Genomic DNA, 72089 nt, shown 5'->3' with positions numbered 1-72089 from the left:
CTGGTCAGTGGTGCAGTGGGGGTGCTAGGACAGGTTTCCTGCCTCTCTTGGCCCTGCAGACCATGCTGCACCCCAGAAACAGCCAGCAGCAGGTTTCCAGCCAATGGGAAGGTGGAGCTAGTGTTCAGAGCAGGGGCTGTGTGCAGAGCCCAGTGCGCTGTCCCCTCACCCCACCTAGTAGCCAGGCCTGTTGCCTGCCGCAGTTTGTGGTGCCAGGACAGGCAGGAAGCCTGACTTAGCACCCCGATTGGTCACCTGGTCAGCCTGCAGCAATGAGACCCAGTGCCTGACATTCCACCCCCCAGTACTGGGTTGCGATCCCTAGTTTGAAAACCACTGTCCTACTGCATGTTCGTTCAAACTCCCGCACAATGGCATTCTAGTGGCCCTTTAGGTCCTAACACAATAAACATGTAAAGTAATAATGCTTTGTTAGGTTCTGGTGGCTTCTGCAACAGTAGACCGGGAGGCAAAAAAAATCTCAAACTATTGAAAGGTAATTACCCAATTCTCAGAAAATAAAAAAAAATATATAAAATTTAGATGTTAAGTTCTTTGAGATAGGGACTGTCTTTTACTTTGGCTACGTCTACACTGGCCCCTTCTCCGGAATAGGCATGCTAATTTCGAACTTTGGAATAGGGAAATCCGCGGGGGATTTAAATATCCCCCGCAGGATTTAAATAAACATGGCCGCCGCTTTTTTTCCGGCTTGGGGAAAAGCCAGAAAAAAGCGTCTAGACTGGTGCGATCCTCCGGAATAAAGCCCTATTCCGGAGGATCATGCCAGTCTAGACGCTTTTTTCCAGCTTTTCCCCAAGCCGGAAAAAAAGCGGCGGGTGTGTTTATTTAAATCCCGCGGGGGATATTTAAATCCCTCACGGATTTCCCTATTCCAAAGTTCGAAATTAGCATGCCTCTTCCGGAGAAGGGGCCAGTGTAGACGTAGCCTTTGTGTTTCTCCAATGTCCAGCGTAACAGGGCCCTATCCTAATAGAGGCCTCTGGCTACTACTGCAATACAAATAATATTGAACATGGCTGATTAGCCTTATTATAGTGTGTGTGCTTTAAAGTCTGTACTGTGAACTGGAATGCTGCAATCCACTAGAATTGTTCTCTCTTTGCATTAACAGATAATGGTGCACTGTGTCTCTGAATTGTTGTGGATCCTAACTCTGCAGAGACACACATCCAAGAGAGGAATATGCATTTTAGGGGAGGCCAATGGTACGAAAACATAATATTTTGTTCCTTTCATAGTGGATCATTGTCATGTAGGACTAAACTAAATAGAACAATTTGTTCAATGCTGAACATTAATCAGAAACTTTGGCTTTTGATGAGTTTCAGAGATGTCTTTCTAAAGTGCTAGATGTGCTTTAACATTGTTGTTTCTCATTGATTTATCTGTTGCAGTTATCACCGTTTTTTTCTTTTGGTGTGGAGCAGAATTCTTTAGTGCCTTTTTATTTAATGCAACACGTCAGGAACGTTGATCAAATGCAGCTATCTGCCTCCTCTAATTATTTTTAATTTATTAATCATTGAGCTGTCGCTCGGTCATATGCAAAAGAACAGAAAACCACACGGATCCTGAAAAGTTCCGTTTCTGTCCCCATCAAAGTCCCTTTACTCTGCCAGAGCAGGGCGTTAGTTTACATGAATATCTGTCTCTCAATCTCTGTAGCGAGGAACTTACAATGCAAACTGGAAAAATGTGGACTCCCACGAGTGTGATAGAAGGAAGATTAGCATTACTGATATCTTTAATCTCACTGGAGCTTTTATTTTGAAAACCAGGATAGGCTCCAGTCACATGCAATGTCCCCTCTAAGATTTTCCATCCATGAGCAGAGTGAGTTTTGTCCTGTGCACCAATATTGAGGTCATGTGTTCTTATTTGGGTGTGTGCTACCATTGCACCCACCAGTTACTAACAAATATCATATTCATTTATTTATTACAAATATCATACGTATTTATTTATTTAAATGGCGTGGAACTAAAACAGCCCTTTCCCAGTCACAAAGAATAAAAAGAGCTGTTAAATCAGAACTTTCACCCATGCATCCTTATTATGGCTGACCCTAAGTGCCAATGTGTAGCATGCCATTAGTTACAGATAAGGTAAAAAACCCCATCACCTTCCCCCACCCCAACATACCTGCAAAGTTTGAACAATATACTGTTTTTCTTAAAAGACCTGCTCTGCACTGCTACACAACACATTTGCTTTCTTAGAGTGTTGTAACCTATGACTGTAGACAAAACACTGGGCATAGTCACTGGAACATTGGCCTTTTCAGCTGGGGCTATCACACTGATCAAGGAGATAGGAAGCCTTAATATCCCAGTCAGCTGTGGGAGAAGTGTGGGTATCTGCCCAAGGGACGTGACAGCTGAAAGGCAGGAGCCTAAACTGGGTGCTCTTGTAAGACCTTCAAAAGACAAATGTCCTGATCTGTGACATGCTCCTATGATTTCTTGTCACATAGGTTACAAAAAAGTTCAAGTTAATGATGATCTTAGTGCATTTTGGTTTTAACTGTATTTTCCTTTTATTTGGCACTGAGATGACTTTTATATTTTACTTGACAATGACAATGTGGAATCAATCATGTAGCTATATTTTCATAACTGCAGCCACTGGGTTCAGTATAATAATAAAGTCAGATAAAATTCTGAAGATTTATAGCAAAAATAGGGAATTTGGGCCAGGCCAAACCAAACCAGGACAGCTGCTGCCTGCCACGCAGCTCCGGTGATGTACAGACACAGATCAGTCCTACCTTGGAGAGTACATGGGGTCAGAAGAAGCGAACAGAGGTGTACAAGGAAACAATCAGAGGGCACTGATTAGCACCATGAGCAGCGGTACCTTGTCCAGCACTCACTGATGTATGTTGTCCAGAGTTGCAAGAAGCAGGGGAGAGCATCCTGGGGCAGAAAGTAGAAGTGGCAATATCTATAGCATGAAGATCTATGACTTGGCCCCAGCCAGAAGGGTCTAGATGAAGTACACATACCCCCTAGTAGTAGGCAAGATCTGGTCTGCCATTTCAGGGTTTTTTTTTTCAGATTCCTTGACAATGCATTTTCTTTAGTGAGCCTGAGCAATCAGATCGCAGGGTCCTACGATACCCCATCTGGGATGGGTGTAGGTGGACTCTCTGGTCCAGCAACATCCGAGGTCCAGCAGGGCAAGCAGCAGCTGGGCTGAATGGAAACTGGGGAGCCTCAGCCTGGCTGGGGAACCCCAGTTGAAGCAGGGCTGGCAGCAGCACGATGACCCTGGCCAGGGAACTCCTGGGAATCCGTGGTGGCAGCTGGACCGGCAATGGCCAGCAATCCTGGCCAGCAAAACCTGGGGAACCCCTGATGGCAGGGAGCCAGCAATGACTGGGTGGTGCAGTCTGGGAACCCTGGAGAACCTGTTGCAGCAGTGGGGTGGGCAGCAAGGCAGGGAACTCCAGTCAGTCCAGCATTAGGGAGGTCAATGGCAGGGTGGGGAGCTCCAGACTTAGGATCCCTAGAGCAGTGAGAGGAGCCCAGGAACAGAGCAGCCTCCAGAAGAGGAATATTGATCTCCCCTGGTCCGGCAAACTCCCTGATTCGGGATCCCTCAGGCCCCGAGGGTGCCAGACCAGGGAGATCCAACCTGTAGTTCAGAGGACTGCAATCTTAGGGTACGTCTAAACTACATGGCTCCATCGACGGAGCCATGTAGATTTGTTTGTCTGGCAAAGTCAAATGAAGCCGCGATTTAAATGATCGCGGCTTCATTTACATTTACATGGCTGCCGCGCTGAGTCGACAAACAGCTGATCAGCTGTTTGTCCGCTCAGCGCACTAGTCTGGATGCTCCCCTGCCGACATCAAAGCCCTTTGTCGGCAGCCCCGGTAAACCTCATCCCACGAGGAATAACGGGGCTGCCGACAAAGGGCTTTGATGTCGGCGGGGGAGCGTCCAGACTAGCGCGCTGAGCGGACAAACAGCTGATCAGCTGTTTGTCGGCTCAGCGCGGCAGCCATGTAAATGTAAATGAAGCCGTGATCATTTAAATCTCGGCTTCATTTGCCTTTGCCTATGTGTCTAATCTACAAGCCTCTGCCGACAGAGGCATGTAGTCTAGACACAGCCTTAGAGAATGAGCATTAGACTGCATATATTGATGTGGCTTCACTGAAGTCAACAGAACCACACCAGTTTATAGCACCTGAGGCTCTGGCCCTTGGTGTTTCTGAGAAAAATCTCCGTATGGTGTGACTCAGTACCTGTGCATTGTTGCTGCCATGCTTTCTTTAGCCATTTTCTACATAGGGATCTCCTTGACAAGCAGCGTTATTTGCCAGGAAGTGACTTCCCAGAAGCAAAGCCTTGTTTTCTGATCCCAGCACTGACTTATTCCAAGTATTAAAAACAACATCTTGTGGAGAGCTAAAGCTGAATCAGAGAAAATGCTGGAAGGTTTCCTACAGGATCACCTACCTTACTCTACAAACGGCTTTGTCAGTGTGGTTTGTGTGCCTGGGGATGATGCTGAAGCTACTGCCAGGATAGCTCCCATTTTGACTTTTGGAAGCGCATACCTGTCAGTTCCTTGAAAATGCAATCAGAGAGAATGGTGTCCGGGCATGTATGTGGTGCACAGAAGAACAATGACTCTATTAAGCTGAATTATACTTATGATTTGATTATGAATGTATCTTTGAAGCAGGTCATTCATCATTTGCCAGTCTGTGGGGCTCAACTGATCCGAGGCTTTATTAAAGATCATTTATTAAATAGTCTTTAGTCTGATCAGAAGGTGAACTACAGGCAATGTAATCTAGTGGTTAGCATACAGCTCTGGGAAACAGTTTTCCTAGGTTCTATTAACTGACTCTGCCTGTGACACATGCGGGACACTTGCCCTCTTGGTACCTCAGTTTACCATTGGCATAATGACTATAACAACACGTGTCACATTGTTATGCATTCGTTGCATGAAAAGGACTACATAAAACCATGGTTTATTTATTATCATACATATTTTTAATGTTCTCACTAGAACCATCACATAACTGTATTTACCTTTAACATTTTTTAAACTGCACATTTGAATGAAACAATGAGTAATCCTGTGGCACCTTATAAACTAACAAAATATATATAGCATCATAAGCTTCTGTGGGCAAAACACACTTCATCAGATGAGCTGGAGAAGAATAACAGCAGCCCAGAAATTTCTAACAGAAGGTGGGGAAAGACTTTCTTTCTGTTGGATGAGAAAAAAATATTGAACAGCTAGCAATGAGAAAAGATTTTCCAAGGATAAGATCAAACTTTCCTTCAAAATAGGTCTCTTTTGTATTAGTTAAAAATACCCCAAGATAAGACAGTGTACATAAAAGACTTGAATAAAGCAAGGTAGCAATTTTGCATTCATTTGGATGTATGGAAGGAGTCAATAAGTCCTCAATAGCAGAGTGGTTCTATTTGGATCCCAATCATGCATTTCTTCATTCATACTTACACTGAAGTCCAGGATTGGGATATTGTTTTGGAAAATACAGATTTTCTCATTCTTTCTACCTCCTTGCCTATACTACTAGTAGCTAATTGAACAACTGAGTAAAAAGCCTTCTACTTTGTAACTTTTAAAAACAAGTACAAGCACTGAATTAAAATCTAACACATTCCATGTTTGCTTGTTACTCTTCCCTGCTCTCAAAAAAAGTGTTTTTTATTTCAACTGCAGCTATGTTCTGACTATAGGAAAAACAAACCTCCAAAGCTGATGTTTTAAAAATGCAACCAAAAGCTTTTCAGAAATGAAGTCAGAAGAAATGAGAAATGTTTTTCTCCAATGTTGCAACATAATGATAAATTGCTTTTGCCTTTCCAAAACCAAGTTAGAAAACCTCTGCTCACCTCTATTATCTACTCCTGGTCTCTAAAGACATATTACCATATTAATTCATTGTGTTATACAATTTGAGCAACTAAATGAGCTTACCTTATGCCCTCCTAATAGTATTTCCTTTTAATGTTAGTTTAAGTGATACATTTTAGGGGATATTTGAAACAGGATGCATCAAGAAAATGCATTTAAACTCAATTTTGTTTAAAAATTATGAGTTGTCTCATCTTGATGAACCAAGTATAGAAAAGCCACGGAGGCTCCATATATACCACACAATTTATCTTCCAATGAGATATTGAGAAGTCAGTTATGGACTAGGGGTTGAAAGTGATTTAGGAGCACTAAAATTCAGTGGGACTTGGGTTCTTCATTCACTTCTGCTCCTTAGAAAAATCTCACCCTAAAGAGAGACAATTCATGGGGGGCGGAAGGCGGAGGGGAACAACCTGATTAAAAAATTAGGTGTCACAGCTGAGAGTAACATTCAATCCACGATTATTTCTGAGACCATTTTACTAGTTTTTCATTTGAGAATATGTTCAAGACTCTTGAAATGTTCAAGCATTAGCAGAAATGATTGTTTAGCCAAATACTCATCCTACAGTTTGAATCATTATGGGCCTGATTCAGCAATGCCTTTAAGCACATGCTTAATTTCAATTGAATGTAAATGTTTTGCTGAATCATGGCCTATATTCTCATTTTAAAAGTTTCAGACATTTACACAGGAAGCAAAGATAATTCTGGGTGATTTAGGCTATCAAACAGTTAACAAACAATTTGCAAACCACCTGAAGACGATTCCTTCAACTTTGATTAAATTATGAAATAATGACTAGATTAGAAAAGGGAGGGGCGGTACATGAAGCAGAAAAAGAAATTAAAGTTTGCAATCTTAAATCCACTAGGACTGTTAAAAAGTGCAAATTTAAGCACTTGTGTGCAAATATTGGTAAAAATTATTGGCAATGAAAAATTTAGAGGGAGTATGGGCAGAATTGTCAAATACATTCCAAGGCCAATATTGTATATCACAAAATAATTATTTTGTTTCATAGTCTTCAAACATGTCAAGTTGGGGATAAAAACACCTTGTTTGGCTGGCTAGCTATCCTCATTTATTGCAATTGTCTTTTGAGTCACATGGTTAGTTGCTTGTTACAGTGACCAACATAAGAAGCACCATCTTACTGTCAAACTGTATGTCAGTTCTTGTCTGACCTTCCCGTGAGTATTAAACACCATCCAGTTTTAGGAGAGTTTCATTTCATTTGTGTGACACTGACATAAATTAGTAAGTGGAAGATGTTTCATATAAGCACATGATCGTTATATTCTTAGTTCGGTGATTTTAATGCAATAGATTTATCCCTGTGCTAGAACCATATTCATTTAAACTGACCTTACTTTATTTGAATTATTGCTCAGATTTGCACAAGTATAAATGACCTAATCTCCCAAAATACATTTTCTGACCGACATAAGCAAACAGTCTGAGGAAGCAATTATGTAAAAGAAATGGTTTTAGGCAACAAATGGCCCTATAAATAAACAAGTACTTCCTAATCACAGGCTAAAAGAATGTGCTATTTCTCTTACTTTTTTCTTTTTTAATAAAAAAGAGTCAAAGTGAATGAATTTTAATGCTAGTGGAAGTAATAGTGCTGTCTGAAGTCAAGTATAGTGAACTTAAATGCCATGAAAGCTTCTATTACCTAGAGTTTATCCAATATACCTAAATCTGACTGGCTTTACCTCTGTTATTCCACTTCTGGGTTTATCAGCAAGAAATTAGCAAATTGATTTTCCCTTGCTATCTACTGTAGCTTCTCTAAATTCTTTTATGCAAGCTTTCCAGAGGTGAAAACTAGTGCTTTAACCCATGATGCTACCACCTCTCCTTCATGTCTGTTTTGTTTTAACCATGGAAAACATTCAGGGATCCCATTACTTATTACAATTTCTATATTTTCCTTGACATAAATAAAGGAAGGATGGTGAATCTTTGTATTAGAAACTTATTTGAGGAGAGAGCATTCAACTATTATTGTATCTTTGGGAGAAAGCATAATTGTTAGCTGGTGAGAAGTTGGGGAATCAATATAGTACAATATGATGGTCAAGGGAAGAAAGTCAGTAATAGGTGTGCAGTATTAAATAAATAGAGCTTACACACAAAGTTTCAGATTCTCTTCTCAGAGTGGGGTAAATGAGAAATAATTGAACTAAAGCCAATGGATAGCTAAATTGGTGTACAATTGGTAAGAGATGAGAATCAATCCTAGAAAGGGGAAAATGAGGTCAGAAAGAAAAGGTAAAGGTCAGTAAAGAGAGAATAAGAAATTACATTGTCATAGAAGGGTGTACCAATTCAAGAGAAATAAAAGTAGGTTAAAAAGACAGGATCCATTTGTGCAAAGAAAACAAAGAAATCCATCAACAGAGAGGGTAAAATACAATATGCATAAGGGGGAAAGTTAAGAGTCAATAAAAAGAGAAACAATCACCAGGAAGTTTGCCCTGATGCTAAAGATGAGCTGGAAGCCAAAACTCAGATCCAAATCTTCTTTGAAGTTTAGTAGACATCAGCTCTGAATTTTGTTTTGGATTCATATTTTGTGGCATGGGACCTATATCTATTGTGACAGACCCAAACCAGCAACCTGCCACACTCTGGTGGAAGGCAGGTATACAGGGCACTGGATAAGTGGTTTTCTCTTCCCAGAGTAAACTCCAAGGGCACATCTACGCTGCAGCGCTATTTCGGAATAACTGATGTTATTTCAAAATAACACAGTGTGCATCTACACAGCAAGCTGTTATTTCAAAATAATTTTGAGATGGAGGAATTCTTACTCTGACTCCTGTAACCCTCATTTCATGAGGAGCAAGAGAAGTCGAAGGAAGATTGTTCTTCCTTCAACTTCCTGCTGTGTAGACAGAGCCAAAAGCCAAATTAAGCTATTTCAACTTCAGCTATGCAATTGATATAGCTGAAGTTACGTATCTTAATCATTCATTTTTTCCCCTGCAGTGTAGATGTGCCCCTAGAGTCTGCTACTATGAAATGAAGACAGGGCTAGCTAATTAGCTCACTCCCTCAAGCAATTCATTAAACACCTGCAGCCAAATAAAGCCAGGGGGATGCTTTATAAGGTTTCCTCCAGGTAAAGAGAGGGGGAAGACAAAGAGTGATAGACCAGAAGGAGGAATGGTGGAACAAGAAGCTGTGTGTGAGCTGAGGACTGGCTAGCAGGTACCAGAAAGAGACATGTGGAGGGGTTGTTTGTGGAAGTTGCCCAGGGAAAAAGCTGCCAGTTCAGAAGTAAAAAAGTAAAAACAACCCAGACTGTTGCTGCTATCTTAGGGCTGGAACCCAGAGTAGAGGATGGGCCCAGATTCCCCCAGACTTCCTTCACGTCCAGGGGCGGATATAGGGCAGGGCGAGCGGAGCGGCTGCCCCAGACCCCACGCTTCAAGAAGCCCTGCGCATGCGCCATGTCAAAGGCGGGGCCCCGCAAAATCCTCATCTGCCCCTGTTCACGTCAACACAGAGACTGCCTCAAGAGGGGAGACCAGTACCACCGAGGGGTGTTTTCACTCCAAAACCATGAACTACACTGAAGCAAAATGCAGGACAATGTAGCACTTTAAAGACTAACAAGATGGTTTATTAGATGATGAGCTTTCGTGGGCCAGACCCACTTCCTCAGATCAAATAGTGGAAGAAAATAGTCACAACCATATATATCAAAGGATACAATTAAAAAAATGAACAAATATGAAAAGGACAAATCACATTGCAGAACAGGAGGGGGATGCGGGGGGGCGGCGGGAAGGAAGGAAGGTAAGTGTCTGTGAATTGATGATATTAGAGGTAGGGAGAGTGGGATGTTTGTGAGTTAATGGTATTAGAGGTGATAATTGGGGAAACTGTCTTGGTAATGGGTGAGATAGTTCAAATGTTTGTTAAGTCCTTGTTGGCAAGTGTCGAATTTTAACATGAATGACAGTTCAGAGGATTCCCTTTCAAGTGCAGATGTAAAAGGTCTTTGTAGCAGAATGCAGGTGGTCAAGTCATTGAGAGAGTGTCCTTTCTGGTTAAAATGGCAAGAAACTGTTTTCTCTTTGTGATCTTGTCTGATATCTGTTTTGTGGGCATTAATCCTTTGGCGAAGTGTCTGAGATGTTTGTCCAATGTACATAGCAGACGGACACTTTTGGCACATGATAGCATAGATTATATTTCTGGATGCGCAGGAATATGTGTTCTTGATCTTATAACTCACTTGGTTAGGTCCAATAATGGTATCAGCAGAATGAATATGTGGACAAAGCTGGCAACGGGGTTTGTTGCAAGGGAAGGTACCAGGGTTGGTATTAGTGTGGTATGTCCTGTGGTGGTTGGTAAGAATCATCTTGAGGTTAGGTGGTTGTCTATAGGAGACTATGGGTCTGTCTCCCAGAGCCTCTTTGAGTATGGTATCCTGTTCCAATATAGGCTGTAGTTTATTGATAATGTGTTGGACAGGTTTAAGTTGGGGGTTGTAGGTGATGACAAGTGGTGTTCTATTGTTGGTTTTCTTGGGTCTGTCTTGAAGTAGATGGTTTCTAGGTATTCGTCTGGCTCTTTCAATTTGCTTTTTTATTTCTCTGGGTGGGTAGTTGAGATTTATAAATGCTTGGTAGAGATCCTGAAGCTTCTGGTCTCTGTCAGTGGGATTAGAGCAGATACACTGTGATGAGTATGGCTCAGTAAGCTGTGGACCCTGCCTCTTGTAAAGAGAAAGGGGTTGTGTGAAGGGCCACTGTGAGTCTCTGAGGCTAATATCTGCCAGCAGAATGAGACACACAAAGCATGGCCAGAGCTTTGCCACACTATCAAATGAAGTAATTCCTGGGTTTTAGTATAGATTTTCAGCAGTTTAATGACCAGCCTCTCAATGGCTCATCCTTAAAATGAAGTTTGTTTGGTTTTTTATTATTCCCATCGAACAACAGAGATATCTGCCAAGGGATTTAATGAAGATCTAATTTGCAAATATGTTTAAGCCAGCTCCAAAGCACACTACATGGGGAATATCTTTCCACTCACTTGCTGCTGGACTTCTGATTGGGCTCCCAGTATTCATGTTCTGTGAGATCCCCTAGACCAAGCTGATGATGGAACAACAGCTTAGTCCAAGTGTCAAGCGTGAAGACAATTTTAAAAGACCTCAAAAGGGAACTATATCTGCTGGTAGAAATATCTGAGAGCAACAGCCTCTTTCTCCTGTGAATCCCTTATTAAAAGAATAAAAAGCTGTTAGAACCTGTACCATGAAGGGAAGTCTTGCTCATTTAGTCCTGGTCTGTACCTTTTTTCAAAATAGTAAGCAGAGCATCCACACTACCAACTGTATTATTTTGAAATAACTCTTGCTTTCCACAAGGAATAACACTTATCATATATATAGTAGCCCAGTGTCTGTGCGTCTGTAACGCTGACGTACGTGGCCATGCCCCCTGGCAGTGTACATCAGCGCCCCGCCCCCCTTCCCCTCGCTCCATGGTGGCTCGGGCCGCACAGCCCCCTAGACATCCCCCCCCCCCCGCCAGCGCTGCTTCCCTCCCCCCTTCCTCTGCCCCCTCATCCTTCCCTCCAACCCCACAGCCCCCAATCCCCCCCCAGCTCTGCTTTCCACCCCCCTTCCGGCCAGCCCTGACCCCTTCCCCTCCCTGCGTGGTGCGTTGTGGTGTGCTGTGCTGCTCGCAGCTGAGCGACGCTCCCGCTGGGCCCCGGCGGGGGAGCAAGCAGCGGCAAGCGGCCCTTTGGGGTCTGCACTCCCCACGCATGGAGAGCGTGGACCCCAAATGGCCACTTGCCGCCCTGGGCCCAGCTGACCACCACTCCTGCCGGGCCCACCTGAGCGGCGCTTGCTGCTGCTTGCTCCCCCGCTAGGGCCCAGCAGGAGCACTGCTAAGCTGGGAGCGGCGCAGCGCGCTACAGATGGGGAGGGAGAGGAAGGGGGGCGGGGCACCATGCAGGAAGGGGAAGGGGAAGGGGGCGGGGCTGGCCGGAAGGGGGGTGGGAAGCAGAGCTGGGGGAGGTGTCCAGGGGGCCATGGGGCTGGCCGGCAGGAAGAGGGGGCGGGATTATCCAGTGGATAATCTGAACCTGATGTTTGGACCACAACAAAACGTGGTCAGATAAATAGCTTTGCTGGTTTAAATAAATGCACCTTTACATTGCTCATGGAAATGCCTTTTCAATAATGTCCCAAAAGATGAAAATAAGAAAGCCAGTGTCCCTGGAGGAAGGAGCACCTTTTAGTTGTACAAATAAGCCATTAATTTAGAGTTCTTCTGGGAAAGGGGAGGGGAGAAGGAGGAGAAACTAGCTTTGATAGAGGCAGAATATTATGCAAATATTTTAGACACATCTCCAGGATACAAGTTGCCCTTTCTAAACTAAATGTTTGTGCAAACGACAATCAACTCCCACCCCCAATCGGAATGAGAACATTTAAAGGACAGGCACAACATAAAATCTATGCTGTTCATTTCCTCAGACTTCTGGGTTTCTCAGATACCTCTGCTTTGCATGCTTTGGACCACGGAAGATGTTTCCATGGTGACAAATAGATGTTATGTTTATTTATTGGGCAGCAGGGAATGACAATGTCAGCAAATGGTATTTTTGTTCCTTTTTCTTTTTGTCCAGAGGAGAATTGTTTTTGTTAATGGACTAGCATTAGTAGCGGCAGCAGCTTTTTTTTTTCCATCGCAAAAATAAATAGCAGTTAATTTGATTCTGTACTTCTCTGAAAAACACTTCATATGCCTCTTGCTTTAGCTTCTATGCAAATGGTTTGTGGTGTGCAGGTGCTGGCTGCAGAGTGAAAAGCATATTTTACTTCATGGGAATGGACCCAAATATTTCCTACACAGGGTATGTATCCACTTTGGCTTCTACTGAACTTTTCCACATATTAATTCTTGTTGATGGCCCTGCTGCTTTGTCCATAAAAATGACCCGATGAAAGGTTAATACTGTTTTAGTAGATGCTGCCCATGGAAAAACTTCATGTTTCCAGGAGACCTTAATCACTAGAGAAGAGGTAAGGCATTAGAAAGATGTTCAGTAATTATAGAAATCAAGAGAGAGAAGGTCTGAAATGAAAAACACATTTCTGGTTTCTTCTGGATTTTACTTCCTCTAAGAGAGACCGTCTTGGGCTTGTATAAAAAATATTTAGTTCCTAATAATCAGGTACTGTTTGCCGAACACAAGTGAAGAGTCACCCCCTTATGGCTGTGTTAGAAACGCCTTTGTATAAGGTAAATGAAAGAACGATCATTAGGCCAGAGAATAACTACCACTCTGATGCTTTAGGAGCACTCTGTAAAGGTATGTCTGCACTACCACCCTAGTTCGAACTAGGGTGGTTAATGTAGGCATTCGAAGTTGCAAATGAAGCCCAGACTTTAAATAACCCGGGCTTCATTTGCATCTTGCCGGGCGCCACCATTTTTAAATCCCCGGTAGTTCGGACTCCGTGTCCGCGGCTACACGCGGCACGGAGTAGGTAGTTCGAATTAGGCTTTCTAATTCGAACTACCATTAGTCCTCGAGGTATAATGGTAGTTCGAATTAGAAAGGCTAATTCAAACTACCTACTCCGTGCTGCGTGTAGCCGTGGGCATGGAGTCCGAACTACCGGGGATTTAAAAATGGTGGCGCCCGGCAAGATGCAAATGAAGCCCGGGATATTTAAAACCTGTGCTTCATTTGCAACTTCGATTGACTACATTAACCACCCTAGTTCAAACTAGGGTGGTACTGTAGACATACCCTCTGATACTAACAATTTAGTTCCTCTCACCCCTCACAGTAGAAGGCCCAAGATGTTGTACAGCAGAATAAAATCCAAGGCAATATAATAAAGTACCAACTTGTTATAATAGGAGCATAGAGGGAAACGAAGGTCTGATCTTGCAAACACTTTCGAGTCAATGGGACTAGTGTTGGCAATAAGTACTATGCTAGTAGTGAGTATTTATAGGACTGGGCCCCAAAACTGGGACCAAAAGGGTAAGTAGAAATAAAAGGCCAGTAATGGTTATCACAAAAAACATCTTTGAGAACAATAAAGAGCTTTAAAGTGAGGCTAAATGAAATGTGATGAGTTCTAGGGGGAGCAAGGCCTACCCTGTGGGTATGGCTATCCTGCAGTCAGGTGCCTGCGGCTGGCCTGTGCAGCTGATTCAGACTCCCAGGGCTCAGGCTAAGAGGCTGTTTAATTGCAGCAGAGATGGTCCAGACTCGGGCTGGACCCTGCAAGGGGAGAAAGGGGGAAATGCTACGGCTCAGGCTACACTCTGAGCAGGGACATCTACACTGCAATTAAAGAGCCCCGCAGCCAGACCCCCACAAGCCTAAGTGAGCTGGCAGAGGCCAGCTGCAGCACGGAAGTCTAATTGCAGTGTTGACATGCCCTGTGGGATGCACTGGGACAGGCAGCTTATTGATCTCTGGAGTTAGCCCCTGTTCTGGGAAGCCTCGTCCCACAGACGGCCCCTATGGAACTGTCCTGTTTCGATGCTGCTTGCTAATGAGCATTTTCTGCATCCATTTAAATGCTCGGAGTCTAGCAAAATGTGGTGGTTTGTGATGTGCACACTAGCCCACAGGGAACTGTATGGAAACGACTTAAAATCATTTTATGTAGGCCATGAAAGAAACAATCCGTGCTGAGACTGAGGGGGTGGGGAATGGTTGTAGCTATATGATTTTTTTTTTACCACTGCTAGATACAAATTAAAAAGGTGGGTAGGAGGAGGAGCTGCTATCATTTCCCCCCCTCCACCTCCCCGCCGCCCCTCACCCTCACCAGGCTGGATTCAGTGGCTTGTTGTGCCAGATTTGGCTCACGAGATGTATTTTACCCACCTCTGTGATAGTCTTTTTGGGTATGTCTAGACTACATGCCTCTGTCATCAGAGGCATGTAGATTAGGCTACTCGGCATAGGGAAATGAAGCCGTGATTTAAATAATCGTGGCTTCATTTAAATTAAAATGGCTGCCGCACTCTGCCGACCAGCTGATGATCAGCTGTTTGTTGGCAGATCGGGGCAGTCTGGACGCACCGCAGTCGACAAGGAAGCCTTTGTCGACCAGCGTAGGTATGCCTTGTGGAACAAGGTGTACCAGTAGTTCGAATTAGAGAGCCTAATTCGAACTACCTACTCCGTGCCGCATGTAGCCGCGGGCACGGAGTCTGCACTAAGGGGGATTTAAAAATGGCGGCGCCCGGCAAGATGCAAATGAAGCCCAGGATATTTAAATCCTAGGCTTCATTTGCAACTTCGAATGCCTACATTAGCCACCCTAGTTCGAACTAGGGTGGCAGTGTAAACCTATCCTAAGATGCTACTAAACTATTTGTTGTTTTTTAAGTTTTTTCAGTTATAGACTAACTTGGCCACCCCTCTGAAGCTGTTGTTTCTTGTTTGTTACGTATCCTTTATATTTCAATATTACAGTCTCAAATATTACAAATACAGCAAGCAGTGAGATAGGCATAATGCTAGGTGCCATCAGGCAGCTTAGAGGGATATAGAAAGATGCACAAAAGCTGGAGTCCCTAGGAAGAATTCTGCCTCACGAGCCTGAAATCCTCCCAGGAGTCCTCAACCATCTCTCTTGGTCAGTTGGCTCCGGACAGTTGATCCACCCTGGTGCCCCTGCCCCAGCTCATTCTCTTTCAGGAAACAAGTGCCTACATGTGAATGATGAGGGATGAGACATTATGCTCCTCCTTGGGATTTTGGCTAGTTCCTACATAGGTGTGAGAATATGGCATTTCCCCTTTCCGCCTGTGCACTTGTGCAGGGCCTAGCCAGAATCTGGTCCTGCCTCTCAAAAGTATGGACTCATCATTACAAACATTACCATGTACTATTAACAAGCAGTATGTAGAATCAGACGATAGTCGGAGATATTATTCTAATTCCAAATGAAACTAGAAAACAAAACTTAAAAGCATTAAATAAGTCAAAACTCAAGGGACACCTTCTTTGATACTGCAGATCCACTAATATTCCTTACATTTGCTATAAAAGCTCCCACTTTAATTATCAATCAAATCTGAAAAGCAATCATATAATGGAAAGTAGCAACATAAAAACCAAATGAACCTATCCCTAGGCAAAAGAGAACATATTAGCCCAATAACCATGGTAAGAAGCTGAAATATTAACACGTAAGAGACTGTACACAAGCAGTTCCTAATTAGGAGTGTGGTTTGTGCTTCTGCCATTCATTTAGGTTTTTGTGTCTGCTTCCGTCTCAGAGAATCTCCCCTGACAGATCTCTGATTTTGTGGCATCTTAGTTAAAAAAAAATACGGCATTTCCCCTCATGTGTGCCAGTCTGACCCTTCATTTGTTTATGAAATGAATGTAAGATGGTGGCGGTAAGGAAGATAGTTGTGGCTCCCTGACTTAGGAGCTATTTCAATGGTTCCCAACAATCACAGATTAGAACAGGGGTTTTCAAAGTTGGGGTTTTCAAAGCCACTGGCAGGCCCATGACACTTTGTTTATCTAAGCGTGCATAGGCACGGAGCCTCACAGCTCCCATTGGCTGTGGTTTGCTGTTTCCAGTCAAGGGGAGCTGTGGTAAGTGGCATGACCTGGGCTGACTCTTCCTGCGGCTCCCCTTGGCTAGAAATGGTGAACTGCAGCCAGTGGGAACTGCAAGGCTCCATGGCTACCGACACTTAGATAAACAAAGCATCACGAGTTTGCCAGTGGCTTACCCGGGTGGGCCCATGACCCAGCTTTGAAAACCACTGGATTAGAGCAAGCTGGGGCTGCTGCAACCTATGCCAACTGCAATGGCCCCCAAAAACACAACTACATATTGCTGGAGCACAACAATGCTCCCCTTTACACCCTCTACTTTGGAGCTTCCTCTACACCCAGGAAGTCCTCATCTGGAATGATCCAAATGCCCAAGCATACATGGGATCTCCATACAATCAAAAACAAAGGGTCAGTTTCTCTTCCATGATCCTGCCACACAGCTATACAAGAATGAAGAGGAAAACTCCCTTTATGGCAGGAGCTCCAAAAATCTGGCTTTCTCTCTGTCATGAACACATATACCATACCTCTATCCTCCTCCAATACAGGGTCTGCACGCTTTAGTAGCAAAGACTCATAACCAAAAAGAGGAACTTGGACTAATGTTGGATGGAATCCTTGGATGTTTATTGCAGATCGTTTGGCTTTGGCTGTGAGACAAGACATATTGTGCCAGGATATCAAGAAAAAAAGAGAAGGAATAACAGTGAAAAAATAGAACTGGTGAAGCGAGAGTGAATCCCAGGACACATGCTGCAACTTTGGAAAGTTCTGAGACAGCTGCCATGCTGCCTGCCATGGGAGAGAAGCGTTGTTTTTCTGCTGGCACTGCAATATCTGCACATTTTTTCAAGAAAGGGTCAGCTCTAACTCCCTCTCATTCAGGGGTAGGGAAGCCAAACACTGGGGTTCAGCCAGGCTGAAATTGTAAGGAGTATTGTTACTGTATAGCCATGTTGGTCCCAGGATAGCAGAAAGGAAAGGTGAGTGAAGTAATGTCTCTTATTGGACCATCTATTGTCGGTGAGAGAGGCAAGCTTTCAAGCTGCCACAGAACTCTTCTTCTGAGATTGGACAGTCTCACCTACCTCAGGGAAAAGAAATGCTGAGACAAGTTAAGGGGACACTAGATGGGACTGGAGTTATTTTAAGTAGCTGGTGTGTTGGAATTTTCATTATGTTTGACAGAAAGAGCGGATAGATTTTCAAGTGGATTTTAAAGACTGTGAATTCCATTGATCTCTGGGAAAGTAACACACCCACAGCAACAAAGGATCAGGTTCAGCACTGTCTGTGGGTAAGCTGGCAAGAGGAAGATATGTTTTTGTTGCACACTTATTGAGTTGTAAAAAATAAAACTGGTGCAAAGGCTATTCAAGTAAAATCACTCTACACACCATAAAGCATTCCAGTGCCTCCCTCTAACAAAAACCAGAACTTTGGGCTGTCGTGCAGTAACAATACTTAGTGGTTCTATATAATTGGATCCAAAACCTTTTCACTGCGCCTTCCATATGAAAAAACACAAAACTGCATGAGTGTGAACTGATTAAGCCTCACAATATCCCTGTGAGTGCACCACCCATGATGGAGAATGGACAAATCAATGTCAGAGTTGGGGTTAAAACCCAGGGCTGCATCTACACTGGCATGATTTTGCGCAAATACTTTTAACAGAAGAGTTTTTCCGTTAAAACTATGCGCAAGAGAACGTCTATACTGGCATGTACCTTTGCGCAAAAGATTTGCTTTTGCGCAAAAGCATCCGTGCCAGTGTGGACGCTCTCTTGTGCAAGAAAGCTCTGATGGCCATTTTAGCCATCGGGCTTTCTTGCGCAAGAAATTGATGTTACTTGTCTACGCTGGCTTCTTGTGCAACAATATTTGCACAAGAGGACTTATCCCTAAGTGGGAGTGTCAGAGTATTTGTGCAAGAAGCACTGATTACATTGCAACGTCAGTGTTCTTGCGCAAATACTCGCGGCCAGTGTAGACAGGCTTTTGCGCAAAACCTTGCCAATGTAGACACAGCCCAGATGTCTTGACTCCTGCCTTGCCCACACCCTAATCATTAAGCCTCAGAGCCTCCTTGCATCCAGACAGAGTGAGGTTACGTCTACACTGCCGGTTTTGCTGGCAGCGCGTATGCAAATGAGGCATGGATTAGCATATTGCTGTGCCTCATTTGCATAATGTATGCAAGGTGTTTTTGCGCAAAGGGTTTTTGCAGAAAAAAAAGTAGCGTGGACAGCATCACCTTGTCAGATGAAGGGCTTTTTAAGAAAAAAACTTAAACTACAAATAGTCTGGTAGCACTTTAAAGACTAACAAAACATGTAGATGGTATCATGAGCTTTTGTGGGCACAGCCCACTTCTTCAGATGACCAGAGTGTATTTTAAAAGTCAGTGGTACAAATATGAATTTGGCAAAAATAACAAGATCTCTGAATAAGCTGCTCTCACTTGGGGTAAACACCCCAGGCCTCTTCATCATGAAGGCTTGTTTGTTGGCAAAAAGTGCCAGTCCGATTTAGGATGACAGCTGACAGAGCATGAGGAATCAGTGTTCCTCTCCCCCTGAGATGGATCCTCTGCTGCCCTGGCCAGGTAGATTATGGTTTCAAATCCTCACTGCTTTATGTGAACTTCAAAAAGCTCCAAGCTAATTAAATGGCCTTCTATATGACTTCAGAGGAGAAGGGGGAAATGTCTGTATAGTGCATATAAGTTATTTTAACCCACCCGTTTTCATAGTGTGTGGTGGGCTGTTGGGGAGAGAAGGGGGAGGCGGAGGATATGTGAGATTGAGCAAGTGGAAGGAAGGAGTTCTCTCTTTGTGTACTTTCCCAGACCCAAAGGTTGGTTTATATTGTTGTTAGGTGGTCAAACCTTTTCATCATGTCTCCCTACTTCCCCCTTATTTCCACTGCTCTATCACAGTGAAAGACTAATGGTGAGCACCTCCTCTCAGGCTGCCAGCAATGCTGAATTGTAAAACAGAATAGAAAGCTTGAGGAGCTCTCAGAGGTCTTAATTTCACTGACAAGGCATGTTCTTAACTCAAGTTACCATGAGGTGAAATCTTAGGAGAAGACAAGACAATTTTGTAGTTTTTCCATCAAGAAGCAGATCAAGGTAAACCCATTAATCCCTCACCATCTTTACCCTGGCCTTCCCTAACTCAAGGGAAAACTACAAACTGCTTTTGTCCTCACTAGAATTTCACCTCATGTTTGCTAGCTCACCTGGAGGACATCATTATTCCTAATGGTGCAACCAAAGAGTGAATGGCCATCCCTCTTATCACATGCTCCCCCTTTGAACCAAAGAGTAATCAAATACTTGATCTCCACTGGTCAGGCAACACAAGAACTTCTAGACATCTTCCAAATCCAACAACCCATATGGTAGAGTAGGTAAGTACCTTATCACCCCGTCCCTTTTAGTGGTCTAATAAGAAAATTTCTCATCATGCAAGATAGGAGGTCTTAGGAGCAGAGAAGCGTACAAGTTGTTAAAAGTTCTCCTGCTTTACAGAAAAGGAAGTGGTCAGAAGCCTCTGGATTTTCAAGTTTTCAGTCTCAGTTCTCACAGCCAACTCCACTGCAGAAAAATAAACTCTTTTAAGGACCGAACAGCAAGGCTGTGTATCATATGCAATGTAACATGCAAAGAAAGCCACACATTACAGGAATGTCCCCTTTGAAACATCAATGATCCCATTGCAAAAATCCCTAAGAAGCTACTTATTTGCACAAGGATGTGGTTATATTAAGGAGTTGTGGTTAAGTTAATTTACATTAATACCTAAAAGAGTCTTTCAATAAGAAAGTTTAACAATAAACTATGAAAAGCCACAGCAGGAATGGTGAGTCCAGGCAAAGGTTAGGTTTCTTTAAAAGAAACAAATCAGGAGATCTGTCAAAATTGCTTTATGTTCACAAGCATTTTCCAACAACAGCCTCAGTCTCTAGTGTGGAACATGTGGCTTCAAGAGTCATTTAAAATTCTGCTAAATCATTCTGTGACTCTCTAACCAATACTAATAGCTTTTAAGGTGTCTGGATATTTCTCTTCAATATTAAGCCTTGCACTGACTTTAGTAACCATTTGTTTGTATGTGTTTGTGTGCACATGCGTGAAAATGAGAGAGTATCATATATTTCATTTAGTGCTCTGGTTGGCTTTCCCTGGAAGATAAAATAGTCACTTGTGATTTCTTGAGAGAGAGAAAAGGGATTCATTTAGAAGAGAAAAAGCCCATAAAGATGAAAATTTCTACCCTGACTTCATTTTCTGTTTTAAACAGTAAATTGTTCTGTCATTGCATGATAATTGGTAAATATACTGAAATGGGTTATTAGAGTTAAAATAGACTCTCTGGGTATACAATAACTATATTTTATAATGTATCCTTTAGGTATGATTGCTAATTACATTTCTGTCTGGGAGAAATAGGTATTATACTTGGAAGTAGGAGTCTTCTGATGGTGAGGGTGGCTCCACAGATTCTGTATGCCACCAAATATACAATTTAAATACAACAGCAGGGGTTTGTGGCAAAATTGAACATATGATATATTCATCAGACTATTAATGTTCTGAAACTGCATAAAATGTCATTTGGTGGAGAAGAGACACATGCCATAGATAACATACACACAAAATAACTATGCTCAGTTAAAATGAAGAGTCTGGTTTGTTCTAACAAGTTAACATGTAGAAGAGCTGTAGGGACAAGTTCAGTGAGAGGAGTGTAACTCTAAGGTAACTTCACTCAAGTTGACAAAATTACTCCGTATTTACACCAGTGTGGTGCAGAAGCTGACTATAGTTAGTAAATTATATCATAGGTTTCCAACTTAATGTAATGAACCTTATTCTGATCTGATCGCCACATAAAATTTGCAGGCACTGCTCCCCAGTGAGGTTGCAATGGAGTGAAAAATAGTTTAAATGAGATCAGAACAAGGCTGAGTTGCTGTGTTATTGGGGACTGAAATACATGGATGAATCTCCTGTTCTCTGCCTATGCCACACTACAGTTTAGTCTCCTGAGGCCTGGAATGTTTGGGTATGTCTAGACTGCATCCATCTGTTGGCAGAGAGATGCAGATTAGGCAGCTCAACATTGCAAATGAGGCAGGGATTTAAATATCCCGTGCCTAATTTGCATAAAAATGGCCGCCGTGCTTTGCTGACTCAGCACTTTGCAGGCAAAAAGCAGTAGTCTAGAGGGGGATCTGTCGAGAAAGAAAGCCTTTTTCACCAGATCCCTTATGCCTCCTGCCTAATCTGCATCCCTTTGCTGACAGAGGGACGCAGTCTAGACATACCCTTTCTGTCTAACCAGACCCGAAGAAGAGTCCTGTGTAGCTTGAGAGCATGTCTCTTTCAGCAAAAGAAGTGGGTCTGATAAACAAAATTCCATTCACTCCCTTGTTAATCTAACTAGTCCATTAGGCTCACCATAGAGTTATCTTGGAGATGTTTAAAGGCCTATAATAACTAGAAGCTCAGACTACATGGTCTGATGGTGCCTTTTGGCTTTAAACTCTATGAAATCTGGGTTACCTTGGGTTGGTGTTCACGGCCTACTGCACAAGTCTGCTAATACTGCTGCTGTAAGTTAACAACAGCATTTCCAACTCTCTTCGGGTATGTCTACACTATAGCTTTATTTTGTAATAGTTATTTTGAAATATCTTATTTTGAAATAATGCGTCTACACACAAAATGCATTCGAAATAGCTTTTTGCTATTTTGAAATAGCATGTCCACACTGGTTGGACGCTGAATTGCATTTAAGGCCAGCCAGAACTGGTTCCGGCAGGGCATCAGGTCAGACGTTACATTGTGGCCAGGACGGCCAGCAGGGCACCCTGGGAAAGGCTGGAGGCCCCTTATTCCGAAATAAGCGTCTACACAGCGTTTATTTTGAAATAGCAATTTTGAAATTGGTGCTATTTTTCATGGAATGAGGTTTACCAATTTCAAAATAAGCCCTCCTCTATTTTGAATTAATTTCAAAATAGCAGTTGGCTTGTGTAGACGCTAGGAAAGTTATTTCGAAATAACGGCTGTTATTTCGAAATAACTTTGCTGTGCAGACATACCCTTGCAGTGTAAGGGACAGTTTCATATTTTGTTCATAGGTTCAGTAATAACTGAGTGTAACAGGGACTATTCTATATTTGGAGCTCACCACTGCAATTAATAGACTTCACAGCTGGCATCTTTCTCCTATTCTACACAGCTGCAGTTACTATGGCAGCAGTCCCTGATAGGCTGGTGGATGGGCCATTGAACCTCTTTCTCATCTCCTATTAATACTGCTCCAGGGACCACTCATACCTTATGCAATGGAGCAGCTCTCTTAACATCATTGTATAGTGTTGTGTACTGTTAAACAAGCGCACTCATTCCAAAGATGAGTGTATTTCAGTGGTGAGGGAAGGGGTCTGCCTATGTAGCCTTTGATTCCCTCACAAGACTGTTTTCAAAATTAATTATTATTTTAGAATTCTCCATGAGCCCCAGATGAAAGGTGTGATACAAATGAAAAGGGCTGTTATTACCCAAGTGGCTTACTACAGCACTAAGACATATATACTATTTATCATTTCATTATAACTCCTACAGTACTGGATAGGAGTACTGGGTAAATCAACCAATTATTAAAGTACACTAATTTATATGGCAAATTAAGAATAAATTAAATTAACTGATCATACAAATTAACTATTTTATTCATAAGATTAAAAGGAGTTAGTTAGGAACCAAATTAAAAAGTAGCTAATTTTAGGTTATTTGTGTAATTCAGAAAGAAAAATGTTTGAAAATGTTTTATTGTTAGGGTACGCTCTGTGTCAGTGCAACCTTGGAAAGAATTCAAAGCCACTGTAGATCTCATACTATGTCGTTATGTTAGCCATCTTGTGTTGCAAAGTTAGATCTGCTTAACAAACAGAAATGGGATAGGTCAAATCAGCAGGAAATCCATGAAAGCAGACATACCTTAATTTGAGTAACAATACAATGTTTGCATCAAAGGCCTTTTGAAGCATATAATATCTTAACACTCAGCTAGACCTGAAGTGTTCTTAGAAAGTTTTCAGAAGGATTATGTAGGTTAAAAGGAAATATTTATAGGAGGTATTAATGTGCAGTTTTATATTGTGGATCAACATTTCAAGCAGTTCCATTTTTTTAGAAAAGCATGGCTCACAAAAAATTAGCTAGACTGCTTATGAATAAAATTTTAAGCCTTTATTGATTTATTCTGTTAATTAACAGTGTTGGATTTATGGGTTATTAATAGTCTACTAAAGCAAACAATGAGCCACTTGATGAGAATAAAAGATATTTTCAGATTCTTACACTGTTAGACTACATTTAACTACTAACGGCAAGTCAGCCCAGGGAGACTGAATTTGGAAATTAAACATTCAAAGGCTAAAACATCCATAATCTAAGCCAAGAATTGGAGTAAGAGTATTACTCTGAGTGTTTGCAAGGCATCTAGAAGAATCTATTAATGGAAGGGAGGTGATCAGGAAGAAAAACAGGAGCAGAGCAGGGGGAAGGGGATGTCACTAAAAACGTCTAGTTCATCATGTGAAATATCTAGTCGTGTTAATGCTGAGCATCATTAGCCATCACAAAGGTTCTGTTCTCAGCCCCTGAGCCGTGGGTTAGGTTTTAGACATTGCCATTAATTATTGAAACACAGAAGGCTCAAAAACATCTTGATTCACTGGCAAACTGACAAACATATGGTGGGTTTTGCAAACCTCTAGGTTTCTGTTCAGAGAAGGAAAACATTAATTGCATACAAATTCTACTGGGAGTTCCAAAACCAGCCATCGTTAACATAGTTAGATGTCATATCTGGTAAGCTCAATGCATTTTAAAATCCATGTAACAAATTCGAACTTTTCCAGAGGCTTAGGACAACCAAAGTGCTTAAATGAAATAAACCCAAAGAACAACAATAGTGTATCAGACAGCTTTGCTTTTGATTGATAGTCTGGATGGCATGTATATTTACTGGCAATCAGAAGCTGTTGTCTGGAATGTGCTGTTTTGTGATGTTCCTGGGGTCCTACCAATACTACTTAAGACATTTGATTGTCAGGTTGACATTTGAAATCCCATGGATATCAAGACTCCAGATTGAAAATCATTGAACACAGAGTTTAATCATGATCAGCACTGGATCTTGGAGAACAGTTGTCTTCTCCTTTTTCCACTGCCATTTTCTTTCTCTTTCTTCATTGTAGTGTGCTATGGGGGCAACACAATGAGGCATGAGTATAAGAAATAAGTGACAAAGTGAAACGGGCTGGCATTTAGGATATCTTCTGATATAAAAGGAGGCATGGGATCGTTAATTATCTTTTTCCTATGTTTCTTGTAAAACAAGGCACCAGTACTACTGCACCAAACACTACCCAATATCAAGATCTGATTCTGAGTATAGTAGTGACTCAAAGTGAGGAATGTTAATGATGCAACATTGTTCTGAATTCTCTTCATTAGGAAATAACTTAAGAATATGGGATTGCTTTCTCTTTTGTTTTGTTTTGTTGTTTTTCCTGGAAAATTCAGTGGGATTTTATTACCGGACAAAAAGGAAGATCATACTACAGGTTGGAACTCTATGGTCCAGATTTCAATAGTTTGACACCATCTGTGATCCAGAATCTCCGTGGGTACTCCAGGGCTGGAGCGCTCATGGAGAAAAGCCAGGACCTCTGGTCAGAGCTCTCCTGTCCTCCCAAATAGCCCATTTGTGGTGCTTAAGCTAAGTGGGGCAGAGAAGGAGCAGGGATGGGGGACAGTCAGGGGAAAAGGAAGGGTGGCTGTGGAGCCCCACAGTCTTGGAGCACTTCATCAACACTGTCTCTTCCACTGATTCTCTTCCCCCCCCCCCATCCCTGTTTGGTCAAACCTGCCCCTTCTGCTGCTGCTGGAATAGGCCCCACAGCCAAGAGCAGCAGAGGGCTCAGAATTGACCAAGCAGGGACTGAGGAGAATGCTTGGGGTAAGAGACAGGATGGCTGCAGAGCCCTTTAGCCAGCAGCAGGGGGTAAGAGCACAGACGGGGGGCCAGGAGTGCAGCCTGGTGTCCACAGGACTTGGTGTGCTCCTAACCCACAGTCACAGGGCTCTGCAGGCACCCTGTCACCTTCCCCGAGCGCCCCCTCCCCACATTCCTCACTTGGCCAGTGCTGGCCCCTCTGTCCCTCTGGAGCATAGCCCCACAGCTGGTGACAGCAAAGGGGTCAGCATTGACCTCCCCTGCTCCAGCAGATTCCCTGGTTCAGGACCTGACTGGTCCCAAGGGTACCAGACCAGGGAGATACAGCTGGTATCAAAATTAAGAATTTACTGAAGTGAACCTGAGTTGCAACATCCTCAATTTAGAAAAAGTTAATAACCCAGGATGCTCCTCCAGGAATGCCACCTAGATCTGCATCAGCACAGTATTTGAGTCACTCAATGGTCTGTAACATATTTAACTTTCTGTTAGTTACTTTGTGAACCAAAGCGCACACAGATTATTACAACCTTCCACTCGCACCAACCTAATCTCTGAAATATTCCTGATGTTTTTCATAGCCACAGGAAAAAAGAGACAGTGTAAATGAGTCAAGCTCCATTGACTTCTTTCTACACGAGCTGAAAGTTGATCCAGAATTTTTCATTTTTTTCTTTTATTAAAAAGGGAACTACAATATTTGACTTCTGTGGGACAAGGAACAGATCCTAAGTGAGGTAGATCATAGAATCATAGAATATTAGGACTGGAAGGGACCTCGAGAGGTCATCAAGTCCAGTCCCCTGCCCTCATGGCAGGACCAAATACTGTCTAGACCATCCCTGATAGACATTTATCTAACTTACTTTTAAATATCTCCAGAGGTGGAGATTCCACAACCTCCCTGGGCAATTTATTTCAGTGTTTGACCACCCTAACAGTTAGGAACTTTTTCCTAATGTCCAACCTAAACCTCCATGGCTGCAGTTTAAGCCCATTGCTTCTTGTTCTATCCTCAAAGGCCAAGATGAACAAGTTTTCTCCCTCCTCCTTATGACACCCTTTTAGATACCTGAAAACTGCTATCATGTCCCCCCTCAATCTTCTCTTTTCCAAACTAAACAAACCCAATTCTTTCAGCCTTCCTTCATAGGTCATGTTCTCTAGACCTTGAATCATTCTTGTTGCTCTTCTCTGGACCCTCTCCAATTTCTCCACATCTTTCTTGAAATGCGGTGCCCAGAACTGGACACAATACTCCGACTGAGGCCTAACCAGCGCAGAGTAGAGTGGAAATGTCGATGTTCATGAGTCCCTTTGTTCTGAAATTACTGTAATCCAGTAGCCCAGGATTAAAGAGGAAATGACATTTAGAATCACAGAATTATGGACATTCCAGTGTGGCAAAATTGGAATTCTTTGCATCAAATAATGAACACAATTTTCTATTACTGGGGTGGTCAAACTTACTGACCCTCTAAGCCACATTGGACAACCTTCAGAGGTTTGAGAGCCAGGGCTTATGTGCCAGGGCTCAGGGTTTCACCCCTGCTGAAAATGCCTGCCAGGGGTTTGGGGTTTAGCCCCACTTCTGCTGAGCCCTGAACCCTGGCCGGAGTGCTAGTAAAGCTGAAGCTCTAAGTCCTTCCCTTCCCACTGGGAAGAAGCCTTATCCTACCATCCTGCTGCAAAGCAAAGGTCTAAATCTCCCCCACCCCAAGTCTGGTGGGTGGAGGATGGGTTGAGGTGCTCTACAAGCTGCACTTTAACTGTAAAAGGAGTCTGATCCATAAGGCATATGAGCTAGTTTGGCCACCCCTGTTATATCATGTAATGAACACATGATTAAATTTACCCGAGGGCAATTTATTTGTACTACATTCTAGACTATTACCCTGCCCTGTCTTGTTGAAAGTCTATACAGTCATGTAAGGCTATAATCTTTGAATGATGCTGCAGCCAAGCCCTATGGAAAAACGGGTTTTCTACATTCGTGGTGCCAGTTGGACTAGATGTGGGCCTGAAGCTTTCCACCTGACCACATGGCAACAGGAAACAAACTACATAAGAAAGACTTCAGCTCTGAACAGGAAAGATCAACACATGTTAGAAAGACTTGCAGAGATAAAGGGGGGGGGGCAGTAGGGAGTCTGCCTGTAATACTGACATACTTCAGACTCACAAAGAGGACATTTTTATTATTCAAAGATCTGTAGCACAAGTGCTTTTAAGAGTGAAGTGACTGTAATTAAGAAATTCCTTTGCTAAGCTTATATTCCTTGCTGTCCCGCCACATTCTTGCTGAAGGGACTAAACCAGAAGCCCAGCGTGCCCACAGGCTTTGTGGAGCTCTGAGAGACTACGCGTGAATGCCTGTGGATGGCGCGTGGGAGGTCTGAGGCTTTTTCTTCAAAGTCTAGGCTGGCAGGTCTGTGAAGTCTGAGGTCCTAAGAAAAGGTGTCAAACAAAAGAGCTGAGCCTGGGCATCTCAAAGCTTAACAGATCCAAAGCTAGTAATATTGAGAAGGTTCTGGTCAGATTCGGACACTGGATCCATTCACAAAAGACTGGTGTCCCTACAAAAGAACTGGAAGATCGCCTGTTTAATCTTCCAGTCCATCTGTCAGTGCCTTTTACCACATATTCCAGTTTAAAATGATTCCAGTGATAGAATTTCCACCTCACCTCTAGAAGAGTTAACTTCTACATTATTTTAGCCCCTAATGTATATTCATATACATTATCATATATGCCCCTGTTTAGGGATTATATCAAGTACTGTATACAAACTTCACATTTCAGTGCTCTGAGAACAAAGAAAACTCACTGTGCTTGGGGGTGCATCACTAAGAGTTCTTTTCTGCAGTACTCTTTGAAACTCAGAATGCTGGGTGGTTTTCTTGCTTATATCCTCCACATCACATTTTATGCGTCTAAATTTGAAAACCTAGCCCCAGCGTGCTTATAAAATGCCAGGTTATTGACAATAGTAGTGCTCATTTGCTGTGGCCAATTTAGCACTAATAAGCTGAAACTGCGCTACAGGGATTCTGCTGTATGGAACATAAACTCCTTTCCCTTCACTATTAAGGATACTTTCCTATAAAAGGATGGCAGCCTAATAGTTTCTTCTCCATGTTAGTAACCAATCTCTGTACATATTAGCGCTATTTTCCCCAACAGCTTTCACTGTAACACATATTAGCTCTGTTACAAGGCACTGAACCGACAAATACACAGTAGACAGGCTATTGAACTATTTTGCGAGCATACTGGGAATCCAGCATGTACGCATACTATGGTGGTTCTTAAGAAACATCCAGTACTGGAAAAAGTAGAATTTGCTGCCGTGAATCAGATCTACAGTGTGGGTTAGGCGTGGGGGCTTTGCGTTTGTTTGTTTCTTCCTATTATTTTAGAAAAAGTGGGGTCTATTTTAGGGTATCTTTCAGAAAAACTGAATCTTAGTCCTCCCTGCCCTCCAAATGGGGAACAGCAGCAGCAGCTGAGAAGAGCATTCGCCTCCCCCCAATTATTCACTCAACTCTGAAACCGGCACTCTGCAAATACTTCTCTCATTTGCTGGGTGGACATGCGTTATTGCTCCTCTTTCAGCCCTCCTTTCGCCTAGCACTGCATCCAATCAGCTATCCCATTTCACTCTTCTTTTTTCTTCTTTGTCCCTATCCCCACCTTTTATGTTTCTTTTTCTGTTTTCCCTTCTCTTACTCCAAGAATCTGTTCCTCACCCCCCCCCCTTCAAGCTTGAGTCCAAAAGTAACCAAAATCATATTGCTAAAGCTACGTTAGTTTCATACATAAACATATAAACAAAGCTGTAAGGAAAAAAAGGCATATGGAATGAGTGTGACATGCTTTTTCTCATCCTGACCACTTTGCTAGTATGTACCTCCTCCCTTTGGATTCAGCTATTGAAACTAGTTTAAATCTATTGATTTCAGTGGCACTGTGTGAATTTACACCAACTATAGATCTGGCTCCTGTTCTTCCTGTATGTGTTTGCAGTGCCTAGCAGTTAGCACAATGGGTCCGCTATCCTGCGCAGAGACTCTGAGCTAAGTAAAATAAATATATAATCTAATCATTAACAGTCTAGTAATGAAGTTGTTCTCTCGCTCATTGCCTAATACACATGGATCCTCTTGTCTGCTTAGAATAACCACACAGGGGTTATTTCATTCTGTAATAAAATGACTCTCATAATTCTACCCAGAATAAATCGACTTATGTGACATTATTAATGCCCTGAACATTCTGAGCAGACTTAACTAACCACAATCGCCAGACAGAAGATGGAAGACACCACTATCTCACTTCCTCAACTTCACAGGGTTTGTGATTTTAGGAATTAAAAACAAAGCTTATTAATGTTGTATTAATTAAACTTGTATTATAGCTGTGGTATCATTTCCCTTGTTTCCCTTGGCAGTAATCAAATTCCCTCATTGTGATAAACTACCTCGGCCTTCGGCCTCATAGCTTATCCACCTGAGAATTGAATTATTGCCTCATGAAAGAGAGGGTTGATTATATAATCACTTAATTAAATGCTATACTCAGTCATTGCTGAGCTACTCCTAAAATGCATTTGGCATCTCTATTAGTGGAGTTTAAACATCGGACGACTTTTTTTTTTCAGATGTGCTACTTTAAAGGTTATTCATTACAATGTTCTTTTGTTTGTACTGCTTGATTATAATCCATGGTTCTGACTCACTCCCCCTCACAAAGGGAACGAAATGGTCTCTGTGTTCCTGTCTGGCTTGCAGATTCTCACTGTTCTGTTTGTTTTGGATTTCTCCCCCTCCCCCTCTTTCTCTCTGTAAAAAGTTCCAGAGGTAAAGCACCCTCCTCGCTCATCTGTTAGGTAGCTCAACTCTGAGCAAGTCTCAAAGGCCCGATCCCAAATGCACTGAAGTTAACAGGAGTCTTTCAATGGGCTTTGGGTCAGGCCTTATACAGGAGAAAATCACATGTGCTATATCATGAGAGCAAACAGTGTTTGTTACAGCCCTGTGAGTTCTCTCAGGTGGATAGTCACTGGGCCTCTCTAGTAATCCAAACCTTGAGTGTTGTGTATTTTTAAACTGACTGAGTCTAAGTAGCATACAAACACTGGCTTTATTTTAGTCTGGTCTTTCAGGCACACACATGGGGCTGTGTCTAGACTGGCAAGTTTTTCCGCAAAAGCAGCTGCTTTTGTGGAAAAACTTGCCAGCTGTCTACACTGGCTGCTTCAATTTCCACAAGAACACTGACTTCCTACTGTCTGAAATAAGTGCTTCTTGCGGAAATACTATGCTGCTCCCGTTCGGGCAAAAGTCCTTTTGCGCAAAGCTTTTGCGCAAAAGGGTCAGTGTAGACAGCTCAGATTTGTTTTGTGCAAAGAAGCTCCGATCGCGAAAATGGCGATTGGGGCTTTTTTTGCAGAAAAGCGCGTCTAGATTGGCACGGATGCTTTTCCGCAAAAAGTGCTTTTGCGGAAAAGCGTCCATGCCAATCTAGACGCTCTTTTCCGCAAATGCTTTTAACGGAAAACTTTTCCGTTAAAAGCATTTGTGGAAAATCATGGCAGTCTAGACGTAGCTATGGGGTTCAGACTCCAATGGCTGGTACTTAGGGTGTGGGGCTGAGCTGCCATAGGCCCCAAGATGAGCATGGACCCCTCTAGTCTTCCCAGTAGCTGATGCACATATGCCCTCTTCAGAGCTACACCCACATGGGTACACCAGATCAGTGCCCTCCCTTCCCTCCTGTCCCCCCAGCGATTTTGTGACATTTAAGACAACAGAGACTTTGCAAAGGCACTTCTAAATCACAGATACTTATCCACAAAACCCAAAAGATAGACAGATCTATGGAAACATTTCTAAAAATTGCCCACCTGCACATGAGACCTTCCCTCATTTTTTCACCCTCACTGACAGGGCCCTTTTGATCTTAGTCAGTGTGCTACAGGGAGTCCAGGATTCTTCTGCGTCCTTGTCTCCTTCTGCCCAGTATCGTTTTCTAACACGTATTTTCCTTTCTTTTCTAACAAAGAAGTCCTCCTGCGTGTAAGTATTGGTGTGAGACCTCATGTCCCATCCGCTTGCATAACCTCCCTTTGTTTCAGGTAGGAGTAGAGTCAGAATGAATCCAGATCAATTTCTGTGGTTCCAAACTGTGCACATCCCCTGCATTAGGTGTTGCAGTAGAAAAATGAAGGGAAAGAAAAACAGTTATCTGAGGAAGGAATGGGTAGCTGATCAGATAGTAACAAACTAAAGCAGTGGTCCTATTCGTTTGGCTGTAGAGGCCGTAGGGTTTCTATGGCTCAGTTTGCCTAAACCAAAAGACTTTCTACACTGTCATTGTGCAGCTTGAATTTTAAGCTTTGATTCCACCTATCAGCTGAGTTGTATGGAACAGGGTTTTTCACTTCCTCCATCATCACAAATGGAAGGCCACTCAGACTTGACATAATATAAATTCACTGGAAAAACAATGAGGAGTCCTGTGGAACCTTAAAGCCCAACTTATTTATTTGGGCATAAAATACCCAAATAACAGATGCATCTGACGAAGTGGTTTTTATCCACAAAAAAAGATGCCTAAATAAATCTGTTAGTCTTTAAGGTACCACAGGACTCCTCATGTTTTTCCAGATAGAGACTAACACGGCTAACTCTCAGAGACTTGAATTCACTGGGAATCTCTCAGGGTACGTCCACACTGAGGGCTAAAGTCGAGTTAAGATACAGAACTTCAGCTACATTAAGGCTATGTCTAGACTGGCCCCTATTCCGAAATAGCCATGCTAATTTCCAACTTTGGAATAGGGAAATCCGCGGGGGATTTAAATATCCCCCGCGGGATTTAAATAAACACGTCTGCCGCTTTTTTTCCGGCTTGGGGAAAAGCCGGAAAAAAGCGTCTAGACTGGTGCGATTCAGGTAGGAATAAGAGATCCTCCGGAAAAGGGCTTTATTCCAGAGGATCGCGCCAGTCTAGACGCTTTTTTCCGGCTTTTCCCCAAGCTGGAAAAAAGTGGCGGACGTGTTTATTTAAATCCCGCGGGGGATATTTAAATCCCCCGCGGATTTCCCTATTCCAAAGTTGGAAATTAGCATGGCTATTTCGGAATAGGGGCCAGTCTAGACGTAGCCTAATTGTGTAGCTGAAGTCCAAGTAGCTTAACTCAGCTTTTGGTGCTGTCTACACTTAGGAATGTTAAATGGTATTTAATCAGCTAATCAACTAGATGATGGAATTTCCATCGACTCGTCGATTAGTTAATAAAGGGGGGAAACTGCAGAGCTGCAGTGGGGTTATCTTTCAGCTCCAGGAGCTAACCCAGCTGTAGCTCTGCCTTTTAAATGTATTAAGAGCTGCTAGGCTCGTAATAGATTTAAAAGGCTGAAGTGCACCGGGGGTGGGGAATGAGCATGAGCTGGAAATCAGATGTCCTGCCTTGCACCTGGTCCCTCCTGCTCACTTGTGCTTTATAAATGCACTTTAAATGTGCTCTAGCTTTTTCGCCTGGTGGCTCTTAATACATTTAAAAAGCACAAGTGCAACAGGGGGGAAACGGGTGTGAACCGGGAATCAGCTGATTCCTGGCTTGCACCCAGTCCCCTGCTATGCCTCTGCCTCCCTTGCCCCCCGACCCGGGAGATGGTAGCAGCGGATTATTGGCTTTTAAGCCAGCTCCCTCCAGCACCGGTTCCTGCTCCCCCCTCCCCACCTTGATGCCTCTCTGTGAAAGACGCAGCAAGTGGGGGGAAGCAACTAGTCGAGTCACTAGTCAACTATCCGATAAGCATATACTTATTGGATAGTTGACTAGTTGCGTACATCCCTAGTGTACACAGCAAGAAGTCGAAGGAAAAACACTCTTCCTTTGACATCCTTTACTGCTCATGAAATGAGGGTTATAGAAGTCAGAGTAAGAAGCCTGTATTTTGAAATTATTTTGAAATAACAGGCTTGCTGAGTAAACGTGCACTCTGTTATGTTATTTTGAAATAAGCGTGCAGTGTAGACATAATCTCAGTTGATGCCAATGGGAGCTAGATAGATCACCAGCACCTTTGGCAATAGGTAAGGAGTAGCCTGGAAAACTTTCATGAGTGGATTGAGGCCATCTCCAATTTCACTACCCTTAAAAAACAAACAAAAAACAAAAAACAGAAACAAAAAAAAAAACAAGTTCCTTTACTATAGCTATTCACAGCCTGCTTAGCTGTACATGTATGAGAGATGAAAGACTATAGTATTATTTAATCTACATTTTAACTCAAGTTGCCACTGACATTTGTTGGCACAGTTTAATCAACAATGGGCCAGATTAATCCACTGAAGTAACTGAAATTAGGCCTAGTACTTCTTGTTCTACTGACATCAATGAAAGCTTCTGTACATCATGGGATAGTCTATGTGTGTGTGTGTGCAGGGAGGGAATAGGACTAGGAGAATAGACTCATCATTAAATCATGTTTACCAAAGTGAACTAATCATGTTCTGGCTTGGTATTGTAGCTCTCAGATCTGCTTCTTCCAGATCCCTGTGTTACATGTCAATAATTTCAACAGGATAGCTACTCTCATTTGTCAGTGTGTGCCTTTTTCCTCTTCAGGAAGGTCTGCTCTGGACGGTGTATCTTCTGTAAGCATGTGTTTGCAGTATAAATTACTTTTCAATCATATCTTTTCAATTCTAACAACAGTCCCTGTATTGAACCAGGTGCTTTCCCTAGTGGTTATTTATGTAGAGTTTAATGACTTGTCATCTGTCTATGCAGTCACTTCTCTGCCAAATACATAATAGAGAAATTTTCTAGTAGCATAAACTGCCAGTAATTTTGTTTCTTTAAAATCTAGGATTTTTTAAAATATAGTTGTACATAGCTCTCTTCTGCAGAACTTTAATAGTTAGCTTAGAACTGTGCAAGAAATTCTTTTGGAATCCTGAACCCACTTCAAATCAGGGAAGATTCAGACTCTGTTCCTTCCACCAACTTTGGGTTAGGGTTGGGAATTAGTTGCTGCTGATACGCAGCCTTTGCACCCACTCAGAACCACTCCACCATGAAGCTAGTTTAGCTAAAGGGGACAGTGACCTATTCTCTCATCCCCTTTGCTGCTTTATCATGGTGATAAAGGCCTGAAGGAAAGGGCACCAACTTATTGACAGAGTTTGCTGGACTTGTACACGTGTACAAGTTCTTGGCTGTGCACGTGTACAGGATACATGTTTTCAGTCACATATCAGATTTTCAGCATCCAAATGACAACTGTCCCCATAGAAGTCACATTAACACATTTTAATTCTCTCTCTCATTGTTGGCACATACCATATGCAAAGCAATACACAAAATAAACAGTAAAGCAACCACCATGTTTGCCCAACCCACTAAGGTTTTTCTTAAGTGTGAGGTTGAAAGTCCTGTTCTGTATTTTACCTGAAAATGGCTTTTCCAGCAACAAAATGCCTCCTAACCAGTGTTGCCATAAATACCGATAAAAAGGACTTCAGTATAAATGCCACAGACACAATGACAAACGTTTCAACTGCTGTATTCCCTGCAAGTATCTGGCCAATATATGGACAACCATCTAAATAATATAAGTACATAATGGAAGAGAAAGAAAAAAGAGCAATAGTTATATTTAATTTGCATACATATATAAGCTTGGAATAACAATTCAAGAAATCCCTTATAAATGTAACTAAATGCATACATTTCATTTCCATTTTATGAATGTGCATGCATGTACGCATGTGAGCACACAGTTATGCATGAATGATATTATGTATAGCTAGCTCATCAGTCCATGAAATGAGTGGGTTTTTTTCACATTATCAGCATACCCTCAAACATGTCATCCTGATTATGGTTCCTCATTGGCAAAAGTATTTGTCCAATACTACTAAACAGTCTTTCTCCAGGCACAAAGCATGTGGTATGAAATCTGATAAAAAGCTTAGGAGCTGCAGGTTATCTTTTCAAGCTGATCCTGTTCATGTGATAAACCACTTAGGAATTACATTCCAACCATTCTTAAGGAGTCAGATAAAGCTGCCTCTTGATCAACAAAGCTATAGAAATGAATGTGGCAAAAATGGAGCATGCCCAGTGGGTGCAAGGGGTTTCCTGCCCCTCCCTGCAGGGATGCAGCTTTTGGGCGTATCTCACAATGCAGGAAACTGAGAGGTATGTATCTGCAGGCTCTGTCCTCATCCACCTTCCTAATGTCCACTGATTCACCCTTCCATTGTAGCTGGGTCTGGTTGCAGTGACCAATCAGAAGTGAAGGGGGCAGGGCTGCCACTCTCCTGAACAGGTGTCAGTGCAGGGCCAGTAGAAAAAACAGTGGCAGATGGAACCCAGAGCTTGAATGCCCCCGCACCGTGGCAGTGGGTTCTGGGGTCCAACCTGAGTCTGGGATGGTTGGGAGGGCTGTGATTGCTTAAAAACACTAGTTTGAAAAAGCTGTTGCAGATTTAAAAAGCCACTTATGCTTTAAGTATCTTTAAAATGTGCTTAAATAAAAGTACTGGATACCAAATATTTTAAGTAGTTAAGTATAAGTGTGTTGAGTGATCAAAAATACATGAGTATATGCTCAAGTACAAAGGTATTTAAGCACATGAGAACACTGTTCCTAATACCATGTTGGGACACTGGTACAGTATTGACTGAGAGGTAGAGTATTACAATATTATTTCCTGCTTGACCCTTTGGACCCAGGTAACTATTAAAACAATGCTAGAGACTGGTAGGTCAGATACAATAGTACTCCACACTAACACCTTATGAGAAAAGCCCCTATTCATACCCAACCCCTCCTTAAGGTTTCCTGCATGGAGCTCCATGAGACCTTAATCCACCTCTTCATGCCATGCCATGTTAACCCTTAGAGGCTGATGGAGAATTCTAACTATTTCAGATAAGCTGTCAAACAGAAAATGAAATACCCTGGCCACTCGGTATCTGCGTGTGTGCCATGTCTGAGCCTTCCGTATGAGAATCACACACAGTTAGTGTGTGAGTTACAAAGGAGTGGAACCACTGGAATCAGAATATCTTCAACCCAATGAGGGAACATTCTTACTGTTCAGACAGCAGAGAAGACTGAGTTTAACCCAGTGAAATACCTTAAAGGCTGATTGTAAAATCAGGAGGATGGAGGTTAGAGACTGTCTTACATTCTGGTCTGAACAAGGAAAAATATTGACAAGTTTCAGAGGCAGTACTAGTCTCTCTCCATCAGAAGGAGGGTCAGCAAATGCTGAGATGTACGTTGAAGAACAGTGGCATAGAGTGAAAAAGTCTCTCATGTGCTGTAAGACAAAGGTTATTGATTTCCTGGGAAACTAGTAGATCAGATTAGTCTGGAATATGGAGGGAGTGAGACTAGCCAGGATTTGTTAACCTTCAGGGCACAATGCAAAGCCCACCTTTCTAATGCAACATTGTGGGAGGGCTGAGTGGCTGGGGAGTGCTAGGCTGGTGATACACATTTTCAGACTGGCAGTTTTATGCGAGGTAGTACCTGCAGTTGGTTGAACTTTATGGTTATGGACTACGGGGTGCACAGAGCTTGTGATAGGCATTATGTAAAAAGTCAAAATAATAAACACAAATATAACTTAGAATTACATGTGCATTTGTGAATTATCAAAAGTTGCTTCTTCTCTGGTCTGGTTCTGTGCTTATTTACATGAGTGTGAGTCAGAATTAATGCCCACTGAGTTCAGTGATGATACTTCAAGGGAAACCAGAGGCTGGCCCTACATCTCATTTCACAGCACCTTCTCTGTGCCCAGACTCATGAAGTCACAATGCTGTCCTTCATCCTTCTTGTTGCTTTCTAGAAAACAGATTCTGATGAAATAACTTAAAACCAAAGACTTCTTTTTCACTGTAAGAAGAGGAAGAGCATGCTCTTTCTATAGGAATGTCTACACTACGGGAAAAGGTCGAATTAAGATACGCAACTTCAGCTATGTTAATTGCATCGCTGAAGTACAAGTACCTTAATTCAGCTTTTGGCGCTGTCCACACTTCAGGAAGTCAAAGAGAGAACACTCTCCCTTCGACTTCTCTTACTTCTCATGGAAGCAGGACTGCTGGCATCAACCGAAGCACCCCCCTCACTTCAAATTAGCATGTCTGCACTAGACCCACTAATTCGAACCCTTGGAAGATGGACAGTGGCAGCTCTGATTTTCTCTGTAGTGTAGACATACCCTAAGGGACAGCTGGATCTCAACCACAAACATATATATATGTCACTGCATCACAAGCAGTGTCATTTCAAGCATACGTGTTTCTTTGTTTTGAAAAAGAAGGGGCAGCTTCAGGAAAGGAAAATAACTGCAATTTTTTAAAGTTCCAGGTGGTGGAGCTAATACATTGCCTGTGATAAGACAGTCAGACAAAACAATTCTTGTGAGGCTTGAAAGAGATCTGAGGAAATGTCCCTGCCAGAACTGCCCATGATTCCCTTTTACCGAATAAGGGATTGGAAACCGTTTGTGGAACTTTCCAAATAAGGTTTTGGGACAAAGAGTTAAATGTTTTTGATTGCTTCCTTCTGTGAATGTTACTTATCTTGTGTTGTGTTGGTAAATCTACAAGCAGCCTGCATGGATTATGGAATGACGTACATGGCATTATGCATTTTTGTAGACCTCGTTGCTATAGAACCCAACTCTTTCCTTCTAAGTCAATGGGAGTTTTGGATGCAAAAGGAATTCAGGCTGGAGCCTTTATTTGTTAAAAACATTATATGAAAATAATACAAATTTAATAATTAAACTGTCAGATGCTGGACATAATGATACCAAATTTTGAACAAAATTGCACTGAAAAAAATATTTTAAGAGACGAGTTTAAAGAAATTATATAGTAATAAAATTGGCAAGCTGCTTACAATCAACATGAACTCCTCGAATCTCTCCTTTAAAAAAAACAGGGCTATGGGTATCTACTTGTAAATGTCTGCAGCACAGACAGTTATGAACTAGGGAAGTTAAATGGAGAAATTCCCAGCAAATCAAGAGCACATTAAATCCTTAATCCTCCTCACTCTCTCTATATATTACAAAGATCCTCTGGGCCCTGTTGTTCACCGGGTGCTGCACTTTAAACACTTGCAAACAAAGAAATAAAAACTCAGCTTATGTGGACTCACCAAGGGCTAGATTCTGACTAGCCGAGGGCAGTTGTACAAGTGTGTGGTAGAATGAACTCTCCCCTCTTCCACTCAGTCCATGGTAGGAGATTGGCACAGTCATAGTCCTTGTGCTGCCTTGGGCAAAGGCTGCCCCAAGGAAGCACTTCCCTTGGCATTATTTTTTTGTTCAAAGAAAACCAGGAAGATGGACTGGTTGCCCTTCCAGGGGCAGGGGACCATGCGCTACGCACGTGAAAGGATGTAGCAAGGTCTCTGTGGTCCAAGTGTTTATAGTGCTCCAGGGCATATTGGGCCAGCTTCTCCGCTGGTGCCAACTGGCACTATCCCACACTGTTTCCATGGAGCCTATGCCAAGTTACACCCGCTGAGGATTCAGCCTGTTGTGCCTGCCTGAGGCAGCGCAGCTCCCCCATTCCCCCAGACTGCTGTTTGGCTCCACAACCACAGTCCAGCCCTTTGTAGATTGCTGAGAATTATCCGTGGAACTGCCGTATCCAGATCCTGTTTGAGGCTGGCATACAAATCCAGTCCAAATGTTTCTCCTCATTGTCTACCTCATTCTAAGCAAAATCACTGTCCGAGGGAGCCATCTGTCTAACACTCCTATGCAAATGGCTACAAAAGCACTCTCCTCCTGTCATTGTCCCAAGAGCCATGTCCCCCGGCAGTAGTGTGGGGGTAGAGGCAGCTACCATATCATGGGATTTTCAGAGCACCAGCTGAGATATCACATCAGAGTGGCAGCTCTCTGGAGGCAGCAGAGTCTGTTGTACCTGTTTACAATGTGGTTAGCTGTTATCAGGATTTATTTAGTAATTCAGGGAATGGAGACAGGATGGCTCTGGGGATTGGTTGTGGGATATAAGCCTTTCATCTCTAGGTCATCCAACAGCTGTTTAGTGGCCTACAGTGTGTGTGACATGAGTGATGGTCTGCATCCAGTACCTCAAAGACAAGTGTCCACAACACAAAAACCGCCTTCCCAATTAGCACTAATTGGCATTCCCATTGGCAACCACCTCGGAGAAGCCAGAAATGGAATGACCAGATATGGGGCTGGCTTTGCAATATATACTTATCTCTTAATTAAACTTGGTATTTATCTTGCAAATACATCTCAGAGTTCTGGGTTTGTAAAGGTCAAGTACTGAATCTTTTTGTGCCAATGCATTTCTTCAGGTTCAACACTGCAAAACACATGCACCGAGTGAGCGCAAGACTGCGTCATTTCCAGAGAGTTTACAGAGTGGATTGTCTCTGGTAGCTTTCCACCAATGCATTTCTAATTGAACAGATGCCCGTGCCTTTGAGCAACAAAGAAATGGGCTACCTTGCTTTGAAATCCACTGATGCGTGTGTAGGTAGTGAATTCAAGGTAAATTTTACAATAAAATCTGCAAAATAACTTGCCTTAAACATTTTGCAACTTTTTATTGTATATTAGCAGTGATGGGTTAGAAGGGATCTCAAGAGGTCATGAAGTCTGGCCCCCTTCACTGAGGCAGGACCAAGTAACCATCCCTCATAGATGTTTGTTCAACCTGTTAAAAACCACCAATAATGTGTATTCCACAACCTTGTTTGGAAGCCTATTCCAGCATTTAATTGTACTCACAGCCAGAAAGTTTTTCCTGCTATCTGACCCAAATCTCCCTTGCTGCCGATTAAGGCAATTACTTCTTCTCGTACCTGCAGTGGACAGATAGGGCAATTGATCCCTGTCTTTTTTATAATAGCCTTTAACATATTTGAAGACTTATCAAGTTCTCAGTCTTTTTTTGCTCAGGACTAAACATGCACTTTTTTTTATACCTTCCACATAGGCCAAGTTTTCTAAACCATTTATCATTTTTGTTGCTGTCCTCTGCTCTCCCATCTTTCCTAAAGTACAGCACCCAGAACAGCACACAATATGCCAGCTAAGGCCTCACCAGTGCGGTGTATAGTGGAACAATTACCTCCTGTGTTTTACATATGATCATCGTATTAATATATCTTTTTTGCAACTGAATCGCATTGTTGACTCCTATTCAATTTCTGACTTGCTATGTCTTTCAGATCCTTTTCAGGCATACTATCACCTAGCTAGTTATTCCCCATACTACAGGGTTTTTTCAAAAAAAGTGTCCATTTTTCGAAAACATTTCCTGTGTCTAGACTGCTGCTGAGTTCTTTCGAAAGTAAATCGAAAGAACGTGGCAGTTTTTTCAACCGCGGAAAACCTCATTTTACAAAGAATAATGCCTTTTTTCAAAGTGCTCTTTCAAAAAAAGGTGCCATGTAATTCAAACAGTGCTTTTTCGAAAGAGAGCATCCAGACTGCCTGGGTGCTCTCTTTCGAAAAAGTGGCTTGCTTTTTTGAAAGTACTGGTTATAGTCTAGACACTCGAAAAAGCCTCTTTCAAAAGAGGCTTGTAGTCTAGACGTACCCTAAATGTAGTATTTTGCACTTATCTTTGCTGAATTTCACTTTGTAGAATTCATACCAATTATCTAGTTTTCCAAGGTTGTTTTGAATTCCAAACCTGTCCTCTAAAGTGCATGGAACCCTTCCCAGCTCTGTGTCATCTGCAACTTTTATAAACATATTCTCCACTCAATTGTACAAGTCATTAATGAAAATATTGGATATTACTGCGCCCAAGACTGACCCTGTGGGACCCTAATAGTTACAGTTGTCCCATTTTGACAATGAATCATTGAAAAGTACTTTCCTTGTTTTTTTTCTCCCCATGTGCTAATGAAAGTAACTGGAGATTTTTCTTTTTAACTGCAAACTGAAAAATGTAGATTTTAGACATCCACAACTATTAAGAAATTTAGAGTGATTTTGGCCAACGATTTTAGTTAAAAAGTTTTTTTAATATCAAAATGGTTAAGTGCAGCATTTCTGATATGAAAAGTTTCAATTTTTCATTTTAAAAAGATGGTGGGTTTTTTTGAATTTCCCTAAACTTTATTTCATTATTTTTAAGAAAGAAAGAAAGAATTCATACAACTAAAAATTATTTTTCTACATTTTTGTTTTGCCAAGAAATTTGAAAAAAATCATTTGGGTTCACTTCCAAAATGATTTTCCTACACAATTTTTTGGTTCAGCCACTAAACCAAAAATAGGTTATTTGCCCAGCTCTGTTCACACATCTCTTGGTCTGTTATACCTTAGCACCCAGATTTCCTTCTGCGTCTTTTTGTCTATTAGATCCACATAATAATCACTTGGGCTATGTCTAGACTGCAGGCCTCTTTCGAAAGATCGCGTCTAGACTGCAGGCGGATCTTTCGAAAGAGAAATCCGCTTTTTCGAAAGAGAGCACCCAGCGAGTCTGGATGCTCTCTTTCGAAGACGGCCTCTTTACATTGAAGAACGCCTTCTTTCGAAAGACGAACTTTCGAAAGAAGGCGTTCTTCCTCGTAAATTGAGGTTTACCGCCATCGAAAGAAAAGCCGCGTTCTTTCGAAATAATTTCGAAAGAACGCGGCTTGAGTCTGGACGCAGGGGAAGTTCTTTCGAAAAAAGGCTACTTTTTTCGAAAGAACCCCTGAGTCTGGACACGGCCTTGGGGCCTGACAACAATGAGAATCTTGCCATTGACTTCAAATAACTTTGGAGCAGGCTCCTGTTAAAAAGAGGCCTATTTAGGTCTCAATACACTGAAATGTTTAAAAGCTTCAGAGGGGTAGCTGAGTTAGTTTGTAACTGTAAAAACTTAAAAAACAACAAATAGTCTAGCAACACCTTATGGGCTAACAAAACATGTAGATGGTATCATGAGCTCAAGAAGTGGGTTGCACCCACGAAAGCTCATGATGCCGTCTGTAGCCATCTGCTTTGTTAGTTTTTAAGGTGCTGCTAGACTATTCGTTACATTAAAAATGTATTAGTGTGAATCAGTGACTGCCCACTGATGGTCTTTATGTTCAAGCTTCAGTACTATGCTATTTGTGCTGATCCTGTCTTTGTCAAAAAAGCATTGTGTAAGTGAGGAGAGAGGCAGTATAGTAAAGTGTATGAGATTAGGATTTAGGAGGTCTTGATTTTATTCCCAGCTCTACCACTGACCTATTATGAGACCCGGTTTTAGTTGCTTCACCTCTTTATATCTCTGCTTCACCTCGCACACTTTGGCTTTCTTGTCTATATAGATAATGAGCACCTTTGTCCAGGGACGGTCTCTCACTTATGTATTTGCAAGGTGCCTAGCACAACTGCATCCCAATCTCAGCTGGGCCCTGAGAAGGTCCTACTATAACACAAATAATAATAGTATTGTTTTTAATATTAGTTCTGTTTTCTTTTAACTGTTCTCAAAACACATGAAAATATATTTCAAATTAATCCTATAATTATCACTAATAATAATCTTAAACTTTCATATGGTTGTGGTTACGGAATTTCCTTAGTTCCTGGCAGGGGGAAAATTGCAGAAGAGAAAAGGCGTTTTAGACCCATTAAAATAGGATAGAAAAAATATTACCAGATGAGAAATTATTCAAAATACCGTGAGTTCAATCCCCTCTCAGAGGTTCTTCGATAAGGCACACTTTTTTGCTTCTTTTCCTGAAAAAAGTTGCGTATAGTAATCTCTCTAGTTTCCAAGGAAATGATTGTTGCTTGAAGTCAACAATAGAAAAAAAATGGCATTTAGTATGTGAAAGTACTTTAGAAAAGTGAAATACAACTTGAGCTGTGGTGGTTAAAAAACAAACAAAACAAAACAAAACAGCAATTTGTTTGTGTAACTGTTGCTCAGCTACCATACTGCAGCATTCCAACAAAGACACCCCTTTGATCTTACTTACAGGAATGTTGTTTTATATCTTTAATAAATAACATTGCCATGTCATTGGTAGAGAACGGTTTTCCAGTGCAGAAAAGGATTGGTGGACAGGAAAAGTCTTAGGTGAGAGACCACCCACTTGCCCATCCATGCATTATTTGGCATCCTTATACATAGGGAATCTTGGTTGAAGGGGAGCAAAGTTTCCAGTCAAATTAACTAAGTGCCAGATATTTTTATTCAAACTAGTTCCTTTGACTACAGTGGGACTATTTATAGTGAATGTGACCATCTGGCCCTAGTCTATCTAGCACATATACAGATACGATGGACCTGTTTTTCTGACATATTCCCGTTTACTTCAGATGGAGTTTTAGGAGCTCAGTTCTTTTGCAATTCAAGCCTCTCTGCATATTACTGATTCTATATTTTCAACTGCAGAACAGACTTCTTCACAAACTCTTCCTTATCTTTGACTGGTAGAATCACAGTATCATTTTGTACAGTACAGCCAGAAATGTAAATGATCATCTATTTATTTTTGAGACAGCACCGCCATGTGCAAGGCACAGCCCACACATAAAAGAAGTATAAGTTGGTGGGCTGTCTCTCATCAGCTCAGGAAGGAACCAGTGGCATACATGCCCAATTCCATTTCTGACCCTTGCCTCAAAGTAAAACTGATTTCTTACACACAAGAACAAAGTAATTCCCCGACCAATGCAATCCCAAATGCTTTTCCCTTGCTTCTCCCTGTCCCCTTCCCTAGAAGAAGGCAACATCCCTCCCTTAAATTCCCTGCAGGGTCATGTGACTTGAAGATAGCCTTAACCCTTTCCTCACTATTTTACCCCAACACAAATATGAGAGATTTCCTGCTTGCCCCCAAAAAACCCTAGACTATTTAGAAAGACAAACACAGATGAAAAGTGTGATTAAGGAGTACAGGCAGTCCCCGGGTTACATGGATCCGACTTACATCAGATCCCTACTTACAAACAGGGTGAGGCAACCCCGCACTAGTTGCTTCCCCCCAGCAGACCAGGGAGACGCGAAGCTAGCGCCCCCCCCAGCAGACCAGGGAGACAAGGAGCGGCTTTTCTCAGCAGACACCTCAGCTTGAGAATAAAGGACTGAGGGAAGTGAGGTGTGGGAGAATAAAACTGAGCTCTGGAGAAATGTTTGGCTAGAGTTTCCCCTATAATATGTACCAGTTCCGACTTACATACAAATTCAACTTAAGAACAAACCTACAGTCCCTATCTTGTACATAACCCGGGGACTGCCTGTACAACAAACAAACTAACAGGATGATGAAAAGCACATGTTGTTAGGTCTAAGCAGGGTGCTGGTTGAGGATTGTATTTGTTTGTTTTGAAGTGCAAAAGCACTCAGTTTTTGTATGGAATGTAGTCCCTTCCCTTTCATCTTTGAGGAAGCCTGACGTTAAAAAAACTACATCACTCCACTGAAATGCAGCCCCCTTCGGGCAAGGACAATAATCAGCCAGTGCATAGCACACTCCAGAACAGAAGAGAGGAAAGTTTGGTCATGAACACTGATGCAAACCTTTAATCCGTACAAAATTAAATCTTTAGGTCAGATATTCAAAGGTAACCATGTGTTGTACAGCCTTCATTCAGTTTCTGCATACAAACAGTCTATGTATGAGAACAACACTGGTATTTGTACTGTATACACAAGTTAGGTGCCACATTGTGTGTATATTCACAAATGAATGTAACAAACTGAAAATCTGTCTCTTAACAATCATTCAGAGTAGATCTAGCTATGTAAGACTTTTCAACAAAGCAGAACAGACTGCTACTCCACTTACAAATCAATGAAGAATTTGAATCCTGGAGTGTAATATTTCATTTTATTGAGTCTCTTTTTTGTACTCTGACAAAATGCAATTAAAGAAATAGATGACAAAAATCCATAGAGGTTTCTTGACAAAGGATTTTTTTGAAAAGGCAGGACACTATCTGGAGATCATTTAAAGTTTTAAGATTCAAATGGCCATTTAACAAAAAACACACATTTTATCAAACAATGTCTTATACTTGTATAAATTTGCCATGATGTCTATGCACACAGTAAATTATTACTCTCTGTGTAGCAGGACTTTGGCATTTGTTGCCTAAACTTTTTTTAATCACTTTGCATATTACCCATCTTTTTGCACATATGGAAATAAGATTAGGATAAAGAGTATCCTATGATTGGAGCAGGGCCTGATTCTCCTCTAACTCTGCTTTGACTCTTATTTAACTCCATTGACTGGAAGGAATTCACTCCAAATTGAGACCGAATCAAGCCCTCTTCCTATGGCCTGCGGATCTGATTAAATCAAGAGGGGCTGTGAATGTTAGGTTATAATTGTCCTCTGACACACTGGATTAACCTAGGGGTTACAACCTGAAAACAAGCAGCATTCACTGGATACTCTGTAAACAGGTAACTTAAACAGCTCTATGGATAAAGTGGAGTTGACTTTGTGTCTAACAATTTATTACTAGAGCTAGAGGTCTGTACTATGATTTACAGCTTATTTATGTTAGGATATGTCTATACTACAAAGTTAATTCAAAGTAACAGCAGTTATTTTGAATTAACTTCAATAGCGTCTATACATGCAAACCGCTATTTCGAATTTAATTTGAAATAGTGGAGTGCTTACTTCGAATTTGGTAAACCTCATCCTACGAGGAGTAACGCCAAATTCGAAATAGCTATTTCGAAATAAGTGCTGTGTAGACACTTAATTAGAATTAGCTAGCCTCCAGACCTTCCCAGTTTCCCCTGGTGGCCACTCTGGGCCAAACCAGGAAAACTCTTCTCCTCTCCCCAGGCCGGGAGCCCTTAAAGGGGTATACTCTGGCCACACACCACGTGCCAGAGCCAGGCCTGCCAGCAGCCGCAGCCCCTCACCCAGTGGCCGCACAATGCCATCCAGTGGCAGCCAGCCATCCTCTGCCCAGTCCCCCAGCACCCAGGGGCCAGCCAGGGGCCGTAGATGGTGCACGCCCTTGTGGACTAGTGCGGAGATCACGGACCTCCTTGAGGTTTGGGGGGAGGCCCCCAATGTCCATGATCTCCACACTAGGCAGAGGAATGTGGCCGACTACGGCCGCATAGTGGCCACCATGGCAGAAAGGGCCACATGCGCATCCAGGAGCAGGTGAGCCTCAAAGTAAAGGAGCTGTGGCAGGCATATGCCAGGACCACCGGGGCGATGTCGCAGCAGGGACTAACACCTGCCCCTACCTCCCCGCCCTTGACCGCATCCTGGGAGTGGGACGGTCCGTGCCACTCCAGAGGGCAGCAAGCTGCGACTGGAGGGCCCTTATCTGGGCGCGGCAGAGGGGCCATCGCAGAGGATGCCATGCTGGCAGGACCCCCAAGCTGTCCCAGCACCAGAGTCAGCAGGGTCATCTGGGGAGGCCACACCAGGTAAGTGCCATCACCGTCCTCTACCCAGGCAGGGGCAGGGGCGGGGGCGGGGACGGGGCGGGGGCGGTGGCAGGGAGGGAGACCAAGTACCGCGCGCGTGGGCCTTGCCTATCACACATCACGCAGAAACCTGTGCACGTGCGAGCACGTGCCATGCCACCCTTGGACAGGTGGTTCCAGCTGTGTGACACCCAGGGGCCATGGCCTGATAGGCACACACGTATGTGAAGAGACCTGACACGCTCCTGACCCCGGGGCGGGACACAGCAGGACACCCTGCCTTCACACACCCCCTCTACACAGAGGCAGGGGACATCTCCCCCGACCTCAGCCACACTATCCACGTCACAGGGGCATGGGTGCAGTCTCGGGGCACCTCCCACTCCGAGGGATAGCTGGACATTCCAAACATGGCCTCTGTGCAAGCACAACGGCTCTGACGGTACAGGGCACAGTCATCCTCGCCTCGCAGAGGGGGGCTGGGCTTCACCCACTGTGTCCCCAGGGAGAACTGACCACTTCTCTTCTTTCTCCACAGCCGCACCAGCTGCACGTGCAGGATGCACCACCCCTCCCGGGACATGCTCCCACACCCGAGGGCTCCACAGGACCACTGCAACACTGCAGGGGTACCACGAGCAGCACCTGGGGGCCCTGTGAGCCTTGACCCACATCATGGAGCAGCAGGTGGAGGAAGAACGGGAGTTCTGGCAGGAGCTGCTTGCCCAGGGTTGTGCCATTTGTACCCAGCTGCAAACTCTAGTGCAGAGCGTGCTGCCTCATGCCGCTCCCGCACCTGCTGCCCCCCCAGCCACCGTTCCTCCACCCACTCCTTCTCCCCCTCCTGCCTCTCCCTCCTCAATCTCCAAAACCCCCACCTGAACCTCCACACCTTCTTCCCCATCCCCCCGGGGATGCAGAGGCCCCCACATCCGCCGTGCTGGGAGACATGTGGCCTGGCGAGACCCCCACCCCTGAACCCTGATCTTCCCCTCCCCTTTCTCCCCCTTGCTTCCCCTTTCCAGCTCCCTCCTCCCCTCTCCCACCCTCTCTCCTGCCCTCTCCCGCTTCCTTTCCCTAGTCTCCCCAGAGGTTCATCCCCCCCCCCCCCCCGCCAGTTGTGTTAAAGAGAGTTTATATTTTTGAAAATATGTGTATTTTATTTGACATTAGGAAGGGGGGCTAGGGAGGGGTAAGTGGAAGGACATGAGGGAGGAATGAGGCACAAGCCCCTAGTGGGGCAGACCACGGAGACTGTTATTGCTCTTTGGGGTGGAAGCTCTCCCGCAGTGCCCCCTGGATACTGACAGTCCCCCAATGGATCTCCTGGATGGCAGCCTGCAGAAAGTGCAGCCAGGCTGATGGCAACACGTCCACAAGATGCACCAGAGTGCCCAGGGTCTGTCTCCATATTGCAGAGCGGTAAGGTGTCCCAAGTGAGGGCAATCAGAGCACTCCGAGACACAAATGCTTTGCTGTCCCTCATCGAGGTAGACAAGCAGAGACTCTTGAGAACTGGCTGTCCGAGATGAGGGGTAGGGTCCCTTTAAGCATGGACCTCAGATAGCCGCAGGCAGCAGCCCCACACAGGAGGTCCTGACCTGGTGCCCTGCCGGAACTGGTTCCAGACAGCCTTAACTCCAATTCAGAGTCCACTCAGTGTGGATGTGCTATTTCGAAATAGCATTTTGCTATTTTGAAATGCATTTTCTGTGTAGATGCTTTAATTCGAATTAGCTTAATTCTAATTAACTATTTTGAATTAAGTTAACTCGAATTAACGCTGTACTGTAGACATACCCTTAGGGAATAACATACATTTTGAGGCACTTCAGAAGGCCTTAATGATTAAGCCTTATCCTGAAAGATGCTAGGCTTCATACTAAGCACATGAAACTCCCACTAATTTCTGTAAGAGCTGGAAAGTGTTCCTGTCAGGATCAGGTCCTAAATTAAGGAATTGACCAACATGTTAGCAAGTGAAATTCTGCATAGGCAAGAGACAAATGCAAAATAACGCCCATTGGAAGCAACAATTTCAGCTACGCACTAGGGATGCTAAATATCAGTTAATTGAATAGTCGAGTAACCTCATGAATTATTATCAATTACTCAACTATTCTAGTATCAGAGGGGTAGCCGTGTTAGTCTGAATCTGCAAAAGTGATGCGGAGTCCTGTGGCACCTTATAGACTAACTGAAGTGTTGGAGCATAAGCTTTTGTGGGCAAAGACCATCTGACGAACTGGGTCTTTGCCCATGAAAGCTTATGCTCCTACACTTCAGTTAGTCTATAAGGTGCCACAGGACTCCTTGCCGCTTCAACTATTCTATAGTCTCCAGGGCTGAGGCCAGCAGCCAGTGTGCTCTGTCCCCATTCCCGAGCAGCCCCCTGCCACTCCATGCGGCTGCCTCAGCATCAGTTTAAAAACCAGCTCCCCTTATGGGCCAGCTGCCTGTCACTCCATGCTGCTGCCTCTGATGACGTGGAGTGGCAGCAGCCCCTGTCAGGGGAGGAGGGTCTGAGCTTCCAGACCTGGCGCAAGCCAGGACTGAGCCAGGCTGCCTGCCTGCCTGGCTCCTAATACACTTTAAATTCAGAGCCGCAGCAGGTGTAGTTCCTGGACCTGCTGCAAGCTGGGATTGAGATGGGCTGCTGGCCAGCCTGCTAAAAATATTACTAGTGGGGGAGGGGAGGAGAAGAGGGAGAGGGAATGCATGTAGTCTATAGCATTAACTGATAAGCTTATGCTTATCGGTTAATCGGTTAATCCACAATACTATTACATCTCTATTATTCAGTAACACGGTCAGTTCTGAGTACTCAGAAGACTTGAAGGATTGTCCATTATAAGATTTTTGGGAGTCCAATAAAATTTAATAAGAATTAAACCAACAGATTTCTATAGAAAATTTCCAAAAGCCTATTAGAAATTACTTTAAACAGCTATGAATTTAATAGAGAATGATAGCTCCCCCAAAGCTTTCAGAGATCAACTTACAGTATTCTATTCTAGGGACATGATGTACTATTATATTGTATAAAAAACTATGGAAAAGTTACAGCTTTCAGTGAACTGCTAGATGATTTGCTCACCAGGGAAGAGTCTAATTTTGGGGGTACAGATGATTTGCTCATATGTCTCTAGTGACTTCCTTCAATACTAACTTCACCACTGTTCTTTACTTAACCTTTCATCACTTGTGGTGCCTTCATTGTCCTGTTATCATACTTCTGGGTAATACTTTTTCCATTCCTTCCTAATGTAAGATTTCAACAGAGCTATCACATAGTAGATCCTACAGCAATGTTTCTTAAAATTTTTAAAACGGAGGAACACCAAACATTTTTTATGAGGAACACCAAGGAATTTTTGCTGTAAGGGTGGCCATTTTGAACTCTGTTGTTCTCTGAGGCACACCTCTGACTGTCCTAAGGGCTTAATACTCCTCTCACTTAGAACCCAATCCAGCATCCATTCAAGTCAACAGAAGGACTCCCATAGATTGTACTGGGGACTGGATCGGGTGCTACCACTAGTATTAATCAGGAGTTACTGAAACCAATATAAGTGAGAGATCAGGCTCAGTGTATAGTTATATACAACTAAGCAACAAAAGCTGCAGTAGCTATTTCAGACCCTGATTCTGCCAGCTTTCACTGAGTAGTACCTTACTTCTTAAGTAAACCCACAGAAAACAAGGGACTAGTCACAGAGTAAACTGCTATTCAGCATGAGTACAGGGGGCAGAACTGGTCTAACCTGAGTAGAGCTGCCAGTATTAGGACCAGACAGGCTGGACCAAAGAGTTTGTGGGGCCCAAGACGGCATGCTGTGGTTGATTGCACTGCGTGGCTAGGCAGCTCCCAGCCAGGGCAGCCAGTAAGTGGGTGGGCAGGCACCGGGCAGCACAGAGCCCTGAAGGCACAGGGCCCAAGGCAACTGCCTTGCCCTAAGCCAGGCCTGGAATCAGACTGACTATTCTACAGTACAGGCCATAGCAAGGGGTGGTGCTATACTGTCCCATGAACATCCCTGAGAAGGAATTGTGGGTCAGGAAACCACAATTCTCTCCCTGCTCCTGGATTGTTTCAGCAGGGTAGTAAATTGCAACAGAGCAGAATATGACTGCCAAAGTCTCCTTTACTTTTCACAATAGGCTTTGAGATCACTTTTGCATGACACTTCATGTGCCATTTGCTATCAGCTTCATATTGATCCTGACATTAGTTAGGGGCAGATTCTATACAACTCTACTCCATGCAACTCTACTGACTTTGGTGCAGCTGCCTGAGGTTTAAGTCTGTCCCTTTCTAAATTTTACAGATTAGGTGTGAAAGCAGAATCAGGGGCAAGAGGTCGAGAGAACCCATGAGTATCCCCCACCATCCAACTTCTAAGTAAGTATTCTCTGGTAAGTCTGCTTTGAATTTTATTTTTGGATTGGGCTTGTGAGAAGGGAAGGTGGTTTTGGCAAATATTGAGTCATTTCTGACCAAAGCTGAGCCTCTGTCAATAACTGCAATAGGCAGTGGGCTAACAAATAGCAGACCGAAGCAGAAAAAATAACATCACAGGCTTGGCTTGATTTTTATTCAGCAGCATGCTCTTAAGGATAAATTCTGCTCTCAGTCCCATTAGCAGGTATCTGCAGTTACTCCTTGGGAGTGAATGGATTTGCTCAGAATTTATATCACGGTAAATGAGGATGGCATTTGGCACATACTGTTCTGCTGACAATATTTTCCTTTGAGTTGTAATAATACAAGTAGCAAAAGGGATTGATCCTGATTTCCTATCTGTGTTGTTCCATTGTCTTCACTGGAGTTTACCTTGAGTTACACCGTAGGTGAGAGCATAAGCATACCCTATGTCTCTTAGTAGTTGGTAAACTGTAGGCCAAGTTTTTCTTTCCACTCTATTTTCTTTGCATGGCTTTGGTGGTACAAAGAAGTCAGCAGGATTTCCAGCAGAGAATTCCTCTAGAAAACAGGAGTATTTGACTAAGCTTTAAAGGTGCCATGGCAGCTACTTTGTCAACTACCTCTTCTCTCCACCCTAGGGGGCAAATTAGAAGAGGAATGAGTATGGTGGAATATCACTCTGTTATCCCAACCCATCACTAGTGTAAAGTCCCTTATGCCTCTTGGCTGCTCTGGTGCCATGGCCAGGCCAATACAAAATCAGGGTGCCAAAACCAGCTGCTCCCTTGTCAGCACCCAACAGAATACAGATGCCATGAGAGTAAAGTCCATTTTCTCTTATATCAGGTGACATTTCTCTGGCCATCTAGTCCCAGCACAGTGCAGTTTGAGTTGTCCCCATCATGTGATGGCTCCATATTTTCTTTTTTCATTCTGCTTCTCTCCCATCATGTTTATCTCCTCTGAACTGCATATTGTTTTCACTTTAACAGCTCCTACCAGCTGTTCCCCTCTGGTACCTCACTGCAGATAGAATTTCAAGGCCTTCTTAGGGTGAAGCTGCTGAAAGCAGTACAGCTCTTGGACTCACTTCAAAGCAACTTTCATCATTTTTCATGCACTGTTTTTAGGCTACTCTTAGTTCTTGCCCCAAAACAGATATTCTGAAAGATCCCATTGTGTGGTATCACTATTTATGGAATGTCGGTAGGCGACATCATAGCGGGGGCGATGTTTTGTTTTGTTTTGTTTTGTCTGATTTGTACACATCCAACTGACCTGCAAAACCACCATTTCCCCCTTTCCCCACTTTGGATTATAAGTTGTTGTTTTTTCAAGGAACGAGTGGGGGAGGAGGTTACTGCTGGAATTCAGCTGCCAGAAGTATGAGGGTCAACTTTAATTTACTTGAAACTCCCATTGTTAAAAATACTGGAGCTCCCACACTGAGCCATCCTTGGGAAGACTTGGCTTAACACTAACACTAGCTGTGGCTGAATTATCCTTCCAAACTCTAAGACTTTGCAGCTGAACTTGGAAGAAAGCAAGTCCATATTTTCCACAATGGAAGGGTAAGGGTTAATTTGACTATAGTCATCACAACCCTACCTCTCAAGAACCAGCCTCTCACATCTAAAGCTCTTTAATGTTCCTTTCCAATGAGTGAGCTGTTATTATAAAGATCTATTCTTATAGGATTGTGATGGGGTGAAGCAACCCTGCATTAGACCGGGGCCCCGTGAACTGAGATGTGGTGGGGTGAAGCAACCCCACACTCGAACGGGGCCCCGTGAACCGCAGAAAGTGGGGAGGAATGAGGAGGACCACCCCAGGATGGCAGCAAGAGAAGCTGCTCAGGGCCCAGGTGAAAGGTGACCCGGGCTGAAGGGGAACCAATGGCGCAGGTGCGGTAAGCGCGGGGCCAGCAGGAGAAACCAGCACCAGATGATGACATCACCCGTCGGCGCGGTGGGGATGTCCCCGCCCACTCGCGGGAGTCTCCCTCCCCCGCTATCCCTCCCCTGACTGAGCTCCAGTTGCTGGAGAATAGCAACGTTAGTGACAGAAACTAAGAGAGACCCAGGTCTCGGAGGGTAACCTCTGGCCGTGACTTGTACCAGTGCCCTTTAACCGTGACGTGTAACACGGATATTTATTGAAATTTGGGGGAGAAATGGCAAAGTTCTTAGAAAAGTTGGCCCCAGACAAAAAGGGCCAAATTCAACCCTGGCACAAGTGGGAGTGATTATTGAATTCAGTGAAGTTACACTCCCTTACCTCATGAATGCATTTGGTTCAATATCTGGATTTGCTTGCAGAAAAGGCCAAAATGCTGAAGGAAAGAAACAGAGATTTGAAACACAGGCATGGTGTGATGCAAAAGCAAATGACTCCCATTGGTGGCACATAGCAATTAGGCCCATTTGAGAGCCTAACCAGCATTATGTACAGTCCTTGCCCTTAAATTCCTTCTCTTTTGGAGGATTGGGATGTCCGTTTTACAGGAACACAGTTTTATGCAACAGAAGTCTGCTTGTAGGACAGGAGGAATTTTAAAGGGCCAGGATTATAACAGCTTCTTCCATTATTTTCTTTCTGGACCAACAGATATTCAGGCCTGATTCTCCTTTCACAACCCAGCTACGTTGCTCCACAGAAATCCCACCCCCCTTTGAGCAATCTAGTTAAGTCAACCTGACTCCTGGTATAGATAGCATGAGGCCAATGGAAGAATTTTTCCATTGACCTCGCTACTGCCTGCCAAGAAAGTGGATTGCCTATGCTAATGGGAGACCCCCTGCCCATTAGCATAGTTAGCATCCACACTAAAGTAATGCAGATGTACTTCTGTAGTGATTTAAGTGCAGTTATATTTTTATACTGCTGTGAACTGGGAATAACTCCAGTGAAGCTAATGGTTATACCAGCTCAAAACCGGTGTAAGTGCAGGGAGAGTCAAGCCCAATGTGCTATGTCTTGTGACAATGTCCAAGCCAAAAACTGTGGGAAATGTACACCAACTAGAATAGTATATCACCATGAGATTTAGCACTTTACAGATTCAGAACATTGAACCACATTAATTAAGGCCCAAATCCTGCAGCTCATGCCTTGGATGTGAAGAGCCCCATGTGTTGTGGAAATACGGCTTTTGCGTTGCATGTCTTACCAGGCAGGCGGCGGTATGGTATTCTGTAGTGCAGAGCTACACGAGGCATTTAGACATGAAGAGAGGATTGTGTGGTAGGTGGGGTCTGGGTGGGAAAAGGTGTTCTGTGCACCATGTTTGCTGGGGAGGAGGTGTGGAGAAGCTCATAGGCCGTGCTGTTCCCCAAGTTGTTGCAGAATTGTGCAGGCGCATAGGCATCTGAGCCTGAGAGTTCTATGTATCAAAGGCCTTTACGTGAGTTTTGATTCCATTGCTTTGGATTTGGGGCTATAATTTTTAGTCCTTCCCAAACACTCTGCTGGGATCTTTCTATCTAAACAATTGACCTTTATTTGTTCCTCCCCGTCAGCTAGTCAAACAAATGAGTGTAACAATTACAGAACATCTTGTTGTTAGAGCTATCAAATGTTCCTGAGTGATATTGCCCATGCACCCAAGTGGATGACTGCCAGGCAAATCATATGTTTTCTTGACTTTATAAAGCTAAAGGCCATAAACATCATATTTGCAGGATGTAGGACTTTGGGACATTTTCTTCAGATCATTTTAGCACTGAAGGACGATATACCCTTGATTTAGGGCTGTGAAGAGAAGTGTGTATATTTAATTTAAGGCCGTGTCTTGATATTTTCTCCCTAAAACTCCTTGGCTTAGGGCAAAGAAGGTAGGATTTGGTGGCACTTTGGTCTGGTAAGACAGTGGAACTGTCAAGGGGCATAGTGTGGTCCAGTGGGTACTAGATAGGGAGTCCTTGGGAAGTGCTAGGTAGTATTAACAACTGAAAGCTATAATTTTTGCCATCATAAGAAGCAAGATCTTTCTTTCCCCCTAAAAGGCAGAATTCACTCACAGCCTTTTGATGAAGAGGAGCCTGGAAATTTCTGATCCTTAGCTTAACTGGAAATTTTGCATTGAAAAACAATGATCATCATTGACAAACAATGATGGCAACTATGGTGTAAATAATACTGAGGAAATTGCATGTTCCCTATATTCTGTACAGAAATAGATTACTGCAACTTCTTGCTCGAATAAAACAACTGGCAAAATATTACATTACAATAGATGATATCCCCTCACAAAAGCTTTAGATGTATGTTTGAACTAATGGAGGCTTTGACAACTGTGTTTCTTTGGGAACACAGGCAAATTTGTAACATCATTGGATTTTGGATGTAATATAAACTCATCGAAGATACTTTAGCATATTCAGAGAGGGGGCTGATGGCAGGCATAGAGACTGTGGCCCTGTAGCCTACGGCTTGTTCTGATTGCATGGAAAAACGATTTCTTCAATTTTGCAAGATACAAACCAAATGCCTTACAAATTGGTCACATTCCATTTAACTCATATTAATCTACATTGCATCCCCTAGGGCCCAAGGTGCTGCATTTTTCTTTTTTCCTCCAGTATATCTTCCCCCCACCCCCCACCTTTAAAATACACCAGCAGCTGTATGAATTTTAGGGAACATTCATGGACATGCTTCTTATTGTCAGTGCCTTCCTTGTCTTTACAACCACACACATGCTTTACTTTAGGCTGTAGCTGAAGCTCATGTAAATCAAGTATCTAGATTAGGCCAAGAGTAATCCTTCCTTAAAAAGGCAGAAGTCTGGATATATCTGAAATTCTTTTTCTGCCTCAAATGGTAGAGTGATTCCTTAAATGCACCAACCAGCAAATTGTAACTGCAAAGCATGATCAGCATGGTGGAACTTATCAAGGCGATTTCGATGGAGAAAATGTGAATGAGGTATCTCTAATTCAACAAAATTCTGGACCGGAAAATAGCCTCTTTCCTCCAACTAAACAGCTGATTAAGCAGTAGAAGAGCCCCATATGAGGTTGGACTAGTTAGAATCATAGAATCATAGAATACTAGGAATGGAAGGGACCTCGAGAGGTCATCGAGTCCAGGCCCCTGCCCGCATGGCAGGTCCAAATACTGTCTAGACCATCCCTGATAGACATTTATCTAACCTACTCTTAAATATCTCCAGAGATGGAGATTCCATAACCTCCCTGGGCAATTTATTCCAGAGTTTGACCACCCTGACAGTTAGGAACTTTTTCCTAATGTCCAACCTAAACCTCCATGGCTGCAGTTTAAGCCCATTGCTTCTTGTTTTATCCTCAGACGCCAAGGTGAACAAGTTTTCTCCCTCCTCTTTATGACACCCTTTTAGATACCTGAAAACTGCTATGATGTCCCCCCTCAATCTTCTCTTTTCTAAACTAAACAAACCCAATTCTTTCAGCCTTCCTTCACAGGTCATGTTTTCTTTAATCATTCTTGTTGCTCTTCTCTGGACCTCTCTAATTTCTCCACATCTTTCTTGAAATGTGGTGCCCAGAACTGGATACAATACTCCAACTGAGGCCTAACCAGTGCAGAGTAGAGTGGAAGAATGACTTCTCGTATCTTGCTCACAACACACCTGTTAATGCAGCCCAGAATCATGTTTGCTTTTTTGCAACAGCATCACACTACTGACTCATATTCAGCTTGTGGTCCACTATAACCCCTAGATCCCTTTCTGCAGTACTCCTTCCTAGATACTCTCTAGCAGTCTGAATCAGAATGACTTTAAGAGCAGGTTAAATGAAAGGGGGCATATTTTATACATTTAGGACCAAAATTGGCTCTCATTTACACTCTGTAAGCCTAAATAAACCTAAATATGATTTTAGTATTTGGCAAAAGGAACTCGGCACCTAAGTTTTTTAATTGGGAAACACCACTTTCTTCTCTGCCAATAGTTTTTTTTCCTAAATAAGGGTCAGTTAAAAATTGATAGAAGCTTGGAAATTCTGCCAGCTCACCCATGCAGATACACCCATGCAGTGTAACCCTCATCCAAGAGATTGGGGGAGAGGCTGCTGACCTTAGGATGTCCTGAAGCTTTCAGTTGAATCCTCACAGATCTCAGGGCATCCCAGGAGGCTTGGGCCCAGACCCCACATAGTACACTCCAGATCACGCTTGTCTCATGTCAGCAAAACTAGAGAGTTTGAGGCTGCTGTAACGTCTCCAGGATCAGCGAATCAAAAAGATGCTTTTAATGGCTTTATCCCTCTCCTCAGGTCCTATGCAGCAAGTGCTGCTTGACCAAACCCAAAACTCCAGCCTGTCATCTCCATCCTGACCAAATGAGCCTCAGTTCATTACCCTGTTTAACTGCCATGGACCTGTAAATATTGGGCCACCTTATTCCATTGTGTCAGTGGGATTAGTCATGATGGAGATACACAGCAAGGTATCATCCCTACTGGAGTGAGTGGCTCCTGCTATACCCGTTTGAGTTCCTAATGGTACGAAGGGAGCATAACACTGTTTTACCTGACCAGGTCTGGATTTTTCCACAACTGGGAAAATCCTCACGTGACATACGGCCAGGGAGGCTGGTAGTATCACCCTAGTCTCATAGCTCCTCACTTGTCGGGTGTACTGGGGATGTGGCCAGAACACTGCACCCTCCAATGGTCTCTAGCTGGTGTATCAGCTCATTAGGTTTCATTGGCTGGTACAGGATAGAGCAGCTAACCTGCCTTGAGGCTGGTATAACTTGCACCAGGACCCTAAGTGGCCTGGGACCAATCTCAGCATCAGGCTGGGAGGGATAAAGTCACCTTTGCCTCATGCCTCCCAACACACGCACACACACACACACACACACACACACACGTTCTGCACAGAGCATAGCTTGGCTGAATTCTATCTTTGGGCCCAATGACTTCCTTTCACTTACCATGGATTTACACCGCTGTAGTTGAGAGCAGAATTTAGTTCACTAACATTGCCAGAGGCAGGGGCGGATGAGAGTTTTGCGGGGACCAGGGTGCGGGGCCTATTGAAGCGTGGGGTCTGGGGCAGCATAATTTTGCGCATGCGCCACGGCCACAGCTGACAGGTAGTAGCGTGTGAGCGGGGCCTATTGAAGTGCAGGGCCCAGGGCAGCCACCTCGCTCGCCCTGCCCTATATCCGCTGCTGGCCAGGGGAATCCGAGATCAAGGACAAATTCACTGGGTCCAATTCTTCTCTCATAGGCACTGGTTCTAAACCAGCCGAACTCCACTGACTTCTCTCCTGTGCACTGGCATATGTGCACTGGATAAAATCAGGCTTGTTACATGCAATCTCTCACTTCCCTGAAATGACAAGAAGTATTAGCCTTTAAACCCAAGGAAAGACTTCATCTTCTCCCCCCACTTTTTGATATAACAGCATGTGTAGCAACACTACTATGGTGAACATCAGCAGCTGCAGAGAGGAACATGGAAACAGCAGCAAAGGTTATTTTCCCTCCCAGTGCCGTGCTGTGGTCACTGCTCGTGCCACATCTGTGCTTTTGAAGGGAAATGTCATAACATTGCTAATCAATAAGAAGAGTGACAGGACCATTTGTCAAGAACAAGCCAGCACTGCAGCTGTTGTAGTCATCCTCGCCTCTGTTTTGCAATGAGAAATGGAGGAAAAGGTCTGATTCCTTGCCTCAGGCAGCACCGGTGCTCTGGTGGACAGCCACTGTGTGAAAATAGCAACCATCAGCTTGCTAACGGTTCTGCACCAGACTGTAGCAGTTGGACTGAATGAGAAGGCAGGCGCTTGGCAGGAAGTATAGAGTTTCTAACAATGGGATGTAAAAGACACTAGACACCCTACAAAGGAGAAACAATTCTCAGTGTCGGAGAAGTCTTGACCTTTACTCCCCAGATCATTGTTGCATATGCATTTCTTTTCAGCTGCAGATGTTCCTTGCTGGTCCACTGGTTTGGAGGACAAGCGGTTGATCTTTAAGAGAAGGAGGCCGGGCTTAGATAGAGCTTAATGAAGACTTTAATCTTTATGTTCCAATTAAAATCTATCAAGCAATATAGCACAGGATGGATCTATAAACTCCTGCAGCTGCTCTCTGGCTACCATAGCTGTGGCGAGCTAATGTAAATGCTGAGGGGTCCTGTGCTGCTCAACAATGAGAGCAGTCATGCATTTAGTGGGGTTGTTTGCAGAGGTGACAACACTGAACTGCCCTTTCCCACCCCATCAAAATATATATTTTTTTAAATTAGGAAATTTATCTTAATCTTCTCACCTAGCTATGTGTTTCACAGTCACAGATTATGCTTCAGAACGTCCCTGAGACATCTCCAGGAAAAAAAAATCAATGTAGATTAATAGGTACAAGGAAACAAGCTCTGTTATGACACAGAAAGGTTTGTTTTTAAATGCTGAAAACACGGGTTTGGTCCAGAAGATATTTTTTTTACCAGGGAAGGTAAGTTCCATGCCACACCATGAAAGGGAGCTTTTTCTCTGCTTTCTTTAACATTTAAAGTAGATTTCAAATAGTTCCTAACAAAATATTGCTTGTATCTGCTGAAGTCTTCACATAACTACAGCAATCCTACTTCTGCTTAGGATGCTATAGAGTCAATATTTAAAAGGAAGTATTACACCCTTTACAAATATCATTACCCAAGTATAAGTAGACAGTGGATCCCTTAAGGATACTACATGTAAACATCCAGGATACAATATTTCCTAGTGTCCCTTTTAGGTAAACAGAGGGAACATATCTTCAGTTGGATTCATAGCTCTATAACATCACAGAAGCTAGGGCATTGTGTGTCAGCTGAGGATCTGTCCTAGGGGCAGATTCTCTGCTCTGCCCTTGCTGCATGGCTAAGTAGGGGAGCTGCCATGGAGTTGATTACAACTCCTTGATTCACTGCCCTAGTCCAAAAGACCCCTGAAACATAGGCCCATGTATCACAGGCCTCCTGTGAGGCCTGAGGCCTAAGCTACAATGGTCAAGACTTTTGTAATATAAAGCAAAGCTAAGATGTGAGAAAGAGGCAGGCCCCTGCCATGAAACTTGGCACAAACAGGGCTGAGAGTGTAAAACTCTAAGGGTATATCTACACTAGCCCCCTAGTTCGAACTAGGGAGGCTAATGTAGGCATTCGAAGTCGCAAATGAAGCCCAGGATTTAAATATCCCGGGCTTTATTTGCATCTTCTCGTCCGGGCGCTATTTTTAAATCCCCTTAGTCCAAACTAACTGCCCGCGGCTACATGCGGCAGTCAAACGTTAACTCGAACTAAGTCCTTAGTTCGAGTTAACTGTTACACCTCATTCCATTAAAATTAGTGCATATACAAGTGGAAAAAATAAAAAGGACTTAGTTCGAGTTAACGTTTAACTCGTGTATGCATGTAGCCGTGAGCAGTTAACTGCATGTAGCCGTGAGCAGTTAGTTTGGACTAAAGGGATTTAAAAATGGCACCCGGACAGGAAGATGCAAATAAAGCCCGGGATATTTAAATCCTGGGCTTCATTTGCAACTTTGAATGCCTATATTAGCCTCCCTAGTTTGAAGTAGGGGGCTAGTGTAGACATACCCTAATTGGTAATAGGCACAGGCATAGAACAGTAATTGGTACTAGGTAACAACTGTAAAACTGTAATTGGTACTGGGCATAGGTTGAAAGCACATTCCAGAAGGATGGTAACAAAACATCATTAAAAGGGGCCTTGGTGTCCATGCACTCTCCAGAGATAACAGGGACATACTGACCCAGATTCAGTAAACGATCTAAACTGACAGCACGATGGATAGAGATGTTTTGCAGGGTGATGGGTAGTATCTAGGTAACGTCAGAGGGTGGCAAACTGACACATCAGGAGCGACGTGTAACTTGTGTGTACCTGTGTATAAACTTGTGTCTTGGAGAAGCTTTCTTTGTCCAGCTTAGGGAGCAGTAGGACCTGAACTGGTGCATTGTCAGTGAGTACAGATGTGTAGTGGTTCGACAGTCTACTGACAACTATTATAGTACTTCATTTGATAATAAACCTGGCTGGGAGCCTTCAATCCTTATCTACTGTTGTGGTCTTTGGGAGCTCTCTCAGCGTGTGCTATGTTGACTACTTGCACAAAGTCAGAACTCACAGGTGGAGCATACATGCACACAGCCGAATGGTTATGATCATTGATGGAGTAGGAGTGACTCCTGACTACTACAGTGCTTTCTTACTGTGTCATCTTGGACAAGCCATTCACCTTCCTGTTTCTGAAATGGGGATAGTATTATTTTGCCCACCTACTCCAGAAGGGTGTGGTGAGGATTAATGAAAAGTTTTAATTAAATGTTATATAATGCCAGGTGTTTTCTCCTATTTCCCCACAGTATCTCACATTGCAAACCTACAGATCATCGCTGTGGATTCTAATTTGGCTGATCAAATAACAGGAGAATTAGATTAACAGCTGAGCAATTTGAGGGGCCAAATGTGATGAGCTGATTTTTTAAAAATATTTGATTTTCATAAACAATACATATTCTTAGTGCAAACCATACACCATGCTGCCTTTGGGCTGTGTTGTCCCCTTCATTCTTTTATGGCTCTAGTTCAGCAAAACATACAAACACAGGCCTTTATGAATATGAATAGTCTGTTGAATTGAGGCCTATATCTGTAGCCCAAATGTTTAATATTTTTGTAATAATTTTGTTCATACTTCATAAAATATCACAGTAACTGTAAAAGTTTTCATTAAGCTTTTTACCGAGGGGCAAGGTATTAGTAGTTTCAGCAGATATTCCCTGTTCTACAGTTATCTGACAATAAAAAAAGTCAAAGGAAACATTTTAACTGCATTCCCCAGTAATAGAGACAAGGCGGGTGATATAATATCTTTTATTGGACCAACTTCTGTTGGGTGGAAGAGACAAGCTTTCAAGCTCTTCTTCAGATCTGGGAAAAGGTAACCCGAGCATCGCAGCTAAATAGAAAATATATATTCCCCTCTCATATGCATCCGGAAGAAAAGAGAATTCAGAAATGGAAAGTGTATTCTTTTATACGTGTAAATTAGAATTTGCTTCCAGTGAGCTGGTAGTTACACTGCTGTGAATTAGGCCTCTGGGCTGGGGCAATATCCTGTCTACTGAAGTCAGGAGGAGTTTTACCATTGCCTTCACTGGAGTCAGGATTTTGTGCTGGAGAGAAAGATAATCAGAAGGGTCAGTCCTGATCTCATTTACACCATATTTATACCTCTCTCATGCCACTGAATTTGTTGGAGTTGTTCTTAACTTAAATTGATGCAAAATGAGAACAGAATCAGCCTGAATCTATTCCAAAATAGATTTCAGAAAGTTTGAAATATGTTCACATTGTCCTGACTAGGACTGAAAATGTCATGTTATGGAATAAGAAGGCTATGCTTTGCAGACTTTACTTTTTATTGAAAGACCAATTAAACACAAATGGTGGTACCCAGTGAAGACTTAGTGTAAAAATTAGATCACGCAGCCTATTGTATGTTATGAGATATAAGTTCATGTAGCTTGGTGACTTTTTTTGAATGGGTTCTCTTTCTCCCTAGGCTTAAAGATCTCACTTGTCCCTACTGAATTAAGACCGTCACTTGGCAGCTTTTTATTTTCCATATAATGTCTGCTGTTCCCTTATGACCAAAACAGTATCGAATATTAAGAGAAATCTTGGTTTGGATGTCTGAGCCCTTCTGTTTAGTTGACAGAGAAGATACACATGTGCAAGGAAAGATAAAGAAAAATAGTTGTTTCTTGAAACTGGGAGTTCATTCAGTAAATTTACACAAAAGAAAGTTTCTGAGGCCAAACCAAATGTACATGGCTTGGCAGAAAAGGATTTATTCTGCTAATATACACCTCTACTATCATTATATTTTCATTCATTTGTATTTGCAACTAAGATTATTATGCACTATTGGGGTTTTCTAACTGCTCACTGCAGTAGAGGAATTTGCCCTGAGGTAGGTAGGATACATAATCAAAGGAACTGAACCAACAGGATGCATAAATGCAGTACTGAGTAACCATGTGATCTTATTGTCTCCCTTTCCACCTCTATCAGTGTATCATGTTAACACAAGCTCATGTGCCACTCTGGGAAGGATCCATGTATTTATTTGCTTTGGGAGGTACCTGGCACACTTCAGAAGGCTTTTTAAAAAATAACAAACAATAAAACAGAGTATCTCTGAAACAAAAAGAAAAGAAAAGAAAAGAAGAGGCTGAACCTTATGGAGGACTATAGGATCCCCACTGATCACTCTCTTGGGGTATGTCTACACTACCCCGCTAGTTCGAACTAGCAGGGTAATGTAGGCATACCGCACTTGCAAATGAAGCCCGGGATTTGAATTTCCCGGGCTTCATTTGCATAAGCCGTCTGGCGCCATTTTTAAATGCCGGCTCGTTCGAACCCCGTGCCGCGCGGCTACACGCGGCACGGGCTAGATAGTTCGAACTAGCAAGCCATTCCGCACTATCTGTATGCCTCGTTCGAGGCGTACAGATAGTGCGGAATGGCTTGCTAGTTCGAACTATCTAGCCCATGCCGCGTGTAGCCGCGCGGCACGGGGTTCGAACCAGCGGGGTTTTCAAAATGGTGGCTCCCCGCTTATGCAAATGAAGCCCGGGAAATTCAAATCCCGGGCTTCATTTGCAAGTGCGGTATGCCTACATTACCCCGCTAGTTCGAACTAGCGGGGTAGTGTAGACATACCCTAGGCCTGTCAAAATCTGTTTGTAGGTCTAATGGCTTTCCCTTTTCCTGGCCTACTTCATAAAACTTGTGGCAATGATGCTCATCTTCACTGAAGATCACATTGTTCTGAATACAGGCTAACCCCATCCAGGTGCTAAACCCTGGGCTAAGCAACTCTTCCGGCACCCAGTGATCTGTGGAATTCCTCTAGTATACATTGTGAGGCAGCCGTTGTCCCATGGCCATGAAGTATTTGTATGAGTGAGAGCAGAGGGATGGCTTCAAGATGACCTTCAGAAATAGTTGTATGACATTTATACATGCTGAGCTGTTGATAGAATTCTGGAGGAATTTTCTCTATGCAACTAGTATGAAAAGTATATGGAGAAATAAAAATGAAAAGAAATTTAGAAGGTTGGAGAAACTCTTGTAAGGAAAAGTGCTGAGAATCTTGGTACAGGTTGAACCTCTCTATTCCAGAACTCTCTGGTCCGGAAACATGAGGGCTGTGTCTACACTGGCCACTTATTCCGGAAAATCAGCCGCTTTTCCGGAATAACTTGCCAGCTGTCTACACTGGCCCCTTGAATTTCCGGAAAAGCACTGACGATCTACTGTAAAATCATCAGTGCTTTTCCGGAAAAACTATGCTGCTCCCGTTCAGGCAAAAGTCCTTTTCCGGAAAACTGTTCCGGAAAAGGGCCAGTGTAGACAGCACAGATTTCTTTTCCGCAAGAAAGCCCCGACCGTGAAAATGACGATTGGGGCTTTTTTGCGGAAAAGCGCGTCTACATTGGCACGGACACTTTTCCGGAAAAAGTGCTTTTCCGGAAAAGCATCCTGCCAATGTAGATGCGCTTTTTCTGGAAATACTTATAACGGAAAACTGTTCCGTTTTAAGCATTTCCAGAAAATCATGCCAGTGTAGACGTAGCCCTGTTGTCCAGCATTATTTTAATTAGCTGGATGTCCACTTTTCAGGAGTGTGACCAACTTTCCCACAGTCCCATAAAGTTTGGTTACAGCCACCAGTCCTAGCTCTCAATGTTCTGTACTATTATTTAGCTCTAATTTATCCCTAAATGTCCTCTAACAGCCCAGGAAGCGCAGGAAGCTTTGGTAATGCCGCTAGACAATACTAACCTTCCTTTGTCTGGAAAATTCTCTCCTTCGGAACTGGTCAGGGCCCAAGGGAACCATATTAGAGAGGTTCAATCTGTAATAAAAAGGCAGGCAAGCAAATAGAAAGATTATCTGCCTGCTGTAGGCTCTTTGTAGGCATAGAACGTATTGGCTGGTTGTTTCCTAAGAGTAGGACACACTCCAGTGATGTGGGGGCTCTGTGCCTATCGAAAACACCCTGAGCACCTCAGGTTTTCAGTCCTTCCTAGTGCTACACTCTGAGAAGAGCAACTCATCTAAAATGTTCAGAAGAGAGGGTGAAAGATGAGCTAACAGCACACTTGTATCCATTTGCACTTGATTAATTTATGGACTAGCAGGAAATATTTTACCAACCATTTTACAGCATAGAGCAGGGATGATAAATAATTTTTGTAGGGGGTCTACTTCATGGTCATGGACCAGACCTCCCCACCCCCCAGAAGGGGCTGGGCCTCAGTTGGAAAGGGTGGGACTGGAGATTACAGAGAGAAAAAGAAAGCGTGTGAGTGTGAGAGACACAGACTTTGTGATCCAGATTGAGTGTGTGTGGCACAAAGATGGGAGAGCGTATGTGGCAGTGTGAGAGGGTGTGGCACAGACTGGGTGTATGTGACCGTGACACAGAGTGTGTGTGTGTGCTGGCTGCTGTCGGGTAAGTTCCTAGAGAAGTCATACGCTGTCTCTGTAGACTAACACAGCTACATCTCTATTACTGTCTCTTTAAGACAGAGAAAGCTGTCCTGCTCTGTTCTCTGCCCCCCTCCTCCACTCTGTAGAGATGGGGTAACGAGGGAGAAATGTGTGTGAGAGAGAACATGAGCACTGAAATTTAGAAACAGTGCACTGCCTCTTAAGACTGGTGCTTCTCAGAGTCAGTCACCATCCATGCTTCACATTGGAACAGCTTCCCTGTTTCTCCTTCCCAACCCTGTTTTGCAGAGATGGGGTACAGGGGCAGGGAAACACCCTGATTTCAGCACTCCTCTCCTCTGCACAACTAGCAGGAGAATCCTGGGAGCAGCTCAGCTGTGGGTTGGAGCAAGGTGGGGGGAGGAGCAGCCAAACACTTGCTGGCAGTAAGTGCGCACAGCTCTGCTAATCATCTGGGTGGGCTGGAGAGAAATGCTTGGTGGGCTGAATCCAGCCTGTGGGTTTGATTTTGCCCACCCCAGCATAGAGGAAAGCAAACTTGTGCAAATACTGGCTGGCAATCAGTGAATTTCCCAAAGGGAAAATGCAGTACCACTACAAAGTCCATCTCACAGCATTATAGGAGTAATTACCCTGTCTCCCATTTTGAAGGTTTTATAATGGAAGAGGACTAATTAGTCTTAAATACTTCTGGAACCTAATTAAACAGACTAAGGCAGGTTTGGAACCTACTTTATTGAACATGTTGTTTGAGATTTCCGGTCTATTTGTAGTTAATTGGTGGCTTAATTTTAGATTTTCTGTCACCTCATCTAGACTCTTAAAAGACACCTTCCTGGCTTATTTTCTTTTGAACTGGCAGGCATGTACTTGTAAACCCCCCAAAAATCTATTTTGCTCCCAGAAATGACTCACTGGCTAATACACCTTAATATACACACTATATTCTTTTACATCTAGAGTCTGGTTGGAGATCGACGTGGCTGGTTTTTTTCCTCAATTTCATATCAATCAGTTAAGGACTTCCTATTCCTAAAATGCCCCACTCTTTTTAACAGCAGAGTAGCCATGATGGCAGCTTTGCTAAGGAGTGATGAAAAACTACAAGAGTTTTTTCACATGCTCGGTTAAGCAGATGAACCTGCAAGAGTGTTTAATTCCGCAAGATGCTGAGTGCTCTCTTATCTAGCAAAATACACAAGCATGTGCTTAACTTTAAGCATCTGAGTAATTGACATCAATGGGACTACATGAACTCATAGCAAATGCACATTTGAAGCCTACCTAATTTTCAAATTAAAAAAAATAATTTACTTCTTCCTTTTCTTTCATTCTGCCAAACAAAATCCCCATGCACTAACCAACTGCTTTTTGTGCTGGCACAGGACAGATTGTACATTTATTTCATCCCTGAAATCTTGAAGATATATCTTATTTTGAAACACTTCCACACTGTCTCTTGTGTTGAGCTTTCCTGTTGTTTATTCTTTTCTCTTTCACTGCTGGCCTTTTAGGGTTGGCTCTCAGTTTTGCAGAAACAATGCACAGGGACACTGGAGTGCCTGTAAATCAAGTATAACCCTCACCTTGTCACAGTGCAGGACTCTGCAGCATATGCTGCAAAAATACATAGTACACAGCAATACAGAGGGGGAGGAAAATCCTGACAGTCGTTAAAACACCAACTGGCTGACAAGAGCAACCTGTTCTGTTCTAAGGTGTCAGCTGGTTTGGAAGTAATGGAACTGATGACCTCAACTCATTACTCAGACTTTGCCTGGACTTCACTTCATCAAATTAACATTGTACAAAATGTATGAAACACTTAGTGTCATCACACTTCCATTTCACAATGCTGGAAGATGGCATCTTGCTGCACTGATGCTATGAGAAGGCAGAAATAACCAAGCAACAGCACATGGATGAGAGAGAGCGAGAGAGTCCATTTGTCAGTCATATGTACCCATTTTTTGGAAGGTTGCTAGAACTGTGCTTAATTTTGATTTGTTTCCCTTAACATTTTCCCATAAACTTGCTCTTGCTTCAGTAAAAATGATTTGTAAAGAAAGGGGTAACTTTCCAACTTAGTCTGAATAGTTATGGCACCGCCTGACCTGTTAAGGGATGACATGTTTTAGGGAGAGATTACACACTTCCAAGGTGAGTTAATCCTAGCAAGCTTGCTTCCCAAATGTCACTGCAAACAGCAGCCATTTATTGAATCCCATAAATGTAGGAAATGTTTACATCAGGGGGTGCTGTCCATCTCATTATGTTTTCACTAGATGATATATGGGGTGGGTAAGTTACTCTGATATGTTGACTGAGATGACATTTAGGTTAAATAAATGTGACTGTTTGGAGCTGGGTTATTTTCAGCTTCATGATGCAAGCAATCAAGCTGCATACTGAGAACTGCAGGGACTTGTGAATTCTGGAAAACAAACATTTTGCCAGGTGAGAGGTTTAGTGTTTAAGCTTCCCTGTGGCACACTTTTGGCCTCGTCTGTACCAAGGAGTTTGGCAGAATCTCCAATGGTCATGGTAGGGAGTACATTAGCAATTACTCATCATCAGGGTTACCTCTACCTCATCTTGCCTCACTGAGAAAGTCAAGGAAATCCCCCCCATCCCTGTCCATGCTGTTGCACAATTGTATATCACACAGAAAACTTACCTATCCTCGGATTCTGTAAGACCACTGCATAAGACCTCTCCAGGTGCCATAGCCCAAATGCAAGATGCAATATGTAAATAATTCTCCAAAATAAAAGGAGCAGGACTCATTTGATTGGAACATAGGTAGTTCTGGCATAATGATGCATCAGGGCCTTTGAAATGAGGATCACTGGAGATGTATGGAGTTTTCATAAAGTGTCCACTAGTCTTGCACACATGATCATCTGTGCTATAAGAAAATAGGTTGTCTGACCTTTGTTTCATTAATAATGTACCCTATTCTTGAAGTTGTTTTCCTGTCATGGAATCTGGGGATCATTCAGATTTTTCTCATGACACCATTTTGCCTCAAGCTTTTAGATTGTCCACATATCTAGATTTAACCTTGCCATAGGCCCCTCAGTAGGGGAGGAGAGAGGCTGATAGATGTCTCGCCATGCAGTGGCTGTTCTGTCTTGATGCAGCATTAGGTGAAGAACATAACTAGTCTGAAAGTGGCTCTGTGTGCACCCTCACATAAAACATAGTCAGGTGATAAGGGTTAGATAAACACATTGCTAGGAACCATTTTTATCGACTAGTTTTCAGCTGTCACCCAGCCTAGTGCACTCATATGCTTTTTACCAGGACACCCCACATGATGACAAGGTTGAGTTACCAACTCACCAGGACTGGCCTGAAGTCTCCCAGAATTGACATCTATCTCCCAGTGACTATTGAAAACAATCCAGGAGATTTCTCTGGATACTTTAAGAAAGTGACATTACATCATATTGGGGACGGGAGGGGAAGTAAATCTCTTGGAATAGCTTCAGTCAGAGTTGGCAACCCTATGACAAGCTCTTTTATCAAAAACCATCACTAAGCCACTAGGAAGTTTGAACTATATAACCTTACTCAAGAACAGACCTTCCAGCTATTTAGAGTATTTGGTCTCAGTGCCTATTCTGCCCAATGGATTTAAGACCAAACAACTTCATCCTCTCTAAGCATCTGGAACTGGTTGTCTTTATTCACCTGTTTTTCCAGGTATAGACTATCTCTCTGTTGTAAATCTCTGACAAACACCAGCACTATGTGAAATAATTCTGTAATCACCCTTTACTAGCACCATATATGCAAGCGTTGACTGTACACCATCTCACTAACTGTTCTTACCATGCAATCTACACCCTCTAGGAGTGCCTCTCACACAGTCTTATAACTACACCCTAACAAGCCCCAGCTGGAGCTGATTGGCAGCCTACACACAGCTTCTTTTGACTACAATTTTTAATCTCTGGCATGCCTGATTAATTGTGGGGCATGTTTACACCATCACACTTCCTATCTAAAACAATCCTGTGTTTATAGCAAGATCTTTAAACTGTAGGGAAAGGCAGAGATCAGATGTCTGGGGGAAGGCTATGTTAGCAATGCCTTGGTCTTTAGAGGAACTGAAATTCTGATTTCACCTTCTTAGATCTAATTTCTTCTCTGATTTGCAGTTAAAGCCTATTACAGGCAAAGTTGCATGAACCCAGCATGGGCCCTATGTTATCTTCTCTACTAAAAATAGTGGATGACCCAGGCTCAAGCAAGGTCTGATGGCTGCACTTTACAGAGTACTAATTCAATCAGAGAGCAGGGCAGAGGGAAAGATTGAGAAAACACAGGAATAGATAGTGTAAGTGAACAGGATGTAGAGGATAATAAATGTTGTAAAATAATCCTGGGGAACAGAGATATTACCAATGCTGCTGATAGGCAAGAAACTCAACATAAAATTACATATGAGCCCTATTTTACTCCTGTCTTCAGTAATAACTGGGTCACTGATTCCTCCCCAAAGTGTCTCAAATGTAAAATGTTTGGACAGTGGACCCTTTGCTGCTAATCCTGCCCATCAATAGAAGTTTCCTAGGGTGAAGAAATTGATTTGTTGATTATTAAAATCCTATGCTAGTATTATTACAGGGTGAGTTTTCATTTGCATTCATTCTGCCCTTTGAATAAAAACTCCTTGGGATGGAAATTTGTTTGTCTGGAAATCACTATGCATACCACTGGACGCATGAATAATAACAAAAGCTAATCTTGACGTTCACCTCAGTGTTGCTGTTTGTACTACTAGAGTCTATCACGTTATGACTGAGGACTAAATATTAAAATAAACACATGCAAACAGTTTGGGATGATGTGATATTGCACAAAGAACTCACACCAAAATCTTCTCGGGATTTCCTGGCTTCACAATATTCAGGGGATTTTCAGCTCCTTTGTATAACCTCCAATTTTCAGGGCTGCGTATTTGGTGAATGATGAATGTAAGTACAGCCATACTGGTTCAGACCAATTGTTAGAGCCCTGCATGGATATAATAAGGCCCATGCTGCAGCTACAGAAATGAACCACAGACGTGCATATCCTACCCACGGATACAGATACCCATGGATATCAAGTGGATATCCGCAAACTTGTAGGGTTCTAGATATAAAATTTATATCTGCATCCATCTCTGCAAAAAGGAGCTGTGGATATCCGCATCCACATCTGTGTATGCAGAAACCCATGGATATAAAGCGGATATCCACAGATTTGCAGGGCCTTACCAATGGCCCATCTAGCGTAGTATCCTGTCTTCTGACAGTGGCCAATGCATCGTGTTTATTACAGGAATGCTAGGTTAAAAAAAAGAGAGCTCTGTATATATATGTAGATATTTAACAGATAAGTGCAAGCAGGTGGTGTTCAAGAATATGCAGCATTGACCCTGGATTTTGTAGGACCAATAAAACTTGTTGCTGTGCACAGCAAATAGCTTCTTGTGCTTAGCTCTTTATATGCAGCTCAGCTGAGCTGTGTGCAGCATAAGGAGCAACATGAAAACAGCACGGTTCTTTCCATTTCTGTTTGCTTTTAGGTTTGTGGATTCAGTAATAGGAGAACAGGATACAGAGTAAGGGATTGTACTTGAATGTAATGGACATTGGATCAATGCCTAGATTTGAGCAATTTACTAGTACATTGTAGCAATGAGAAAATGGAAAAATGCCATGCCTCTCTGTTCATTAAGAGGTAAATTCATATTTCTCAGATCCAGCATAGAGACAGATATTAAACCCTGGGAGTTTTGTTTATAGAAAATTCTATTTTTTAGTTTGCAACAATATTCATTAAATGGTATTATTTTATAATAATTATTCATTTATGAAAGATCATTCTGGGGTTGGCACAGAAGTCAATGGAAATTTTGCCATGGGCTTTGATGGATCTTATGTTTCCCAATAAGCTCTCTACTATGCCACTTCCGAGAACTATTATCTCATATATCCACACAATTGATATAGCTTAAAATACAATAATACATAGTAAACAATCCCAAAGACTTCTGGACAATATTCACTATGACATTAACAATTAATTTTGAAACCAGAAAGAATAAGGTTGG

At 43.0% G+C, this 72089-nt stretch overlaps 1 long non-coding RNA gene across 1 annotated transcript; it reads right to left on the bottom strand.

Annotated features, from left to right (window-relative positions):
* Positions 1-24387: 24387 nt before the first annotated feature.
* Positions 24388-35194, bottom strand: LOC112543908 (uncharacterized). The gene is made up of 3 exons (XR_003087202.2): positions 35046-35194; positions 31488-31779; positions 24388-24825 (listed from the first exon to the last, which is right to left on the bottom strand). It is a non-coding gene; the product is annotated as an uncharacterized LOC112543908 (long non-coding RNA).
* Positions 35195-72089: the final 36895 nt, after the last annotated feature.

Source organism: Pelodiscus sinensis, chromosome 2, assembly GCF_049634645.1.
Source record: "Pelodiscus sinensis isolate JC-2024 chromosome 2, ASM4963464v1, whole genome shotgun sequence".
Taxonomy (NCBI): Eukaryota; Metazoa; Chordata; order Testudines; family Trionychidae; genus Pelodiscus; species Pelodiscus sinensis.
This window is presented reverse-complemented; position numbering and strand designations above follow the sequence as displayed.